We start from the raw sequence: 72089 nt of genomic DNA on the forward strand, positions 1-72089 counted from the left end.
TCCTGGTTGCAAGAAGATTCCTCTACAGAGGCTGGGCCCAGGCCGTTGATGGGGCTGCTGAGATCCAGAGCACATGCATTACTAGAGATGTGTTTCTGTGGACAGTAACGCCCAATTCTCAGCTGACCAGGTCTGTTTTGTGATCATCAAAGGGAAACAAGTGGCAGGGTAGGGTGGGTGAGATTTGGGAGATACCGTAGGCCTTGAGCTATTTGTTTATTTTCATGTCAATATCACACTTTCTTGAATACTATAGCTTTAAAACAAGTGTCAAAGTTGGGTAGAATTAGCACTCAACGTGTTCTTTTTTCAAAGTTGTTTTGGTTATTCTAGGTCCTTTGTGTTTCCTATGGGTTTTAGAATGAGCTTGTCAATCAAAAAAACAAAATACAGCTAGAAATTTCATTGTGATTGCATGATGGCAAATAATAAGGTTTCCAGGTATGCAAAGATTAAGAAAATTTGTCTTTCATGTGCCATCCTGAGGGAATTATTTGAGGATTTACACCAGCAAAAATAGAGAGAGATCAAAGACAGGAAATCGTGGAATGCAGGAAACACAGATAGACCCCAGTGGTATCCACGAAGCCTAAAAAGCATCTGGTCTAGATTGTGGCATGAGGTCAGGGGTGAATGAATGTGCCCGGGAAGAAAGGGAAGTCCATGCAGCAGTGGACCACGTTATGGAAAGGCTAAAATATTTGGAAGATACAGTGGGAGTACATTACATTTTGAAAACAAGAAAAAAGGAAGTCATATAGAGACTTCTGGCAAGGTGACGGGGAGACTATACAGAAAATCTGTGGTCAGAATATGAGACAAAAGTTGAAAGTAGCATTTTAAAAAACTACCATTAGAGCATAAGAAAAAGAAATGCATTTAATCTTGCTTCAAGAAGTATTCTACTTCATGTGGGCCAGAGATCATCGTATTGCAGCAGTAAAGGAGGAAATGTATTGCTTGCACGTGACTAGGCTCAGCAGTGAAGAATAACCAACATATGAGTCTCACTGCATGTCAGGGGTTAGTTACATAATCTCCACAATGACCCCAAAGGACAGAGATTATTTTCCTCTTTTTAGAGATGAAGAACCAAAATGAAAAGAAGTTAAGTGACTTGTCCAAGATCGCAAAGCTAGTAAGTGATGGAGCAAGACTCTTCAACGTTATTATACACTGTGTATAAAAAAAAATACATATGTATATTTACATATTTAAATATATACACATATGTAATGTTTCTGGGTTATGATATTTAGAATCAACTTACGGATAAATTGGAATGCTAATGCCATCAATCTCACAATCTACAAATATATATATAGTTAATGGAAGTTGACAGGTGGGATGGGGGAAGGTGAAAGAGGAGATAAGGAGGGTGACATTCTTATCTTACATAATGAGTAATGAGGAGATAATGTCTAAATTTGATGAGCCAGACATAGAGGTTTAAGCTCTTATTTTAAATTATAAATGCAATCAATAGAAAAACATTAATAATTATATAACTACCCAAAGTGGAAAGCATGGGAAAGGGGTAAGAGAGGAATTGTGTAAATAATTAAATCTTCAGTTCTCATAACAGAAAATGAAAGAATAGTCTAAAATGGATAAGTCAAGCAATTATTGTGCAAGCATATCATATAACTCAGTGGTTCTTGACTCTCAAGATGCATCAAAATTACCTGTTGGGCATTAAAGATAATACCACTGCTTGAGTCTTACCCCCAGAGATCCAGATCAATTAATATTAGGAAGGGTTAGTTTGGGGAAATTTAGAAAATTCCTGGGTAATTTTTAATGTGAAGCCAGAAATGAGAACCTCTGACTTAAAGAAAGGAAGATCCACCAGAAGTATCTAAAACAGAAACTGTTAAAAGTGGAGGATGTGGACTGGAAAGATTGGAGCGGGAGATGTTATGCTTTCTAGTATAAAACCATTTGAACAGTTAGATTTTGATTATATGCATAAATAAATTTTATAAATATCAAAGAAATACATACAAATAATTTTGTAAAATAATATTTAGATTTAGATAATAGAATACAAAAGAACTAGTATGAACAGTATCATCCTAGACTTGTGAGAAATACATATATCTCCCAAACACGCACAACAAAATAGTAACAATGGTCATTTCAGGTTTGTACTATTAAGGTTTATATTTCTATTTGTCTTCTCATTTATGTTTTCTGAATTTCTCATGAAAGTGTGCACAGCCTATGGTAGAATCCTATGTTTCTTGTACTTTTAAAAAACCAACAAAATATTTATACATATCTCAGAGAATATGCCAATGGACCTGTAAGGGTACACATTTTTCAACTCGAAAAATAATTACTTAATGATGCTAGTCATAGTCTATGAAAGTATCATCCAACTGTGAATTATCATTGAGAAACGTTTGTTCATAGTAATTGCATAATAGAAATTATTTGTGTGTGTGTGAGGAAGATTGGCCCTGAGCTACCATCTGTTGTCAATCTTGCTCTTTTTGCTTGAGGAAGATTGTGGCTGAGCTAACATATGTGCCAATCTTCCTCTACTTTATGTGGGATGCCTCCACAGCATGGCTTGATGAGCGGTGTGTGGCTCCATACGTGAGATCTGAACCTGCTAACCCAGGGCCACTGAAGTGGAGTGCATGAACTTAACCACTATGCCATTCTGCCAGCATTAGCCCATCACCCAACTTGAGAATTTGAAACAGTTGACACGGAAGAAAGCAGTTGAGAAAATTGCTTTGGAGAGAACAGTGGAAGAGTTGTGGCAGTCATCCTCCTTCCTTCCTCTGTTTCCCCAAGTTGGAGTGGAGGAGGATGCCTCCCCTGCACCTTAAGGCAAGTAAAAATTCTTGAAGACTTGGAAATATGTTCTCCGGCATTGGAGCCACAGAGTCCAGTGTCTGACACAAGCTTGAGAAAACGGAGCTGTCAGAAAAGAAGACAGATGAATGCATTGGGCAGGGTTGCATTTCTACTGCTGGCAGAGGCAAAAACATGGGTTTTCCTTGGGATTACGTATGGATACAACGAAAGGGAGCCACCCTGGTATTGTCTTTCAAAGGGTTCCCATCCAAGAGGATGTCTGGAGTGGAAGGAACTCCAACAAAGAGAAGTCCAGCCTACCCAACTCTACCTGAGAAACCATAGCTGGAAGAGCCCAGAGGAGGATCCATGGAAGACCCACAGTATGGCCACATCAGAGAATCAGTCTATGGAATCTGCCACAGCCAGAGGGAACCAAGACACATAACTGTGCCAGCCAAGTTCTTTTCTACCTTCCTCCCACTTCCTCCAGGGTCCAAAGCTGCAGGAGCCAAGAGGCTGCCAGGAATGGGAGGAGAGGTGGAGCCAGGACACAGAGAAGAAACTGACCATCCCCATACCCTGTGTTCTGGGTGTCCGGCCTGAAGCCAGCCAAGCTGAGGGAGGAGAAAAGTTTTAAACATGAATGCAATTTGCAGTTTTAAAATTACTCTGAACTGGAATTATATGTTTATTAAAACAGATTTGCTTCTTTATTCTATGAGTGGCAGAAAAGAGCTATGGAACCCATGTGAGATGAGAGCCAGGAGTGGATTAAGAACTTTTCCACAGAATAAGTTTAAGGGGAGTTGGTGAAAAACAATAAGGTTGATTTCAGTCTACACTCTGTTGAGTCTAGCTCACTCAATTGACAAAATAATTTTCTTGACTTATTGCTGTTCATTTAAGTTTTTTTAAAAAATTAACTTGAGGGTAGTTTTTGTGCACAGAAGAGATCACAGAGAAGTTTATTTACTTTCTAAAATTAACATTAGATACATTACTGTTACAAAGTTAAAACCCTAGTTCTTCCTTATGCTTTTAAATTCTGCTTATAAATTGTATTATTCTATTTATTCTCTTAGCAAATTTTAGCATTCACTTTTAAAGTTCTTTTGATTAATGCTTGGTCCCAATTATAAACTTAAATAATTTAATTCCTTTGACTATTTTGGACTGCAGAGTTAAATTGATATATTTGATTTCCCTCAAGTGTTTTAATTCTCTAACTTAACAAACCATTTCTTATAAGTCTAATAAACAAACTTATAAATATATAACTTTGAATTCTCTTAAATGTTCCAATAGAGTTCATAAACTTGGAAAGATTTAAAATTAAATTCTCGAGTCTAAATTAGATATTTAATTCACATTTTAATTTGCACTCATTGGGCTGCCATTCCAACAGGCCAAATTTTCATAAACATAACAAGTTCTTAAAGACCAGATATCAAAACTGTGGTGTTCTTTTTCTTCCACATTTAAATGTTAAATTCTAACTCTTCTAGGGGTTATGAGATGCTGACCACTAAAGGGGATATTTGCCTTTTCAAGTAACTGATGTGAATTTTGACAAGAGATTTCTGATGGGTGTGAGACGGAGAGTTGCATGCATTCAGGACAATTATTTTTGTCAATTAAGGACACTATTATATTATCCCAAGTATGATGTAGAGTTGCTTTCGCAGCATGTTTAGGGTTGCAAAAAGAAAGATTTCAGCTGGGATGCTGACTGCCTACCTGTCAGCAACTTTGATGTGATGCATTGTCCCATATTGATAATTGTTACATCAATGACTCTACAACTCAAAGGAGGTGTTCCCATGGTGCAAGACGTCTACATTCATGTCTCACACATCACCTAATTCTTTTGTCTACTCATAGACATCTGCAACTTAAGCCTAGGTTGATTACCTCATTAGATTTTTTATGTCCTTAGATCTTAAGTTACATAGGTACATTTTCTCTCTACCGCCAAACACCTTTGAACTTGATGGAGGCCTGCATTCTTTCATCATCCCAGACCACCCAACTCTTACAGGTACTAAAATGATAACCAATTGCATTTTGAATATCTCAAGGGGCTACAAGGCCATGCTATTAACAATTTGTACAGTGAAAACTCAAATAAAAAACATATAAAAGCATGAACATAGACCTCAGTTTGAGAGACTCTGGTGTAACCGGTTCTGTGTTGTTTCCATTTAGCAGACATAGGAAGGAGGCTGCACAGATATTTTTAGTTTATAGATGAATACGTTTGAACGTAAGGAGGCTAGGCAACTTATCCACAAACATGCAGATCATGAGTGGCAGAATTAAGACCCAAACCCAGTTCTGATTACAAGCATGCTATGTTTTTATTGTATCCTCCTGCAACTCCTTAAAAGTTCAGCAAAGGCAGACTAAAACACTAAATGTTGAGGGATGTTTTCCAATATTGTTGAACTTCATGAAAAAGAAATAGAAAGACAGTTTTGAAAAAGGGGGTGTGTTATTCTTGCCAAGTCTTTCTGACCTGCTTCACTTCTTCAGGAGCATGCAGTGACGCTAAATCCTGGAGGAGAAAAATGCTTCTGTTACAAGTCTCGTTGATCATCTACTTAAAGTGGACCCATTAAGAGCTGGTAATTTCCACAGTCAGGAGCACTGGCATTTTTCTTTGCTATATTTCAAATCTTGTAGAAACTTCTCCAAGCAGAGTCACAGAGACTTTTGCTAGAAATCCATCCCATGCCACAAATTGGTGTCTACTGACACTGCCCCCAGTGGAATGAAATAAAACCTGCCAAGCAAACTGTCATATCATAGATCTGATTTTCAAATCCCCCCATCCCTTTTTTAAAACAGTGGAACTGTTTTTTCATACTAGCTCTTATGCTGGGAGCCGATATTTAAAGAAATCCAAGCTGGGTGAGTCTGGTTTAAATGCAGTTAGAGATCTGATTCCTTTTGCCCTCTACCCTTCCATGGGGACCTTTAAGAACCTCGGCAACCATCATAGTCAATGGAGGACCATTTAAATACCACTCTCATGAAAAGGGGATGACATTCCAAGCATAGCATTTCTTTAGAAAAATCTATAGAAGACACTTAGAAGATTTCCCTCTTTGCCTCAAGGAGGAGGAAACTTGAACACAATATCTATAGAGGCAGATGTCATTCTGACTCCATCTCCACCATCTGATATTAGAAACAATGACGTTATTGTTCCAGCCATACAGAAGCCTCATGTGATGTTTGCCAGATGTAGCGCATCTCTACCATTTTGTCTACGGCTAATATATGTTTGCCAGAGAATAACTATTAAGTATGACTACTAGAGTCAGGTCTCCGTGGGAGGAATTTTCCCTTCCTTCTGTTTTATCTCATTCCAAATGTGGTCTTTGTAAGTTAGAGGAGTTTATCAGGAATAAAAAGCTTTTCCATGAAAGCGGGTTAGTCTAGTTATGCCCTAATTCTGCTTTCCACACAAAATCTTCCAACTGACTATTGGGCATCAGGCAGAAAAATAACAAAAAAGGAGGAAAATGTGTCCAGGCCAAACTTGTCAGTTAACGTTGGCCTTCTGGAGCCCCAGACTCTGTAATGCTTGAATGCTCGATCCACATATAATTTATATTACAGTTATTGATTGCTTCTGCTACCTCAGAATTATGGAAACAGACTTGGAAGTCATCAAGAAAAAAGGTAGAGACTATTATTATAGTGCTTACACTATCCAATAGTTTGTGGTTTTCCTTTCACATAAACTGGGGAGTTGAAACCCAAGGCCAAGCGGGAATCACAGCCATAAAAAACATGGGCATCTATTTTATTCCCTCAAACCATTTCAAAGAGCTTTGACTATATTACCCACCCCAAACCCCACCCCCCAAAAAATTTCAACCCCAAATCCCCTTAAAGATTAACAAGCTGACAAACCTTGCTAATGTCAAGGAGAGGAAAACAGCTCCCTGCTAGCTGCCGGAAATGGACTCCAGACTTCCTCCTTCTTCAGCTGAGGACACTATGTAACTGTTCAAAAATGCGAAGGTCTCTTAAAGCATGATGACTATTACAGAACTGAGACACAGGCTTCTCCTGGAGCCAGGTAGCAACATTCAGCCAATGAATCAGACCCCAGTCTGGCCTGATGTTCAACAAGGAGATGATTTATAATGGAACACGGGGACAGCCGGCGGATACACCTCAGAGGTTGCATAATCCAGACCAGCTGGGCATAGATTGTGACACTTTTCTCCCCCTCCACATCACTTGCTTCCTGCAGGACTTGGGGAGAGCAGGTCTCTGAGAGGGCAGGTTGGAGACATGCAGCACACAGTGATGCAGGCTTATCAAGAACTGGTTCCACTATACGTCTTTCTGAAACCAGTGTCAATGCAGAGGAAATATGCTAGCAGGAATTACACTCAACGGAATTCTGGAAATTGTAAGAGAGTCATAGTATATAGAAAGATTATTCCTTCCTCTCTGTGTGTGTGTGTGTGCGCAGGGGGAGGTGACTGAGTTCATAGAAGACTAACATTTATATTTATCTCGAAAGGTTAATTCTACATGCATAAGAAACCTTGGACCATAATAACTGTATTATATTTGGTTCTGTAGATACATAATATTTACTTACTGTAAACATATATGATATTTACTAGCATAGCAATATACTTGGAGTGTAATATTATTTCTACAATAAACAAATACATTTTAATAATATACAAATGTTATTCTAAAATATATAAAGTCCATAGACATAAATTATAATATGAACAACTTTCACAAATGGTGAAACACACATATGACATTTTCAGAAACATTTCTAGATCTATTTCTATAGGAAACAAATAGGATGAAATTTTATTGTGATCTTATTTTCAAGACTTTAACTGAAACTAAACCCAGGAAACTGATTAAACGTGGGTCAACCAATTGTAGCCTGCCATCTCCACCATATTCCCTCATTGTCTGCTCTCTGCTACCCTCATCCTTTCCCTTCACTCTCCTGTTTATTATCAGCTTTATAGCAGAAAACTTGACTTCCTAAACTATACTACAATTTCCATCACAATCCTACTTCATCCTTCGGGAAAATGCTCTCTATACAGATTTATCTTGATTTTTATGATAAGTTATCAGGCCTGAGTTAATACCTAAACTTTTACAATTAAAATTATATTATAAAGTTCATAAGGAGGGTGGGAAAGCTCATTAGATAAAGGGATCCATCTAGTAAATTCTTTTGCAGAACAAATAAGGACCAGGCGGGGCTGAGAGCTCTCTTCTGCAACATTAGATGCTAGAAGCTTTAGAGAAACACATAAAGAGTTTTGTGAGAAAAACTTAGTAACCTCCAAATTCCTGCACAAAATGTTATTTATGTGTGAAGATAATGGAAAGAGCCTCCAGATAGGCAAATGCTCAAAGCACGCAACTCATACCGGTCCAGACCACTGCTACTCTCAGTTGAACTCAAATGTCATAAGAAACTATAACAATTTTGAAAAACTCAGACTCAGTAATAAGAAAGTAGAATAAAAAGCTAGAAATGAAACTGGAAGTAGTTTAAATATATAATTGAGTTAATAAATTTAAAATAAAGTTGCAAAGCCCTATGAAAATGCCAGAAGTAGTTGTGAAAGAATAAAAAAGGCTTTAAAATGAGAAAAATAATAATTAGCTTCTAAAATCTCACATTATACATAAAATAAGAAGCAGAAGAAGCAAAGGAATTTTCTTCTCTGATCTGCAGGGAGTCAGTAGGTACTATTGAGGTTGATAATTAAAGAGCTAAAGGATGCCGTTTCTCAAAAATTAAAGTTGAACTGTAATCAAGTTGAAAACAGGATTTATATCTTATAACTCCCTAGAAAAAATAAACAAATATACACAGCCCCTAATAGCAAAAGATAAGAAAAGAAAACAATGTAGAAGCATATGAAAGAGGAATGAAGCATGATGGCATGTGGACAATAAATGTAAATTGGAAACTAGTTGAACATAAAAAGACAAAGACCACGGACATGTATTATAAAACAGAAGTTAACTGTATTTTGTCACCAGAACACAGTGAAAACAAAGGAACCTAGAAAAGTTCACGTTCAAAAGATATGAAAACCTATTAGAGAAATAAAAGCTAAAAGAAACCAGGTATCGCAATATTAATATCAGGAAACATAGAATTCAGAACAACATTAGTAGTTAAAATATATGCAAAGAATTCCGGGCAAAAAAATATTTTTTCAGTGGAGACTCTCCACTGGCCTCAGTCCCCAAAATATGGTCAAATCAATGTATTAGAGAAAATTCTAGATTGCGGCCAGAACTTATAGAGGATGTCACACATCTAACACTTCTATCTAGAAGCATATCAATAAATGGTGGGAGCATGGGCAGACAGAGGGGGTGCAGCGAGGAGAATCTCCTACAGGGGAGACTGACCCAACTAGGAGATGCTGACATCCTGCTAAAACGGTGCATAAGTGGTCTGCGAAAACTCACACACAGGGAAAAATGAAACCAATGGTAAGTAACTGCTTATCAAATAATTACTTTATATTGTATGTTTTATTAAGGTCAGAAGGCAATAGACATCTTTAAAGTGCTGGAAAAAAAAACTTTTTGAATTCTGTATACTAAAAATATCCTTCAAAAATGAAGGTGAAATAAAGATGTTTTAGGTAAACAAAAACTAAGGAAATTTCTTATAAGAAAACTACAAGATATACTAAATTATGCTCTTTTGGCTGAAGGGAAATGATACCAGATGCTAAATAGCATCTACAGGAAGGTAAAAAGAGCAGCAGAAATAGTAAGTATGTGGAAAAGTAAAAGACGACTGACTTTAATTACGTAGAAGAAGAATATATGTTAGTAGCACAAAGGAGAGGGAAAAACGGAATTCCACTGTCGTAAGGTTCTCATGCAGTGCGTGGAGTGGTATAAGATTAATTACAAATAGGCTGTAATAAATTGAGTACTTACAGAGTAATGCTAACAACAACAATGCAAAAGCATAGCTAAAAAAATAAAATGAAGTGTTAAAATATTCAAGTGACCCCACATAAGACAGGATAAAAGGAAAATAGAGGCAAAAAAACCCCCAAAAAACAGATGGAACAAATAGAAAAAAATATTTAATAAGATTCAGATTAAACCCAATCATATCAATGCCTACGTTAAATGCCAATGGGCTAAGTAGTCCAATTAATAGGTAGAAATTGTCAGTCTACATAAAAAGCAAGACTCATGTAAGTTCTGCCCTCAAGAGATGAATTTTGAGTATTAAGACACAGATAGGTTAAATCAAAGGATGGAAAAATATATATAATATGTAAATATTAAGTATAGGAGAGCTGGAGTGGCCATACGAATATCAAAGTGGACTTCAGATAAGGAGTATTACTAGAGATATATAGGGACATTTTATCATGATAAAAAACATAAATCATCAGGTAGACTTTCTAATCCCAAATGCATGGAAATCTAAAACAGATTTTTCATGTGGATTATATTTCAATAAAGATGTTAAAAATACCTGAAGAAAAAACTAATAAAATTAAGGGGAAAATGGACAAATACACAATTATAGTTAGAAATTTTAATATCCTCCCCATCAGCAATTGAGAGAATAACTAGACAAAAAATCAGCAAAGACAAAGAAAATTAGAACAGTATTATCAACCAACTTGTTCTAATTGACAATTTAAAAGCAACAATTGTTGAATACACACTCTTTTCAAATGCACATGAGACGATTATGAAGATAAGCCATGGGCCAGGCCATAAATAAATCTCTACAAATTTTAGAAGTTTATAATCTTATAAATAATATTTTATGGTTTAAAGTGGATTTAAACTAGAATCAACAATAATTAGGTACCAAGAAAAGTTTCAAAATACCTAGAAATTAAACACATCTTTTCAAGTAATCCATAAGTCAAAGAAGAAATAACAAGAGAAATTAGAAAATATTTCAAAGTAAATTGTGTTACAAACATGACATATCAAAGTGTGTGGGATCCAGCTAAAGCAATGTTTAAAGGGAAATTGATAGGTTTAAACGCTTGTATTAGAAGGGAAGCAGGGTTTAAACACATGAATCTAGTTCCATCTTAAGAAGTTATGAAAAGAACAAATTATACCATAAATAAGAAGTAAGGATAAAATAATAAAAATAAAGACAGAAATCAATACAGTAGAAGGAAAATAATAGAGAAAATCAACAAAATTAATACTTCTTTGAAAAGATTAAATAAAATTGATACAGCCCCTAGGAAGACTCATTAAGAAAAAAGAAGTCACAAATAACCAATATTAGGAATGACAGAGACAATATTATTATAAATACTATCAATATTAAAAAGGACGTTATGGGGAAATTGTGAACAACTTTATGCCCATAAATGAAGCAGACACATTCCTTTGAGAACACAACTCACTAAGACTGACTTAGGATGAAATAGAAAATCTGAATCACTTTAACTCTGTTAAAGATATTTAATTCATAATCAAATGCCTTCATCAAAAACAAAACTCCAGGAGCTGGCCCGTGGCTGAGTGGTTAAAGTTCTGTGTGCTCCACTTCGGTGGCCTGGGGTTTGCGGGTTCAGATCCTGGGTGCAGACCTACTCCACTCATCAGCCATGCTGTGGAGGCGTCCCACATATAAAGTAGAGGAAGATTGGCACGACTGTTAGCTCAGAGCTAATCTTCCTCAAGGAAAAAAAAGAGGAGGACTGGCGATGGATGTTAGCTCAGGGAAAATCTTCCTCATGAAAACAACCAAATAAAAAAACTCCAGTTGTATCAAACATTTAAGGAAAAACCAATACTGCTCTTACATGAACTTTTTAAAAAATACAAAAGGAGGGAATGCTTCCCAATTCATTGTATGAGTCTAGCAAAACGCAGATACTGGTGAAGATATAAAGCAACCGAAACTCTGATACTTACTAGGATGGGTGTAAATGGTAAAGCCAATTCAGAAAATATGTTTGAAGTTTCTTTTAAAGTTAATCATACATTTACCCTGTGACCCAACAATTTGACTCTGAGATATTTACCCAAGAGATGTCAAAACACATGTCCACAAAGACTTTCCCAGGTCGGGAACTCTTCCCCCACCTGCTGTTAGTGTTGGTGGCTGATAGCTCACAGCTGTTCCCTCTCAAGAGAACTGACCTCTGCTGATAGGTGCCACGTTGTTCAAGAAGTCATACCCCTACCCTCAGTTGGGGTCAGCACAACTGATGACTGATACAAAGTACAGAGGGCCAGCCCCCTTGCCTCAAGGGTAATCCAAGACTTGACCTGGGACCTCATCCTTACTCTGCTCCCTCCCTTACAGGTTTCTCCTGAGAGCGCTCCTGAAATAAATTACCTCCACCAGAATCCATGCATCAGGCTCTGCTTCTAGGGATTCTAAACCTGGGATAAGAGGTGACAACTCTGAGAACTGCCTGTAAAAGAATGTTTATGGTAGTTTTATTTGTATAAATGAAAAACTGGGGCGGGGGGGGCACAAATGTCCATTTACTGTGGAATGGATAAAGTATGGTGTACCTTAGAATGGAATTGAGTTCTCTAGAATTGAATTGACTTGCATCCTACTCATAGAATTTAATGCCACTCAGCCATCAAAATGAATCAACTACTGATACATGGAACAACATGGATGATTCTCTAAGACAACAAACTGCAACAAAGCAAATTTCATTCTTGGGATAAAAGATTAGTCCATTGTCAGGAAATGCATGAATTTATTGTCCAAAGAGAAAATTTATGTAATCATCTCAATAGTTTCCACATTCATTAGTGATTAGAAATGCACTGGTAAAATAAGAAGAGATAATACAAAATTCTTCTCTCTCCTTCACTCCTGATGAACATATGTTATATATATACATATGCTTATGTATAGTATGTATGTTCTGTAACTATATTTCTGGTCTGGCCAAGTTTTCAACTTTTTCTTGAATAAATTTTCATAGTGTATTTTTTTTCACAAATCTATTTAATTGAGATTTAAATTTTTTTTAGTGTGGGTATTCTACTGATAGACTCAATTATTCTAATTATTTTTATTTTTTCCAGACTATTTTCCATTTTATTAAGAATTTTTTTCTTGAGATACAATTGACACATAACATTACTTTGGTTTCAGGTGTGTGACATAATGATTCATATATGTATATATTGCAAAATGATCACCAAAATAAATCCAGTTAACATCCATCACCCCATATAGTTACAATTTTTTTCTAGTGATAAAAACTTTTAATATTTACTCTCTTAGCAACTTTCAAATATATAGTAGAGTATCATTAACTATAGTTACCATGCTATACATTACATCCTGAGGACTTATTTATTTTATTTTGACCACTTTCACCCAGTTTCCCACTCTCCAACCACCTCGCCTCTGGCACCCACCAATCTCTTCTCTGTATCTATAAGTTTCTTTCCTTTTTTTTAGACTTCACATACAAGTGAAACCATATGGTATTTGTCTTTGTGTGACTTATTTCACTTAGCATAACGCCATCAGGGTCCAACCATGTTGTCACAAATGGCAGGATTTTCTTCTTTTTATGGCTGAATAATATTCCACTGAGTGTGTGTGTGTGTGTGTGTGTGTGTGTGTGTGTGTGTTACGGTATACACACTACATCTTCTTTATCCATTCATCCACCAATGGACACTTAGGTTGTTTTTATGTCTTGGTTGTTGTAAATAAAGCAATGGATGTGGTGCAGATATCTTCTTGAGTTAGTGTTTTCATTTCCTTTGGATAAATACCCAGTGTGGAATTGCTGGATCATATGGTAGTTCTATTTTTAATTTTTTGAGGAAACTCCATACTGTTTTCCATAGTGGCTACACTAATTTACATTCCTACCAACGGTATATAAGTGTTCCCTTTTTTCCACATCCCCTCCAAAATTTGTTGTTGTCATTTTGATAATAGCCATTCTAACTGATATGAGGTGATATCTCTTTGTGGTTTTGATTTGTATTTCCTTCATGACTAATGATGTTGAGCACCTTTTCATGTACCTGTTGGCCATCAGTATGTCTCTTTGGAAAAATGTCTAAATGTCTATTCAGATCCTCTGGCCATTTTTTTAACGTTTTTTTTTTTTTTTTTTTTTTTTTTGCCATTGAGTTGTATACGTTGTTTGTATATTTTGGACATTAACCTTTTATCAGATATGTGATTTGCAAATATCTTTTTCCATTCTGTGCGCTGTCTTTTAATTTTGTTGATGGTTTCCTTTGCTTTGCAGAAGCTTTTTGTTTGATGTAGTCCCACTCGTTTATTTTTGCTTTTGTTCCCTTTGCTTTTGGTGTCAAATCCAAAAGATCCTCACCAACGCCGATGTCAAGGAGCTTATCACCCATGTTTTCTTCCAAGAGTTTTATGGTTGCAGGTCTTATGTTCAAGTCTTTAATCCATTTTGAGTTACGTTTTGCCTATGCTGTGAGATACGGTTCCAGTTCCATTCTTTGGCATGTGGCTGTCAGTTTTTCCAGCACCATTTATTGAAGAGATTCCTTTCCTCACTGCATACTCTTGGCTCTTTTGTCATAAGTTAATTGACTATCTATACGTGGGTTTATTTCTGGGCTCTTTGTTCTGTTCCACTCATCTATATGTCTGTTTTATGTCAATAGATTTTAATATTTGAAATTTTTTCTAAATGTTTCCTGTTGTTACTTTCCCCTTCTTACTGCTAATTTTATTCCTCTTTTTTGTTTATCATTGGAATAAGCAGAGGTTTATCTATTTTACTTTTCTTAGAGAACCAGCCTTTAAATTATTGATTCAATTATTTCCTTTTTTCTAATTATTTTTCTGATTTTATATTTATTAATTTCTTTCTCCTGCATTTTATAGTTTCATTGCCTGTTTTTCATTTTATTGAATTCATAATTTAATTTAGTTTTTTAGTTCCTTTTTGAAATGAAAGTATTTAATTTATAATTTGCTTCTGACTATTGTTTTGACTAAATTCTGAGGTTTTATGTGTAAAATGTTTTATGTTCTGTTTTCTTTTTGTTCAAATGTTCTGTAATTGAAATTATTATCCTCTTTGTACAGTATTTATAGGACAACGTTACGTTCTTTTTTTCCCATTTCTAAGTTTAAAAATTTGTTGCCGTCGTTGTTTTAAATTTTGTCACTTTCTAGTTTTATTGCATTGTAACCACGTAAGATAGTCTGTACATTCTTTTCCTTTTAGAAATCATTGAAGGTTTTTTTTTTACTGTAGATTATGATCAATTTTCAAAATTCTCCCTGGGGCTTTGTAAAGAATATATATTCTCTGTTGGTTAAAAAGTTTGACATATCTAGTAAATCAACCTTATTTCTTTTATTATCCAATTATGCATGTTATGTCTACTTGACCAAATGTGGTGTGTTAAAATCATTGACATCCATATTTCTGTTAATGTTCTCTACACTTACAAGAGTTTTTGCTTTACATATTGTGAAGACATTCCATTTGATGGGTAAAGTTTCATGCAATTATATCTTTATTGAGTTTGAAAAGTATTATCAAACTGAAATGAATTGTTTCCCTTTAATGCATTTTACCTACATTTTATGTTTTCTAATGGTAGTATTGTCACTCTGTTTTCTTTTTTGGCTCAAACTGGCCCAATATATTCTTATCCATTACATATGTGTGTGTGTGTATATTATATATATATAAAATGTATATATATAGTGTGATACTTTGTTTTGAGTGTGTTTCTTACATTCATCACATAGCTGGAATTCTTTAAATTAATTTGTGTGCTTGTGATTTTAAAAAAATTTTGTTTTGAAATAACTTTAGATTGACAGAAGATTTCAAAGAGGTTACAGAGAGTTCCTACACATTCTTCAGCCCATTACCCTAATCTTAGCATCTTATATAGCCAGGATTGATACACTAGACCTCACCAGTTTTTCCATTAATGTTCTTTTCCTGTTTCTGGACTAAATCCAGGATACTACATTGCATCTAGTTGTCGTGTCTCCTTGGTCTCCTCCAATCTGTGACAGTTTCTTAATCTTTCCTTGTTTTTCATATCAACACTTTTGAAGGGTACTGTTCAGGTATTTTGCAGAATATCCCTCCCTTTAGGTTTGTCTCACATTTTATCATGATTAGACTACAGTTGTAGATTTTGGGGGAAAAATATTACAGAGGAAGTGCCTTATCACCCGCTCTCAGGAAGCACATGATATCGACATGACTTATAACTGGTGATATTAACCTTGATCACTCACTTAAGATGGTATCTGCCAGTTTTATCCACTATAAAATCATTATTTTCCTTTTGTGTGTGCTATTCATTAGACTCCTTATTAAATCCAGCTCAAATTCAAGGAGGAAGCGGAGGAAGTACAACTTCCTGGAGGGAAGAGTACCAAAGAATGTGTGGACATACGTTAAAACCACCCCAATAATTAATAAATACAATGGGAAGAACTTTGAGGCTATGCAAATATCCTGTTTAAAATATCCTTAATGTTTCACCCACTAGTTTTAGCATTCATCAGTGGATCTTGCCTGTAATTACTACTGTGGTATTCTTGTGGTGATATTCTTTATTTTTATTTTTATTTATTTATTTTTTTTGAGGAACATTAGCCCTGAGCTAACATCTGCTGCCAATCCTCCTCTTTTTGCTGAGGAAGACTGGCCCTGAGCTAACATCCGTGCCCATCTTCCTCTACTTTATATGTGGGACGCCTGCCACAACATGGCTTGCCAAGCAGTGCCACGTCCGCACCCGGGATCCAAACCAGCGAACCCTGTGCCACAGAAGCAGAACGTGCGAACCTAACTGCTGCCCGGTTAAGAGACAGCGGTTAGAGAGGCTGGCCCCTCTAATGGTGATATTTTAGTTCCCTCATTCCTTTTACATTTATTAATTGGAATTTTTCTGTAAGGAATAGTTGTCCCTTCCTCTCCAATTATTTACTTATTTAATCTTTTATTTATTTAAGCATGGGCTTGTCAATATTTTTTGGGGGAGAGGTGTGTTATAATCCAACACTAAATGCTATTATCATTTATTTTGTTGTTCAACTTGCTCCAGCTTGACCACTGGGGTCTCTTTTGGGTTACCTCACATGTCCTTTTGACCTGTCTCGGTTTTGTTTTGTTTTTTAGTACTTCATTGCTTTCTGGCACTAAAAGACCCTCCAAGCTCATCCCATATTTTCCCTGTGCCAGCCTTAGAACCAGCCACTTGTCTAGATAGCCTCGTTCCTTTTTTTGGAGAACAGTATTTAGGAACTGCTATAGACTGAATGTTTTTGTCCCCCAGATTTCATCCATTAAATCCAAATACCCAATGTGATGATATCTGGGGTGGGATCTTTGGAGGTGATTACGTCATAATGGTGGAGCCTTTATGAAAGACCCCAGGGAGCTCTCTGTCCCTTCCACCACGTGAGGACACAGAGAAAGGATGGCCATCTAGAAACCAGGGTGAGCCGTCATCAGACACCAAATCTGCTGGCACATTGATCTTGGACTTTCAGCCTCAAGAACTGTGAGAAATAAATTTCTGTTATTTATAAACCACCCAGTCTTTGGTATTCTGTTATAGCAGCCCAAACAAAGTAAGATAGAAACCAAGATCTGAGTGCTAGGTATACTCAATGCCGCTGGGGTGTCACTTCTAAGAAGCACTCAGCATAGAGAGCAAGACAATATATGTGAGTATACTAACCCATGAATACAAACATTTCTGTATTTCTGCTTCTGCCTGTACATATGAGTAAATAATCATGAGTTCATACTAGCAGCTCTGACCTTTATCCAGCACCAAAGGCTTCATCTAGGCTTCACTCCTTGCTTATTTCTAGCTTCTTTCTCTGACGGTGAGAAACTTGACTCCTTATGCACAGTTTGCTTAATTATTTGCTCAACCATCGCATATATACAGTTTCAGACTTGCTCACCTCACCCGTGTGAGAGACAAATTCATCATTGTGTACGTACGGTTCATTTTGTCTGTAGCCTTACTGTAAACGATCAAAACTCTGTTCTCGAATTTACTAAGACCATCTCCTATTCTTCCTGCTTTTGTGTTTTCATGGAGTGTTTAAGTCACTCATAAAACGCTGTAGTTTTTCTTGTTCTTTTCTAGAGCTTTAGAAGTAGAGAAGATCTCTGACACCAACCTGATTTTTGCTTGTTTGGGTTTAGATTTTTCTTTTTTTTTCCTGCCCAGATACATTTGTGGTAATTTCCTTGAAACACTAAAACATTATCAACATAAGTGTGGATCTTAGCCCTGTTCCTTAAAATGTACATGATGTTTAAGAGACCAATTACATCTGCTGACTCAGTTCTTTCTTTGACTTGGGAAAAATTTTATTTTTCATTTGAGGCTAAAATGAAAATGCTCTGAGTGTGAGAGGCCTGTGCGCCCAGGCAGGCTCTGGGACAAGGAAGGTGGTTTCCTCTTGGAGGACAAACATAAAGGCTGGGAGAGAAGCATAGTTTGTCTTTAGCCCAGGCAAGTTTTCTTTTCTTCCTTCTTTCTTAAATTTTTATTGTACTGAGAACGCTCGACATGAAGTCTACCCTCTAAACAGACCTGTAAGTGTACAATGCAATGTTGTCATCCATAGGCACAAAGCTGTACAGGAGGTCTCTAGAACTCATTCGTCTTGCATAACAGAAATTTTATACATGTTGATGAGTAACTCCCCATTTTGTCTTCTCTCCAGCCCCTTCCAACCACCATTCTACTTGTGCTTCTGTATTTTTATCTTTGCTCTGTTTTAGATATCCCATATGATTGGGATCATGAAGTATTTGTCCTGTGACTGGCTTATTCCGCTTAGCATAATGTCCTTCGGGTTCATCCATGTTGTTGCATATCGCAGGATTTCCTTCTTTTTGAAGATTGAAGAGTATTCCATTGTGTGCGTGTGTCTCATTTTTTTAATCCATTCATTTGTCGATGGACATTTAGGTCTTTTCCACATTTTGGCTGTTGCAAAAAGTGCTGCAGTGAACACAGGAGAGCAGGTGTCTCTTTGAGACCCTGATTTAAATTCTTCTGGATACATACCCAGAAGTGGGACTGTTGGATCGTCGGGTAGTTCTAGTTTTCATTTTTCGAGGACCTGCTGTATTGTTTTCTGTAGTGGCTGCCCCATTTTTCATTACCACCAACGATGCACACACGTTCCAATTTCTTCACAACCTCGCTGATCATCAGAAAAGTGAAAATCAAAACCACACCGAGCTATCACCCCAGCAGGTTTCAGTTGGTCCTTTAGGTACAGCAGTTTCTTCTCAAAACTCTGATTAATGCCAAGGAGCTAAATCTGCCACTGCTGACATCATCAAGGCTGAATTTACACAAACTGGAACTGATAACCGCTGCTAAAATTAGGGTGGCTGTGAATGCGACGTTACTTATGTCGGACAGAGGCAGTAAGTGGCCCTCAAGCTGAGGACTTAGTGGAAAGCTGGCCAGTATTTGGGTCTCATTACAACAGCTGATTCAATGTTAGCACAGAACTCTGGCTGGAAACCGGTGGACAGGCATGCACCTCCTCTCCCAGGCAGACGCTGTGGAGACAGGGAGATTCTGAAGATCGGCCAGGATGGCCATGTGTGTAAGTGTGAGCCTGTGGGAAGATGCTCTGGCACTGCCAAACCCCCCAAGCGTCTGGGTCACCCTCACACATTCCTGCAGGCCGTCTTTGCCCATCAGCTTGCAACACCCTGGTCCTGTCCCAAGAACTCAGGATACAATCTGGATTCCTGGCTTGAAAAGGAGAGTGATTCTGGCAGAAGACCATGATGGAGACTGCTAGTTTCCATTCACTTATTTGCCAAAGGATCATTCTGGAGCGGAGGTGAGTGACAGGGCAAGAGTTTTTATTGTATAAATGCTCCAGTATTTGCTCCACGGCCTCAGGACAGATAATGATTCTCAATTCCTCCAGTTTGGGGGACTCAGAGTATCTGAATCTCAGATTCCTCAAAGCACATCTGGAAGATTTTCTTGCCTTATCTATGACGCTGGAATATGCCCCGCTGGAGACTGCTTTGTTATCAGAAAGTCTGGATTTGGGTCCTGGATCTTCCTCTATGTGGTCTGGGAAGACTCTTCAGTTTCTTTGACTATCCTGGTTCTACCCCCATACAGGGATGTTCTGAGGCTCACCTGGTAGAGAGCACCGGAGCATATGTGGAAAGTGACAATGCCAATGCAACCATCCACCACTGTGTGACAGGATGATTCCATAGTTAAGGAAACAGCCTCTGGACTCTGAACACCAGGCTGATAATCCCAGCCCTGACCCTCAGCAGATGTGAACTTAGAAGGCTGCTTGATCGCTGTGCCTCTGTTTCCTGGGAAAGGGATGCTACTGGTCCCTGCCTGGAAGTTGTGTTGCAAACACAATATACATATATATATATGTCATATTTGTCTGTGCCTGGCATAGAGAAGTTTAATTAAACACGCACTATTGACTTGGAGCTGTTACCAGCCCTATAGGGTTCTTGCATCTATTGCACAACCTGAACTTTTGGAAAAGTCTTATTCCTAGATCCCCCTATGAAAAGCGCGTCTCCTCAGACTCCCTCATGTTTTCTGTTCCATACAGGCATCCCACAGATTGTTTGTAACCACAGAGAGTGGTGTTTTAAAGCTGAGAGGGATGTTTAAGCTCCTCCAATGCAAATGCCTCCTTTTGTAGAGAAGGAAACTGAGTCAGAAAGTTCAGAAAATTGACATAGAACTAAGTCTTGCTGGAGCCAGGCCTTCTCACCCTGAGGCCAGTGTTCTTTCCACTAAAGTTTGACATGCTCCAGTAATATTTGCAGCATTATAATGCTCCTTATTCTAGAAAAGACTGACTTGAACCCCCTTTATCACAACTTGTGGAAAGTCCCGGAGGTTTCTGAGAATTCCCCAGGAGCGTCGATTCTTATTTCCTCATGCGTTGGCTTCATCCACGAACGGGCTTCCCCTCTTGTGTTATCCTGACCTTCTTTCAGGCTGTGCTGACCTTTTCAGTTTTGTTTCATTTTCAAATTCAGTTTTCTTCCCGTCTCCAACTCAGTTTCCAAGTTCAAAATTGATGGCCCAGTTCCTGCATTTTCTCTTCCTCGGGTTTCAGTTTGACCCTTCTGCCTCTTATTTCCACTCCCATCCTCCCTCTCTTTCATTCCCCTCAATTACTCCCAGGCTATGTTGTTATGTAGCAGTCTTTTTAAAATGGTTCAGTTTAATGAGTATTGATTAAGAAAAGCAAAAACAAAAACAAATTCTTGCCATTTTCTCATGCAGAGTAATTCAACTCTCAAACTCATTTCCGGGCTACCTCCTTTTGCCACTAAAGCTTAGGATTTACCTCTTGTAAGGACTTGGATTAAGTCTGTAGACAGGAAATCCTCCTTACTACATTGTGTAAAATGGCTGCTGTGGCCCCTCAATCACAAATATCTCCTTAGCAGTTCTAGCTAGAAGAATTTCTTAATAGTTCTGGCTGAAAAGCACCAGAAAAGACTCTGATTATCCTGACTTGGGACAAATGTTCCCACCTGGACTAAAATTTATGGCCAGAGGTGGCATTCACCCTACCCAGACCTGAGTGGCAGACCCACCCCTGCGATGGTGGTACTGTGGTGGGAGATCATCAATCCCAGCCATGTGAAAAGTGTTTCCTGTCTGCAAGAGGACTTCTGGTATCAGCAGAGGGGGAGAAGATGTGCTGAACAGACATGAACAATATACACCTCAGGCACCAACATTAAGGCAAGGAGTCTCTCAGTCTGAGCCATTCTCCACATTGCCATTGAGTTAACCTTCCTGGAACACTGCTGGTCTGAATTTCCCCCATATTCAAAAACTTTCCAAGACTCCCGCTTGCTCAATGGATGCATCTGAGTTGGAGATAGTTCAGGGAAAGCACTCAAGGCTGTCTATGACCTGCCCCAGTTTACCTTGAATTTTAGACTCCCTATCTCCGTCTGCCCCCTTTATAATGACATCTTTTGGGACGGAGAGTATAGTTTCTGTCCCGATAATATACTTTGTATAGTTCTGCACCTGGATTGTTATACCAGCTGTTGCACCATCAGAGTGCCCGCCCTCCATCACCTGTAAGATCCTTACCATCCTCAGGGAACTTTCTAACCCAATCTCTTTTGTGAAACCTCCCATGACCGCCTACTTTCCACCATCCAGGATAGTAGCAGACAAGAAATGGGCTGGGGCGGGGGCAGTGGACAAAGCTTCCTCCTCAAAGTGTCCGAAGGGAAGATGCCTACTTAGGATGTGTCATGTTTAGATTTAAAAATCTAAGTCACACTTTCTACTCCTCAGTTACTCATCAGCAAAATTGGAATGTTGGACGAGATGTAGGTCCCATTTAACTCCAAAATTGAACAAGAGAGCTTATAAAATTAGGTTTAAAACTGGCAGTTGCATGACACCTGTGATGGTGTCATTTGTTAGAAGAAATATGTATTTGGTCTTTGTCCTCATTCTTGGCACAGACCCTTGATTTCCTAAGTGATGAGAATGATAAAGGTGAGAGGAGTGTCTCTTGTCGCTCATAACAAGCCCCTTTCAACCACACATTTTAATGAAGTGACCTTTGGAAGGCACCTAAGGATGGGGACTGGTTACCAGGGAAATTAACCTGCTGATTGGAGGGTTGGAACTTCTAGCCCCACCCCCTGACTTCCAGGAGGGGAGACGGGCTGGAGGTTGAACTACTCACTGATGGCCAATGATTTAGTCAATCATGAAGCCTCCATAAGACCTCAAAAGGAGGGCTTTGGAGAGCTTCCAGGTTGGTGACCACGTGGAGGTGCTGGGAGGGTGGAGTACCTGGCAGGGCCTGGAAACTCTATGCCCCTCCCCACACACCTTGCCCTGTGCATCTCTTCCATTTGGCTGTTCCTAAATTGCATCCTGTTATAATAAACTGTACTCTAGTAAATAAACTGTTTTCCTGAGTTCTGTGAGCCATCCTAGCAAATTATCAAACCCCAGGAGGGGGTCGTGGGAACCCCCACTTTATAGTCAGTTGGTCAGAAGTGCTGGAGGCTCGGAATTTGTGATTGGCATCTGAAGTGGGGCCAGTCTTGTGGAAGTGAGCTGTAGAAGAGGAAAAATAATTTGCTTGTTATCCTTCGAGGTTCTTGGCTGAGATTCTGCTATAATAAAAGATTAACAGGAGGAAAAACCCACAGAAATTTAATAACGACTATACCATCTGTATATCTGGGAGCTACCCAGGAAAACTGAGTAACTCCCTGAAATGGCCCAAGCCATCCCCTTACACACCGTCTCCAGCTAAAGACAAAACAAGACGTTGAGTTGGGGAGCCAGTTATGGGAGCTGACCAGCATATGATTGTTCTGCAGATTTAAGTCAGTGCCTTCCCCATTGATAAGAGTTTCTAGAGATTTAGTCATCCTCCTCTTCCTGGTACAGAGAGGAAGACACCCCTACAAATGGAGATTTCTCTTATCCATGTAAGTTTCCCTCTTCTGATCTGTTTTCGGAAATTGTCCAATGTTTGCAGCCTCTCAAAAAATCATTCCAAAATAATCTCTATGCCAAAGAGGTATATTTTGGGGTGACATATTCTGCTCCCCTTCAGAGCCCTTAACCTCTGGTGTCTGATGTCATCTCCACGCAGATAGTATCAGAAAGGAATTGAATTGTAGGACGCTGTGGGAGATCAGAATTTGCCACCCCAAAATGTGTCTCTTCAGCTTGATTATTTTTAAGAACAAAAGACTCAGAAATAAACTTTGACCTTCTCCATAACTGCCTAAAAAAACTTAAGATAGAAGGTCTGTCCCAGGAAGGAGCTATCACCATAGATAACTCTACGTGTGACAGACTGGGAGGAACCTTGCGAGGCCCATTTTTTTTTTTAAGATTTTATTTTTTTCCTTTTTCTCCCCAAAGTTCCCTGGTACATAGTTGTATATTTTTAGTTGTGGGTCCTTCTAGTTGTGGCATGTGGGATGCTGCCTCAGCGTGGCCTGTTGAGTGGTGCCCTGTCCGTGCCCAAGATCCAAACCCTCGAAACCCTGGGCCATCAAAAGCGGAGCACGCAAACTTAACCACTCAGCCACGGGGCCCGGCTCTGCTAGGCCCATTTTTATCAAAGTTCTCTCTTGGATCATTGTCTATAGATGGCCCAGCAGATGTTTCCTTTTCCCTGTAAATTGCCTTCTTCCCTTTTGAAGTCTCAAACCACTACCCTCAACATCCTCCTTTGTCTTTAACTAAAGATGGTATTTAAGGTGGTGGCTTCAGCCATTTTGGTGAGTTACCCAGTTTTTCTGGGTTTCTCCCATGTATACATGTTATTAAACTTTCTTTGATTTTCTCCTGTGATTCTGTCTCATGTCAATTCAATTCTTAGACCCGCCCAGAGGATCTAGAGGGGAGAGGAATAGCTCTTCCCCTACGGCACTCAGCAGAATTGCTCGCTATGGGGAAAACCCACACATTTGGTGACCAGAAGTGGTGTGGATAGTAGAGGGGAACGCAGAGTTTTCCTTTAGCTGGTGTACAGAACTTTTTCCTTTCAGCACAAATATATAAAATCACTTTAGGAAACACACCCACTCTAAGAAGTACGTGGCGTACCCTATATCCTCTTTCAGGAGCTGTTTTGTACTTCATTTTCTGGAAGATATAAATAAACCCCCACCTCTCACAGTGTTTGTTGCCCCCTCAAAAAATGAGTGGAAGAAGAGGACTGAATACCAGCCTGCCTGCCTACTGGGAAAAGAGAAATAGAATCCCTTTGATGTATGTCTGTTCTCTCCAGGGGAATTGATCAACCTTTAGAACTATATTTGTTTATCCATTTACTTTCCTAGGGAGTGGGATGGTGACAAATTCTGCCAAGAAAACAAAAAAGCAAAGTGGAATGGATAATAGCACCAGTTTAGAAATTTTCATGCAAGGTGATGTTTAAATTATGGTTTATTAGCCATAACATATGAATACATTTCCAAGAAATGATGACACACAAAGGTGTAATGAATATAATCATCTTCATCTCCAACATTTTGTTTTGCAGCTCCATTTGCTTGAAATGATCTGATGCAAACAGATATTGTACAACATATTTCCTTTTCATGAATATGCCTATACTCTATGAGAGAAGATGGGATGATTTCAGTTTGATAGGGAGAAAAATAAGGAAACATACAGGACAGATTTCAGGCTGAAGTCTGTGTGCTCTGTTTTGTTCAGGAGCCAAATGAGTTTCCTATTATCTTGTCCCAAGGTATTACTCCAACTGAAGTGTCAGGAGATGTCATTACACTGTCATCTGGTCTGACAATCGTATTAGTAAACATTGGCAGCTCCATAGGTCATGTGCCTCTCTGGCAAACGCTGACGAGTTTATTAACATATACAGTATCACTTTGTCAAGCCTGCTTGTTAATCTGCATCTACAGATGCACGGTGGTTGATGGAGTTGAAATGCTTCCCTGGTCAGCACACACAATGGACCCAAATCAAAATATGTAGCAGAAACAGCAAGCCAGTCTCAAGGCTGGGGCAGAAGGTACTTCTTTTCTTTTATGAATTCAGATACCTGCAGGCTACTGATAAGGTCTATACACTCATATTTTTCTCACAAACGGTTCTCCGGAAAAAGCTTAAGGACACCAAACAGACGCAGTTTTTCTTTTGTTCTAGTATAGAATGTGCAGTAATCTATAAATCAGTCCACTTGACACATTCTACCCATGTGGCCTTGACTAGCAAGGTTATTTAAACTCTCAATCTCAGTTTTCTTATCTATAAAGTGGAGATTCATCTATCTACCCGTTTATTCATTTATGGACACCCCACCTCCCCAGACTAGAAGGTTCTAGAGAGTAAGAACTCTATCATCTAAGTATTCTTTCTCCCTGGCAACCTGACCCCCCTCCCATTGCTACAGATGTGCTCGATTCCAAGATTTGGTGTGCTGTAGGTCACCATCTCTGATTTCCTCAAGTATATCACCCTGTGCCCAGGCCATTTGCATCCCTGCCGCAAAGGGTCACTGTCAGCAGCATTACGCCTTCTATCATCTTAACAGTCTGTTCTCAGCAATCTTGTGATTTGTCCAGGGTCATTAATTGTGGTCCCCTTACCCATGTGGAGTGTCTTCTGCCTTACTCAGGCTAGCTGTCATTCCAACCCACACTGAAAAACACGTAAGCTGTATGTAAGAGCGCTGGCTACACGGGGAGAAAGGTACGGCCACGGAGTCCAGGAGCATGCAGGCTGGAGGCTGGAAACACTACTCGAGAAGTAAGCCAGAGCGTGAGTCACAGGCAGTGGTTGGTATAAGAAATATCAGGCCAGAGGGATAAGCAGAAAGAGAAGCCCAGGGCATTGAAGCCAACAGAGAGAGTGGAAGAGATGCCGCCAGTTGGAAAATAAGTCAAAGTCCTCAGAGGTGATGAAAGTGAGAATGACACTGAATTTATTAAAATCTTACCATGTATAGGCACTGTGCTAAGGGCTTTTCATACATCATCTCATTTAATCCTGGAAATTTCTCGAAGGGATATTATTATCGCCAGTTTAGACATGAGGAAACCATGGTTCATGGTTAAGAAACTTGACCACAGACACACACACAGCCAGTAAGTGGCAGACCTGAGATTCAGACTCATGTTGTCTGATGCCAGACCTCAAGGCCCTTAACCACTGCTCGTACAGCTTCTCTCTAGCCAAAATCAAGAAGAGTGACTAGAAGAAAGGAACACAGTGGTGCTTCAACCTTACTTATGTTAGAAACTTACACTGTGCATTTTTGCAGCTTTATTTCATCTATTTAAAATAATAATTTTTGTTTATATGATTTTTCTTTCTAAGGAGTAATGTAAGAGGTATCAGGATGCTTTGGAGTATGAATATCCAAAACTGAATAAAAGTGTCATAACCTGGGCCCGGCCTCGTGGCACAGTGGTTGGGTTCCCATGCTCTACTTTGGCAGCCCAGGGTTCACAGGTTTTTATCCCAGGCACAGACCTACACACCACTCACCAAGCCATGCTGTGGCGGCACCCCACATACAAAAAATAGAGGAAGACTGGCACAGCTGCTAGCTCAGGGCCAATATTCCTCACCAAAAAAAAAAAAAGTATCATAAGCAATAAAGACTTTATTCTCTCATATAACAATATATCTAGAAAAAGGGAAGTCTGGGGAATTTTAATTCAATGGCACTGCTATGTCCCATGTCCTTCCCATCTTTCCACCCTACCATCTCAGCCTGTTGGGGGCGTCACTTCTCATGATTACAAGATGACTACAGCACCTCCAGGCATCAAGCACAAATGAGAAAATTGGAGTATTTCTCCCGTGCATCTCTATTTGGTAGGGAGGAAAACCTTTACCAGAAATTTCTTTGAAGACTTCCTTTTGGGTTTTATGCCCATGGCTACACCTAAACCAATCATTGGCAGAGAGGATGAAATTGCCATGGGTAGCTTAGACCAAATCGTGTCATGAGTCACTCCTGGATCTGTGAACAGCTTGCCTTTCCCGTTGCTGCTGCTTTTGGGAAAGCAAAGTCCAAAACAAAACTGAGGAGGAAGAAGATGTGTGTGCATGGGGCAGGACGCGGGGGTTAGGAAATCTGCTGAGTAAGCTCAAAATAGTGACTGCCATGCTGGGGTGGGGGGAAACGAGATTGCTAGAGCACCTTGATTTCTTCTGATTTTTTCCATAAAGCTAACTATGCAAATTGAGCATACACACCCACCAGAAATGAAGAACCTCCAAGAATCACAAGGAGAATTATTTTCACAACACAAGGGATCTCCACTCTACTTGCTCAATGGATAAATATTGTTGCAACTCCCTGTGGACTCTTTATAAACAAGGTGATGTTCAGATCCCCCAAGGTGGCTGCCTTACTCTCAAAGAAGAGGCTCCTTATGGGGCATCTTCACGGAACAGCTGCTGGAGAACACAAAATAACAGTGAAACGATAATGCCACCGTGCAGTCACGTGCCCGTTACAGTCACCCCCACCGCCACCCACATTTTCACCTTGACGAGACTATCAAGCTACTCCAGCCTGTCTTATTTCTCACTTGCAGCACACCCCAGTTTAGCTGTTGTACGTCATGATGATTCCTCCTCAAATGGCACATCTTTATATAAGAGATGCTGGGAAAATTAGGAGCAGGGTGACTCTTAAGCATCTCAGATGGATTCCTTTTACTAGAATGCCTCCCAGGAGAGCTTTTTAGCGTGCATGTGAACTGCACGGGAACATGTAATCGCTTGGGTTCCCTCTGTGGTGGCAGGCTAAAAACCAAAATGAAGTAACTACTTGGATATTTGTTTTAGGAATAAAGGTATTTCTACCCCTGAGAGGAATTCTTCAAGTCAGCAGAATATTAAAATGATGTTAATAAAAACAAAGATGTGAATTCCCCTACTGTCTTTCTCTGTACTTAGTTCTAACCACACACTCCTCACTCGGGAAGACTGACCTAGTTACCATCTGTCTGTTGTGAATCACTCAACGCCACACCCTTCTGCCCTTGAATCCTAGTCAGAGGCTCCTGCTCCTTTAGGAATCACATAGGACTCCAGTGAGGCAGGAATGCTGTGTTTTGTTTTGTTTTTTTAAGTTTAACATACCCCATTCTTAATGTTTCGCATCTCTCTGTGAGATGTAGGATGTATGGACATCCAATATGGCAGAAACAGCGGGGAGGTATACAGCTGTTGACAAACTTGCCTGCAATCCTTAGCCTGTAAACTGATTTGCACATAAATTCTTCTGCCTCTAAAAATTCTTAACTCTTCCTACTATAGCAGGCTTCCTGCCTACTTCAGGACAAAAAGTGTTGGAGAGGGAAAGAGGTCAAGAGCGAATGGATCTGCTAATAAGTAAGAAGTCCAAAACGCGCCCCTCTTCCCAGCTTCCTCATACTCCTGCAGAAATACAATAAAGATCGACGGAAACCAAGTTACTAACAACACGGGTTGTCACACTGTTTATAAAAAGTCTATGTTTACCACATTCATTGCCATTTTGAGCCTAACATTTCCCTAGTGCGGTAATGTAATCGTTTAACCTTACAGAGTCCCTGATTCCCAATCAAAAGCTGCCCTGTAAATGTGAAGAGTTTTGTTGACCAACTTTCCTCCTGGTACCCAGCCAGCAATTGGTTGTAGTGAGTTATGAGCTGTTCCTTATTGCCCAGACACTCAAATGAGCCTTTTCCTAGAAGTAGGGACACTAAAATTGATGAAATTTTCTAATAGAGATTTTTTTGTGTGCTTTTTTTTTTTTGGTGGGGAAGATTGGCCCTGAGCTAACATCTGTTGCCAATCTTCCTCTTTTTTTCCCCCTAAAGCCCCAGTACATAGTTGTATATGCTAGTCGTAGTCATTCTAGTGCTTCTATGTGGGATGTCTCCACAGCATGGCTTGATGCTAGGTGCTAGTTCTGCACCCAGGATCTGGACCGGCAAACCCCGGGCTGCCAAAGTGGAAAGTGTGAAGTTAACCACTTGGCCACAGGGCCAGCCCCGTCTCTATACAGATTCTGTTCCTTTTCATTAGCTGTGAAAACACTATGGAGGATGAATGAATGAACACTCACTATTGAATATCTGTGATGTATCAGGCACTTTCTTGGGTACTTTTACCTGCAATATCCTTTAACTCTCATAATGACCAATATCCACATAAGCAAATGAACCTAGAGAAATTAAACGATTTGCTCAAGTTCATTCAGAAAGCGGCAAAGCCGTATGACTCAAAACCAAGGCTTTTTCCCTCAGGTCTCATGCTTTTTTACACTGCATCCCTTTTTTCCATCTGCAATGACATATAACAGGGGACAGTCCAAGGAAAGAAAAATCCATTGCTGTAGAACCACGATGTGCACGCCTCCATACGGTGGAACCTGAGCCAGGCCTTTGGAGTTGGGCAGGATTCAGATAAGAGGGGAGAAGCCACTGAGGCTGGAAGAGGAGCAACGAGGGTTGTACATTGTCACAGAGTAGGTCAGAAGCCGGTAAGAACATCTATCCAGACAAAGCTTTGATGCAGAAGCTCTGCCTCCGTGAGCTTGAAATTCTGGATCGCAAGAGAATTCTTAGGGCTTTTATTTCCTTTTTCCAGAGCTCTGAAGAGCATAACACAGAACTTGACTAATTTACCCATTCATTCAACAAACATTGATTGAACGGATTCTGTGTGCCAGGGAGAGATTTAGGCACTGGGGGTCCAGCAGAGGACAAGACAGACGCGGTTCTTGCTCTATGGAAATTACGTTTCAGATACACAGAGAGTAAACATGTAAGCAATGGTTGAACAAGGTAATTTATTATACTGTAAAAGCAAGAAATAGGATAATGAGTCAGTGAGAGACGGAGAAGGTGGGAGGCTTTCTGAGTCGGTGACATATGAGTCCTGAAGAGCGAGGCGGCCACGCACACAAACTGTCAGAGAAAGAGCCTTCCCCGCACAAGAAACAACCAGCCCACGAGGCCTTAACAGATGGAGGCATGTGGAAGGGACACAAAGAAACTGATGTGCCTGGAGTCCAGGGAGCAGGTGAGATCTGGTGTGAGCTGAGAGGAAGGCAGGAGCCAGCACTGGGAGCACGTTTTAGATCACACGGAGGAGTCTGGATTTGATTCCAAGGCTAATTAGAAGCAGGAAAGTGACATGATCTAATTTACACTTTTAGAAAGATCCTTCTAGCTGCTGGAAAAAGAGCTGGGAGACAGGCTGGGACAGCTGCAAATTCATATTCAGGAGCGAACAGGATCATTTGGAGGAAAAGGAAGTCCTTTAGAATAACGTGAGCGGCGCAACAATCACACTTTTGATCCCACGCTGTTTTCCTTTTTCAAGATAACCACTGGTTCATGAACGTCTTTCATGTCTTGTAATAGTAAGAGTAATATTTTTTACAAATATATACATATATATTCTGCTTTGTAACCTACTTTTTAAAAACTTGAACATATTACGAGTACATCTTTATCTTATTAAATATTTTTACCACATAATTTTTGATGGCTGTATAATATTTTAACATGCTGATATATTTTTACCATATAAACTTTCACTACTAGGAAGAGTATAGCAGTGAGAAACCCCCATGGCTGAGTGGTTAAATTTCTGCACACTCCGCTTAGGCAGCCCGGGTTCGTGGGTTCGGATCCTGAGAGTGGACCACAGCCATGCTGTGGCAGCAACTCACATACAAAATGGAGGAAGGGTGACGCAGATGTTAGCTCAGGGCTAATCTTCCTCAAGCAAAAAAAAGAGGAAGATTGGCAACAGATGTTGGCTCAGGGCGAATCTTCCTCAGCAAAAGAAAAAACAACAAAACTTAGTGAATACATTTGATATTTTCCTAAGAAAAAATTCTTAGAGATGAACTTTCTGATTTAAAGATAAAATTTTTTAAACTTTTGACGTGCGTTGCTATGCTATAGTCCAGGAGGTCTTATTTACTTGTACTTTTGCTAACTCTTGCTAACACAGAAAATTATCAAATTTTTAAAAGGAAAATCTTGGCCATTTTTATAGCTATAACGTCCTAATTTTTCCGTAAGCATTAAAAGGATCAAAAATAAACTCTATTAATTAATTTTAAAAATCCTTCTGCCACTTAATTTATATTTTTCTGATTGAAGAGTTTACCTTTTCCTTATTTGCCCAGGCATATTTTGCACTGAAAAAAAAAAAGAGGTACAAAACTAAATTCAGATTAAATCAGAACTTCTTTGAGTACCAAAACTTGGTGAAACTGGCGCTAAGCCCTAACCTCGACCTTAAGTTGGATACGGTCCTCAGGGCAGCATCCTTGTGAATGGATCTGTTTATGCTGTGACTCTTCCACAGGAATGTGTTTGTTTTAGGGGGAAAATTTAGGAAAATAAAAAGGAAATAAAGACTGAAAAAATCCAAAAGACCCAGTTGTCCAGATTTCACTTATCCTCCTCAATTTTTTTTCTGTCTAACTTGTGTTTCCATTTTCCTTATAGACAAAGAAAGCCAGGCCAATTCAACATTTGCTGACCACTCACAATATCCAGGTCCATTGCTGTGCCCAGGGAACTCAAAGATAATTCAGCGACTATCTGTGTCCTCAAGGATTTCAGCATTTCACACAGGAGATAAACTAACAAAGTCTCAATCAGTGTGATAGAGTAATGCTGGAAAGTTGCACAAGGTACCATGGAGTGACAAAAAGAGGACCCGAGTGACTTTAAATGAGCCCTCACCAACAGAGACCGTGATATGGTGGCAAAGCGTTGCAGAATGAATACAAGTTCTGAGCTGATATTAGAAGGAAAGGCATGAAACAGCCTGGAATTAAAAGAGAGCTGGAGGGCTGTGGAGAGATCAGGAAAAAAGAAAGGCTAGAGATGAGGCTGATGTGGGTTCGGCGAGCCAAGGAGTCGAAAGAAAGATTTCTTGGACTCTCAAGGTCTGGCAATAGTGCTCCTTTATTCAGAGAATAGCATGGAGTAGCCTGAGGACAGGACCCATGGGCAGTAAGAGCTACAGGCATGGAGACAGCACCCATGGGCAGTGAAGAGCTGCAGGTATGGGGACAGGACCCATGGGCAGGAGGGACCTGAAGCATGGGGACAGAACCCATGGCCAGTGAAGAGCTGCAGCATGGGGACAGGACCCATGGGCAGTAAGAGCTGCAGCATGGGGACAGGACCCATGGGCAGTAAGAGCTACAGGCATGGGGACAGGACCCATGGGCAGTGAAGAGCTGCAGCATGGGGACAGGACCCATGGGCAGTGAAGAGCTGCAGCATGGGGACAGGACCCATGGGCAGTGAAGAGCTGCAGGCATGGGGACAGGACCCATGGGCAGTAAGAGCTGCAACAGGTTAAGGTAGGGCTAAATTTATAAGGAATAGGTATGTGAGTTATTTCTTTACAGACAAAGGAAAGATCATGTAAAAAAAAGTTGTTAAAATGGTATCAGTGCAGGTGCGGTCTGGTTATCTGGTGGTTGTATAACTTTGGATGCGAATCAGGTCGAATCAGGTCAGGATGTCCTATACTTCCTGGAGGATGATATAGATCAGTATGTAAGGCAAGATGCCTTGGGCTTCTCTCCCTGGGGCGGCCTTGATCCTCATCGAGGCCACAGTGGTGGGAGGAGTGAAGGACAGCAGAATTTGCCACCCCAAAATATGTCTCTTTAGCATTAAGATTATTTTGAGCTGGTTATTTTTTGTAATTTAATTTTTATTTTATTTTTGCTGAGGAAGATTGGCCCTGAGCTAACATCCATGCCAATCTTCCTGTATTTTGTATGTGGGGTGACACCATAGCATGGCTTGATGAGCGGTGTGTAGTTCTGTACCTGGGATTTGAACCCACGAACTCAGAGCTGCAAGTGGAGTGGAGTGTGCAAACTTAACCACTAGGCAACCAGGCCAGCCCCTAAGCTGGTTATTTTTAAGAAACAGTAAACACAGGTGAAGCTCTGAAAATCTAGTAGAAGTTACCCTTTTGTAAGAGACGTTTACTTTTATAAGGGAAATCACCATTTGTCTTCCTCTCTGTATCAGGAAGAGGAGGATGACTAAATCTCTGGAAACTCTCATCACTGGAGAAAGCAAGGATTTAAACCTGCATAAAGCCATGCCCTTGTTGACTGTGCTTTTCCTGATCATCTCCCATAACTGCCCCATCCCCCCCGCCCCCAAAAAATCTTCTGTTGTCTTTAGCTGTAGATGGTATTTAAGGTGCTGGCTTGGGCCATTTCTGGGAGTTGCTCAGTTTTCCTGGGTAGCTCACATGTTTACAAGAGGTTCACATGTTATTAAACTTCTGTTTTTCTCCTGTTAATCTGTCTGTTATTACAAGGTTGGGGGGTGGGTCTCAGCCAAGAACGGCAAAAGGTGGAGGTAAAATTATTTTTCATCCCCCACAAGGGCAAGACCACGAAGAGCGAGGGATGGCACACTATGGCCCATGGGCCAAATCTGGGCCTCTGTCTGTTTTGGTACAAACTGCCAGCTAAGAATGGTTTCACATTTTTAAGTGTAAAATGCAAAAATGACTATTAGCCTTTCTGTGAGAACAAGTTCTTGATTTTGCTTCCTGCCCCACAAAGCCTAAAATATTTATTGTCTGGCCCTTTACAGAAAAAGTTTGCCAACCCCTGGTGAATTTTATGTTCTATCCTCAGAATATTAAATTCTACCCTGTGGGTGACAAATGCCATTAAGCAGAAGATGAACATGTTTTATGTTGCATTAAAAAAAATATATCTTGGGAAAAAGCATTCAGTAAACTCAAGGGGAGGGGGAGGCTAGGAAAACAGCTAAAAACCTACTTCTCTAGTCTAGAAAAGGTGCAATAATCAAAGAAGGATCATTGTTTATGTTAGATACTTGAAAAAACACGCACTATATTCCCAATAAACAATGAAATCCTAGATTTAAAGGATGATTCCCCATAATCAAAGTGACCCTTGGGGGGAAAATTCTAAATCGTGGCTCTTGCACCCAGCCTAAATTTTATGCTGTCACCCTCACAGACAGCAGTGACCAGCTGTGATCATCCTAGACTATGTGAATGTCCAGAACTGAAAACTCCAGATAATTGTGTAAATTATCTGACATAGATCTGACTGGGAAAACTCTAAAAGGAGTTAAGTAATGAAAAGGGAACAAATATTTGAATTCCTGTTCAGGCGGTAATTGAACATTGCACCTCCTTGTCAATGTAATTAATCTATAATCAATCTATAAATCAAAACTGGGGTGAGTTTATTATATGAGCCAGTTTTGAGGACTATAGCCCGGGAGCGGCCTTCCCCAAGGAAAGAAGCGCTCTGAAGAAGCAGGGTGTACAGAGTCGTTATTTAACACCTTGGAACAAGGAAGATACACCCCGTGTGACAGGAATATCCCTTGTACTACAGTCACAAGATCCTTTGCTAGCACGGCAGGTCAGTGGTCGCGAGATGAGCACAGGTCAGTAATTAATCCTTAGTTTCTGGGAGGAAATACTTATCTATAAAGAAATGCTGATACGGGAGGAGGTAACATCCCTATCTTTAAGGGCATTGTTCCCGGCTTTGGGACACTCTAAATGTTTAAAGCAGTTGGGCAATGCATGCTCAACAGGCACGCAGGCCACATCAGGCTTTTCTGGAAAAACAAGGTCAGCCCCAATTAATGTTAAACCAAATGGCTTCCTGAGATACCACAATATATCTTATTTGTTTTCATTTCTTCATCATCTCATTGGATTCCCTCTAGCATGCCTCAAATCATAGCACGGGGAAGATAACATACTCTTCCAGCGCATGGACTTGATTCTGTCCCTGGTTCTGGTCAGTTCAGACCGAGGGGGTGGTTCTAATAAACCAAATGATAGGGCTGTGGAAACAGTTCAAACCACATGACAACAGCTGTTTTCTCTCAAGCTTCCCTGGAAAGCAAGAGAAGAATGCGGTCTGAATTCCTTTGCAAGGGCAGTCTATCTCAGCCTCCTTCTCTGCCCTTGCATTAACTGCATTACTATGAGAAGGGAAGGTTCCAAGCCACAGTAATGCACATTTCTAGGTGATTCTTTTGTCCCCCTTTGAGTCTTTCTGATTAGCAAAATTGATATTTAATCTCCAGAGCAGTAAAAGACCAACTCCAGTGAAGATGCCTTGTCTTTGCATACCTCTTGTGAGTAGCCTAAGGCCATGTTAGCGTTCGACATCACTGGCACCAACTGATTCAAGCATTGCTTCATGGAGCTTCTGGAATTCCAAGAGAATTAGGTCAACTAGCACGAGGTTTGCCCCATTGTTTATTTGTGCAAGTCTATCAGCAGGGGCTAGAAGCCACTTTCCCCTAAGGGAGGCTCACAGGAAGAGGGAGATGGAGCCCACTCTAAGACATCCTCACATCTTTGGAGTTTTGCTCTGCTCTGGTCTTCATCCAGGGCATGAGTGGCTGCTGGCACATGCTACGTGGCTTTCTGGTGACCATTCCTGTGAATAACATCCTCCTGTGTCCCATGGCTCTCCAGTCACTGTCGTCTTTCTCTAGCCACCTTTCTGACTTCTCTTCGGACCTCTTGGTTTCTCACTGAGCCCTCTCTCATTGCAGCATCCGTTGCATCTCTCTTCACAGGTCCTGCAGTGGCCTGATAAAGACAACGTGGAGAAAAACACAGGTGCAACCATCAGCTCTGATTTTCTTGTGATGTTTGTTGAGTACTTGTCCCTTCCGTGGCTTGGGATGTGTCATCACAATCCCCAGCTGTGCTTTCCTACAAAAGAATATGTGGACATCCCCTCCCCTCCGCGCTGGCATCGTATAACCTCTAACTCTTCCTCTTGTGTATCCTAATATTTAGGACAGAATTATAAATTATATTTGTAAATAACCTTAAATATCTCATGGTTCACCAGGGAAATTGGAAAAATTATCTCCACTAACACCACAGATTTAATCACAACTGTGTATTATGACAATTGGCACTGGGGAAGGTGAATCAGAAACCATAAGAATGGTCTCACATTATCCATCTATCTAATGATGTTGACTTCACTGAAATAGCCCATGCTGAAGATAAATGTGCTGTTTGTAAACCTAGAAATGAAAATGCAAAGAATATCGATCTGAGAGTAAGCAAAATCATCAAAAGTTTGAACTCACTAAACCCGGAATTAAATAATAGAAGTTAATCATTTTTCTTCAAAAATGTTAGCCAACTAGGCATTATAATGGAAAAATGAAATATTACCTGGTGATTATTCTGGATTTCTCCAGAAAAGTGAGGAATGTACAAGTGAGGGATGAGTCCAGGGTGCATGAACGCGTGTGCATTTTAGAGGTGAAATGAACCACCCCCAAACCTAACGGCTTAAGACAACAACAGCCACTTATTCGTTCATGATTCTGCAGCTTGGACCAGGCTTTGCAAAGATGGCCCATCTCTGCTTCACAAGGCATTGGCTGGGATCTTTGCAAGGCTCCAGTCAACCAGGAGCTTGGTTGCAGCTGGACATCCAAAGTGGCTCCACTTTCCTATCTGGTGCCTGAGCTGGGCGACTGGAACCCTGGGGGCGGCTCAGCCCTTTGTGAGTAGGATAGTCAGGCTACTTAAATTGTGCCTCAGGATTCCAAGAGAATGAAAGGGTTCTTAGGGGCCAGAGAGTTCTGTGACATTCTATTGATCAAAACAAGTTACAAGACAAGATTCAAGAGGTGGAAAGTAGACCCCACATCTTGTTGGGAGGAGTGACACATACCTATGTGCGGGGGTGGGAGGAATTGTTGGGAGCCATATTTGAGACACTTTGCCACAGATGTTTCTGCGTTAGAGTACTGACCTTGATAGAGTAGGACCTTGATGAAACTCTAGTCAGGCTCTGAGAAGTGAGCCTTTTTTCAACTCGTTCTCAACTTTGGCCTTTGGAATTGCAACTTGCAGCGCAAACGATTTCCTCTGCATCCCCAGACCGAGAGACTTGAGCAATACTGGCATAGTTTCTATCAGCTCAAGCCTGTGCCCCTAGGATGATAACCCTGACCCCCTTAAACGCCTGCCTGAGAAAATTCACTGCTGCCAAAATAATTTACTGTTTGTTCTGGCCAAAATCTGACTAAAGGCCCCCAACCTCCCTCTTCTTAGAGCATTTACTTTAGAAAACTTGCGACTGTAAATCCTTTCTCAGTTCCTTTGAGATATATCTTCTACAGCCCAGGAATATCTTTCTCAAGGACCTGGGAGCCATCCTTTTGAAATGTAATCATCATGAAAGATAGGGCCCCTGTCTCCCAGTCTCTGTGGGTGGGAAAGATCCGAACTGCGATAAGCACCAGTTAGCAGACACAGATGGCGCACTCGCATCCACCAACCCCTCTACCTGGTCTTTGTAATTTTTCATTCCCTGGCTCCACTGAACCCCTGTTCTCTCCTCCTCCCTCATTCTCCCTTTGAAAAGCTCTGTCACTTTTGTACAGATCGGAGGTGAATTCAGGCTCTCACCTCTACTGCAGCAGCCTGGATAAAATCTCGTACAGTGTTGAACAAGTGTCTGTTGAATAATTTTTCTTTGACAGTGCTCCTGGTGAAAGATGATGTTCTCTTGACTAGGGTATTTACAGTCAGGATGTAGAGATGTAAAAAGAACTGAGACGCATTTAGAAGCTGGACTAAAAGTTCTTGGAGAGAACTTCCAGAGAATGAGGAGGAATCAAGAGTCAAAGATAAGGTTGAAGACTCTGGCTTGGGAAGCTGTGGGGTTGGTGGTGTCATTCAGTTGATATCAACCCTGATATCAGTTTCCCTACATTAAACCCAGCAGATATGGGGTTTAAACCAAAACACTCATTCCCTGCTTACTCTCTGGAGGATAGAATCCACTATCCTGCATGGAGACAGACACCATCAAGGACAAGCACCTGGACTATCTCCTCCCCACAAAGAGATACAGACTGGCGGGAAAGCTGCTGACCAGCAAGGTCACAGGCTTCCTCCTCTCTGCAAGTAGTCTCAAGGCCAAAGACAGGCTGGTGGGAAAGCTCCGACCAGCAAGGCCATATGCTCCCCATCCCCTACCTAAAACCCCAAATAAAAACCCTTCCTTTTAGCTTTTCGGGGAGTTTTGGATTTCAGCATTAGCTGCCCTCTCTTCTTGCTCAGCGCTGTGCAAAAGTAAAGTTCCTACTTTCTTCCACCACACCCGGTGTCAGAGATTGGCTTGCTGCACAACAGGTGAGCGAACTCACTTCAGGTTCGGTAACACAATGAGACTGGCAACACGAGGAGAGGAGTCGGTTGGGCTCAGTTCACACATGCTGATTAGGAAAAGTCCTCCAAATAAAGATGCCCATTTGGCCATTGGGTGTATGGATTTGAAGCTCTGGAAAGAGACGAGCAGGAGGAGTGCATCTTGAAACTATGTATTTCAGGAGCTAAAGTCAGCGAGTAGTTGAGGAAAACTAGAGTGAGTGTTTAGGAGGAAAAGAAAAGAGCTTCAATCATTTGGGGATGAGCAAATAAAATGTTGGCCATAAAGAAAACTGAGAAGGAGCAGCCAGCCAGAAGGCAGGGTGGGATCAATCCCGGGTATGGGTAGAGAGAGGATCAGTGGGCCAGTGTCACTACATGTGACAACAGTGATGCAGGTTGGGCTTAAATGCAGGCCATCCCAGCAGAGGAAGGTTGTTCTTTCTCACAGCTCCAGTGTCTCTGGGAAACAGGAGGAAATTTAGACAGCTGAGAACAAGGGCAGTAGGAAGAGCAAGATAGGGTAGGAGGAAAGTGGAAAAGATTTGAAATACCTGTTACAGGAAATGAGAGCAAAAACTGAACCAGGTTCAAGGTTATGTTACCAAGACTCTACAGCAGACAATGTAAAGATGGGAATGAACACAGAAGTGGCTGCCCAGCACGCAGGATGAGCACAACTAATTCAGTGTCACGGCACAAAATGTTGGAGTCTCTCCACAGCTCTTCCCCAACATACACCAAGATATACATGAATATATTCTTAACTCTTAGAGGCTATGTTATATTCTTAGAGGGTATCTTCTATTCTCTACTCTAGAGATTGGAACAACATGAGGGAAACAAAAATCCTTTCTGCTTGTTTTTGTTTTTCTGTTACTGCATCAAAATCCTCCAAATCACATGATTTTCCCCAAATGAAACAGTGACTGGAGGGCTTTGTTGACTTTTTGATATTCATCAGTTTGATGCCAATATAATCAATTCTAAGCAGAAGATTGCTCAGTCTTCACGAGCTGCCCCACTCTCCCCAGCTGCTGATAAAGTTGAGGTACGTGTCGAACATTCTCGAGTTCAGCTTCCGTAGCCTACTCTTGCCGAGGGTGATATGGACCCCTCAAATCAGCAGCGAATATCACTCAGTTCTCATTATATGCCAACACTGTGCTTGCTTACCTTTAAGAGCTGGTTATTTAAGAGTCCTTAAACTTAAGGATATTGAAAGGATAACTTAAAGAACTGTTTGGATGGGATTTACTTTACCTACTAATTAGTTCCAGATATCAGGCTGGGAAAATTCTAGTTTGAATACTGCATCGGGCCCTCAACCTGAATTTATCTGTCTTCTGAGAAAGGATCAAAAATTGAGATAATGAGATGGTCCCGGAAATCAGAAAACACCGTGTCACACTGGCTGCTGACTTCGCCACAACATCTGAAGTGGGTGCAAGAGGGAGATGTGCGTCCCCACCACTTTACTTCCTTATTGACTGGCAATGAATATAGACACAATGGACATTGTTTTAGTATTTAGTGTCTAGAATTATGCACTCCTTTTCAAAGTTAAATGAAAAGGTAGCCTTTGTTGTAAATTATTCTTCCTTGTCTTTTACTGATGTTTTCCCTGTCGCTTACTGGCATAGGACATATGAAAGAAACGTCCCATCTCTGTACCAGCCAAAAAGGTTCAGATAATGACCGTTAAATAATTCAGTTTTTAAAGGAAAAGCTGGCAGGAGCCAGATGTGTCCAGAACATTTCTTTTGTTTTTGTTTTGCTTTTTTCTAATTAGCCTCATGCAGCCCCTTTGAAAACACACAGGGGACAAACACGGTTTCAGGTGACATCAGCTGGTAGACAAATTTGCTTTCCTTTATCCACTCTCATATCTATTGTCATTTACCTTAGACAAATGTAATTTTAGACAAATCTTAGATAAATGTAATTTTGTTCATAAAATGTAAAAAATTGTAAGGGTAAAGACGGTAACTTATAAGTTAGCTTTTCACTGAGCACCCAGCACGATTCTATGATCTTGAAGAGCTTTCATGTATAAAATAGTGTTATGATCTGCTATTCTTAAAAAAGATCAGTTTCTTTGGACCACTTAGAAGTGCCACCAGCTCCATGGATAGGGTAAGTTTTCAGCCAGAAAGCAGCACAATTTATCTTCCTGAATAAAGCACGAGAAATATGTTTAATTCTAATTCTTTCTTTCTGCCTTAGTTTTTCACTGGAATTTCAGGTATAAAGATAACATTATTAAGAACTAATGCTTATATAGTGATGGCTGTTTACCAGACAGTGTTACAAACTCTCTGCATGCATTAACTAACTTAATTCCCCAACGACCCTGTGAGATAGGTACCTAATAGTGTCTCCATTTTTCAGAGAAAGAAACAGAGGCACAGAGAAGTTAGCTTTCCCAAGGTCACAACTTGTGACTGGAGGAGCCAGGGCTGTGCTCATAATCATGCAGCAGACTGCGCTGCCAATACTGAGCATCACACGGTCACCATCTGCAAAGAGGGCAGTCTGGTGGGTACCACAGACCCTACATACATATTTATAATAAAATGTGGAACTACAATAGTAGAGATATGTGCCCAACATTATGGGAACCCAGAGAAAGATATATCTGAGCCAGCCCGGGGAGAGGCCAGTCTGAGAAAGCTTCCTGAGCAGGTAAGTTCCTGAGTTGAGCCTTAAAGGACAAGAAGACATGAAATATGCAAAAATGGGGAAATGTGAGCAAAAGCAGCAAGGTGACAACATGCACGGAACCACCACATTTCTTCAAAACTCTGTTGCAATTGGTGGTAAAATCTCCATTTTCATGTGTGCCACTAAGGAGGAGAAAATGCTGCCAATTACCCTATGATTTATCATCAATTGAAACAAGCATGCTGACTTCAGAGACACTAAAATGTGAAAAAATGTGCACCCTAGAATAATGAAATATGGTACAAATAGTTTGGTATAGCTGGCAAATTAAGTGAAAGGGAAATAGTGGCAGGTTGTTGCAAAATCTAGCCCTTTGGCAGTGAGGGGAGAGAAATAAGACCAGAGGTAAGCTGTTTTTGCACTCAGATCGATAGGACTTGATGACCACCTGGTGGTCCTCAACATCTAAATAGTTGCTAAGTGGTTATGATTCTTAATACTAGGTTTTCCACTTACGGTGGCTTCAGATAGACAGATAGATAAATACATGATAAATAGATAGATAAAGATAAAGAGTAAATCAACTTAAAGCTATAAGATGGGTGACATATGGCAGTAATAATTTTGTGAAGATAACTCTGATAAAAATTCATGAAGAATAGCAGGGGTTTGGCCTAGAGACATAGATGTGAGAGTCTTCATCAAAGAAATGGCCGATGGAAATATAGAGAATGACGATCACACCCAGAGAAAGTGTGCAAAGCTTAGCTACAAGCTGACACTAACAATCAGATCCTCAAAATAAAAAAAAAAAGTGAAATACGTGTATTGCAAGGTGGGATAAGCATCCTGAGGATCCAGTCTAAGCAAAAGATATCTTAGATAAAAGCATCTTTCATTTCCTGAACTGACATTATGAGTCATAAAATACGATTTGCCAAATGAAGTGTGTCTGGCAGAGGAACACTCAGACCTTCATGAATGGTGGACATTGCAGGAGATGGTGGAAAGAGGGAGCTAGACTCATTAGTCACCAAGAGAATAAAAGAGCTATCTATAGAATGAATGGAAAGTTCTGAAGCTCAGCTGATTTCCGAGGTCAGTACGTCATATCCACAAATATTTACTGAGCGCCTACCGGGTACAAGGTGTACTCCTGATGAGATTCCTTCACCTCCTCCATTCAAACCCAAGCGGCCCAAACCCAGAGCCCTTAAGCATGGATCTCATTCCATCCGATAACAGCAGCGGTGATGTCACTTTTGGCGTCTTGCAGAAGTCCTTCAAAATGCTTATACACAGGAGCCGACAGAGGACAGCTCGTTGTAAACCTTGTCATTTGCCAGAAGCGTGGGTGGCAGGCAGGCTCCTTTGTTCAAATCACACTCAGAAAACACAAAAATCCAAGCTGTCGTCTGACATTCGACTAAAGAGTGTTTAGATTCCACACCGGGCTTGTATTCTTGCTATGAGGTCTCTTTCCATTTATGAGCAGTCCTCTTTTCGGGAGGCCAACATGACATCATGTCCTGCAGAAACCACAAGTGAATGCACGTTCAAACCCCTCGTATTCCTTTTAGAGGAGGCAAGTGGTATTTTTCCATTTTATAGATAAAATATCTAAAGCACTAAGAAGTATGTTGAGTTGCCTGAGTTCTTCCAAGTTAATCTCTGAAGGGAGAATAGACTCCACTGATGATTCATAAAATTGTAAGTTTAAGAAAAAAACTGTTTTAAAGAAACATAAGGTAAAGACTAGTTAGACTTGGATCAGGTTTGACAAACAAGTGGTTAATGCTATAAAAAAATCACTCAATCATTGTATGATTTAAAAAAAACCGTTATATAGAGAGATGGATGGATAGATGGATGATGGATTGATGATAGATAGATAGATAATAGGTACATAGATGGATGGATGCATGGATAGATACATATGTACATACATGAATACATGGATGGATAGATAGGTAGATGAATGCGTGGATGGTTGGATGGATAGATGATAGATACATGGATTGATGGATATGTATATAGACAATGGATAGATGATATAGATAGATAATATATACATGGAAAGATAGAAAGATAGATAGACAGAGAGAGATACATTGATCATGACCAGCATTATTTGGCACTGAATACTGAAATATGAGTCAATTATAAGACAGTGAAAAGAGCACTAAGCTTGGTCTCTTGAAATCACTGCCTCATTGTGTGACCTGGAACCAGTCCCTCGACTTCTTGAGCCTACCTTGCCTTGCCTGTTAAATAGGGATCAGCATATAGCCCTCGTGGAGTTATTAGTAATGGTACCATGATTATTAATAACTAACATCCTACTGAATAGCAGTCATTGGGTTAAGAATTTTATGTAGAGTATCTTACTTGGTCCCTAAGGCAATCCTATGAGGCAGATTATTTTCAGACAAGGAAAATGAAGTAGAAAGAGGTTTCCTCAATGGTCTGAGGTCACATAGCCATCAGGTTGAGAAGCCAGATCTGAACTCTGGTCTAGCTTTTCTGAAGCCTATATATTTTTTACTACTGTGTCTGAGACTCTGGGCATGAAGAAGTTTGGGAAATTGCCGCATGAAATATATAGCAAACACATACCTGTAAAATACATATACAATACATAAACATAACATGCAATTCCCTGAAGCAAATGGAACATAATCAACTAATAAGTACATCGTCCCTGTGACTTGCCTCAGTTGTAGGGAATGCTAAACCCCAGAATACGTTTCTACCTAGCCATTTGTGCTGGAGCCCCGGGGGGTGCTGGGGAAAGGGGTGAGGTCTAGGTGGTACCTCATCCTGGGGAGCCACAGAGATTCTGCTTTCCCACCCTGCTCCTCCTGACATCAGGGCAGGACCCCCAAAGCAAATCTTTGCATTGGATGGAGAAGTAGGCGTTGGGTTTAGCATTCCTGCATTTCGAATTCAAATGGGGAGATGTGAACCGCAGTCATAGCATATGAGGCAATGACCCAACAGCCAAAAACACTGTCGCAATCCCAAACAGGAATGACTGGAAAGGAAAACAGAGAGCACCTCACTGGAAATTACACAGTGGAGGGGATTAGGGGAGAGTGGTGAAGGAAGAGAAAAGTTCACTGTCTGTACTCCCAGCCACAGACGTCCTCAGGTCCTCATTTACTGCTGAGTTATGTAAAGAAGATGCTGATGGATACATACACACCTTGAGAGAGCAGCTATCCACCCACCAGCCTTACAGCCCAGGCAAATCAAATGTGTACAAGTGCGTACCAGCAGCACGATTCCGTTATTACTCCTCACCACATCTCTATCATAACCGTAATGTTACTATTCCCATTGGTCATTATTATACCTTATAGGCCTTTGACATCGTATATGAATAGCAAATGGCAGACATTAACTCATATTTGTGGGTGCAACATACATGTCATATTTATATACAAGTGTGCATATATGTCCATATGGACACATACACTTCTTATACACACAAACATATGTTATACGCATATACGTACATAAACACATATAAATATACATGCACATTTAAATATATATGAAACAGTCAACTGCACTGGAGCTGGAGTTAGACATGATGAGTTCCACCCTCCCCAGCCAGGCCGTGGCCGGCCTCGTGGAGAGAAGCTCAGCCCCTGCTCCCAATTCTGTGGAATTCTACAGGACACCTGCTCTCTCTCTCCTTCTGTCCTGAGTGGGGATGTAGGTGTCTCTGTAACCAACTCTCTTCTGTTTACCTAGCCTGTTCTGCTCTTTACTTTCTTTCCACTGACTCAGTCTTCACTCTGCACACCAGGGGCGCCCATTCCAGGTAAACAGACTCTCCCTCCACACTCAGCCTCTTTACAGACTTTCCCTCCTCCTCTGTGCTCGACAGAAACACAGCCTTCCCTTTACTCTCCTTAGAGAGACTACAGCTCACTCTGTGTGTCTCAGGGTCAAAGCCAGGACTTCCCTCTTTCTCACTCTCAGAGCTGCTCCTGGAATTTAATAAATTCTCCAGTTTCAAGTAAAACTCTCTGTTTCTTCAAGATTCACGTCACACAGCTATGTCTTATTATGCTGATCCTCATTCCTATCATTTAATGATAATAGTGTGATGTAATGCTGAACACACAGAGCTCAGCAATTTTACCAATTTTAGTTCTCATTGTCCCTGTGTAGATTATTCAGCATGGAAATTTCTTTCCTTTCTTCTAGAAGAAAACCCACCTATCCCATAAATTTTCTGATCATTCTAGAATCACATTAAATTACCAGCCATGGCCTCAACTCAGAAGCTGGACTATCCTGTCTAATATAATACACAGGGCTTTCATCCCTATTCCATCACGGTGATGGTCCTCTCCGTAGCTCCAGCCCAGCTTGCTATGGAAGGCAGCCTGCCTGAGGGGAAGTTCTTAGAGAGCATCCTCCCACAAGACTGACTTGTCCTGCTCCATCTGCAGCCCCTAGGAATCTGGTGCTCCTCCTCCAGCTCCTGTCCATCCAGGTGCCATGGCCCGTCCAGTCAGCCCGATTGGACAAGACCTAATACAACCGTGCAGCAGCTCTTTCTTTGGGGACCGTATCAGGTCCATGGGAAACGCCAGCCCAGCTTTTGCTCTGACCAACTCCAAGAGTGCAGGCTGAACCCAATGTAGACCTCCCGCCTTGACTAGTCCATGAGCAGTTAGCCCTTTAGATTTTACGGAGGGAAGTGAGACCTTAGTACATTCTCTCTCTCATACCACGGGCTCACATAGGGAATTCTCCAAGTAGTTCTGTTGCAGCCACTCACCTCTCCTTCATGGGGAGGGGGCGAGGGAGGACTTCAAGCGTCACTTTCTCCAGGGAAAGCCGTTTAACAAATATCTCTCCTTATAGCCAACAACCAATACTTCCATTTTATTCCCTCCATGGAGGTAGGGGTTTAAGAGCTGTAAATTGATTCTGATTTTTATGATTTTGTTTCTGTTTTAGATATTTTCTCTGATAATTTACATTCACTCAGGCTTCTCACTTTGGAATCTGATATGCATCGTTTTAGGGTCTTGGCCTCTTGACTGAGCATTTAGCATGTGACATTATTCTCAAATAATAGTCCAACGACTCTAGGAGGTTGGCATTATGATTATTCCCCACTCACAGTTGAGGAGAATGAGGCTTAGAGAGCGGTAAGATGAATTGCCCAAAGTCACACAGTAAGGGGTAAACCTGAACTCTAAATCATGTTTCTTGGACTTCAGAGCCCAGGCTGTTCTTATACTGTTCTCCATTGCTTCTTGAATGTACTGACTCTCCCAGGCCTCTTTTTCAGTTACTGGAATCTTTACTACAGGCCTTACTGACTTCTTCCCCACCCCCAACACTGCCTGAGTGTCTTCACTTTCCGTGTTGACAATCTACCCAACGGTCACATGGTCTCCTCAGTTTTGATGACCTCAAACTCCACTCTTCATAGCCACTCACGCCTGTGGCTACCACCTCCTCTCCTTACAACTCTCTCCTTCCTTTGTTATCACAAAATAATTTCTCAGGTAGTAATATTCAGACTGCTAGTCCCTTGATGCATCTAATTGTTTTGTCTCCATCAGTTCCCTCCTATGCCTTTCCTCTCCTACCTTGTTTGTTGCATGGCCAAGCTTCTTGCAAGAGTTGGCTGATGTGCTTTCCCTACTTCATTATTACTCAATCTGTAGAAACGTGACCCAGCCTCCATTGTCTCTTTGCTCCCAATAACCACTATTGTGGGATAATATTTGTAACAATTCCTTCTTTTTCTCTTTTATCTCAGCTAATATGTCATCCCCTTCTAGAAGCCTTCCCTAAGCCAATGTAACTGAGTGGGGTACCTCTACTAAATGCATACATAGTACCTGAAACCCTGAAACCACCCCCATCATAACATTAGTCCTTAGCACCTGCACCCACCCCATCATAACATTAGTCCTCACCAGAATGTAAATTCCTTAAGGACAGGAATGGTATTTTGTGTCCTAAGGAGATCCCTTCACTTAACAGAGAATTTGACAAACAATAAGGGCTTGTCAAATACTTTTTTTTTTTTATGGAGCTACATTTGACATACAACACTGTGTAAATCTAAGGTACACAGCATATTGCTTTGATAATTTACATTGCAATATGGTTGCCATAGTAGCGTCAGCTAACACCTCTATCACTTCATAATTATTCTTTCTTCCAGTGTTGGGGACAACTAACTCTAGTCTCTTAGCAGATTTAATGATTATAATACAGTTTTGTTGTCTATAATCACCGTACTATGTTTTAGGTCTCCAGGACTTATTGGACTTATCTGCTAGCTACAAGAGTATGCCTTGAACAACACGCCTCCCATCCCCCTGCCCCCAGGTCCCTGGTAACCACCATTTTACTCTCTGCTTTATGATTTAGGTTTTTTAGATTCTGCATGTAGGAGATATCAAACAGCATTTGTCTTTCTCTGTTTGACTCCCCTTACTTAATATAATGTCCTCAAGGTCCATCTGTGTTGTTGCAAATAGCAGAATTTCCTTGGTTCTCATGGCTTAATAGTATTCTGGTGTGTGTGTGTGTGTGTATATACATATATATATATACCACTCTCTCTCTCTCTCTCTCTCTATATATATATATATACCGCATCTTCTTTATTCATTCATCCATTGGTGGACATTTAGGTTGTTTCCATATCTTGGCTATTATGAATAATGCTGCAATGATAAAAGTATGGAGCTTGCTCAAAAAACTAAGAGAACTACCATATGATCCAGCAATCCCACTTCTGGGTATATATCCCAAGGAAATGGAAACAGGTTACTGAAGAGCCATATACACGCCCATGTTTGCTGCAGCATTATTCATGACAGTCAAATACGTGTTGAGTGGATGAAAGAAGGGGCAACAGAGGGCTCCCACTAAGCTGACAGAAAAACTAATCAAGAGACAGGTAGAAGTAAAGCTTTTGAGGAGGCAGCTTTGCAGAATAATCCAGATGGAAGGAAATATGTGGAACTTGGCCCCAAGACATGACTGGGAGTCTTGCAGGAAGGAATCGGGAGTGAAACACTAGTGAGCAGTTGTCAGGGCAATTTTTACTTTCCAGAGGGAGAAGAAAAACCAAAGAAATGCCTCATGTTATTATTCATGACAAGAGCTTAATGGCCAAGTGGGAACATTTGTTAGAGGAAAACTGAAAGGAAGAGTTTAAAAGCTAAGACAGCCTGGTGACTATTTCAGAACAGCTTGCTAAAAGTCCAGGATAAATGCATGCCAAGGAAGCAAAAGACCTGGCACTTTAAAGAAAACAACAAAAGCACACATACAACTCTTCATGCTCAACTGGCAAAAGAAAATAGGGTTTTCTCCTGCCATTTTTCAAAAATGGAAAGACAGCCTCAGTGAGGAAAACAGGAAGGCATACACTAGAAATTAGACATGCCCAAAAAAGAATTTGAGAGAGAATTGGTAAGGGACTCCAAGGCTAAAAATAATAGACTCTTTATATTTATAAAAAGGGTGAGGTCAGTTAGAGGCTCAGGGAGCTGGTTAAATGGATGTTGTGCAAACGTAGAACTCAGATAAACTGCAGCAACGGCAAGAACATAACAGAAAATTTTAGCAATTGCCAGTCATACGCTAGACACTGCACCAAGTATTTTATGTACATTGCCTCCTTTAATCCTCACGACGTCCTGCTATTTATCTCATTTTACGGATGAGAAGCCTGAGGCACAGGGAAGTCAAGTGATTTTCACAAAGTCACACAGCAGATAGGTAACAAACTTGAGATATAAATGCAGGTCCGAGTCTGGAGTCTGTATACCCTGTGTCTTAGACTTTGCTAGCAAATTATCAAGTAGATCAGAGTTACTGGATCAATTACTGGAAAATACACAGGGTGAAACTGTCAAGCCAGATATAGATACAGCAGGTAAAGACCAGATGGCACCTACATGACGGGTCATGGAAAAATTGTGGTGTTATTGACACACAGCTTCTGAACCGGAGTGATGAGTAATGTGATCTATGCCCCAACTCCAGCCCACTGCCCACCTCCAAAATGAACCCAGAGGGAACTACAGAGCAGTGAGTTCAGATTTCATACCAGATAATTTAGCGTTACTTATGACCAAAGTTAGTGACTGGGTATTTAATAAAATAGGACCTACCTAGAAAAAGCCACACCGTGGTTTGTGAGAAAGGAATGCATGCCTGTCTCATCTATTACAGCAAACTCTGTGCTTTAATTTGCCCCTTCAAATAGTTAAAGAAAACTATGGCTTTGATAGATTTTGACATTATTTATTTTGACATTATTTGAGACCCTGCCTTGTTCCAAAGGGGCTTAAGAGAGATGAATAAAACACAAGTTAAATTAAAAGAGAAAGCAAGGAAGTCAAGGGTAGGAACAAGAACTATGCCTGGAAATTGGGCCAAATCCTGTTACATTGGTCCACACATTTAGATTCTAAGTTTTCTAGCAGTTAACACATACACATTCATGTTCAAAAAGAAACATTGTCAATTATACAATTTACCGTTTCAAAGAGATGAAGGCAGATTAATTGCTTGGGAGCATTTATTTGTTGTTGATCCTAGCATGGGCAGGAATTTATTCTGGGGGGTCACATAAAAAGGATCCTGTGTGATGTAACCAACAGCTTATCATCATCAATTATGGTGAATACAAGGCTGAGTTTCAAAAAGCTATTTCTTACGTCTACTCTCAATATAGTTGGAGAGCATCAAAACAAAGCATTGTATTAAAAAATCCCACAGGGTCAGATTTTGATGCTTTTGAAATAATTTTGTGTCAAAGACTTAATTTATTTGGGTTACTAAAGGATTGTAAAATGGTTTCATTATTTGCTACTTGGCAGACAAGGTTAGGAATAAATGATCAATTCTCTAGATGAAGAAATATTGGTATGTTTCCCAGGAATGAACACTTTTCTAAACGATTTGGAGAGAGGTGTTTAGAGTGAGATCTTTGGGCTTGGTGCTGGTGCTAAGTTTTCTGAGGTTGTATGCTCATTCATTTATTTATTCACCAAATATTTATTAGACACGTTCATTTTCCAGGCAAACATGGTCTGAGGTTCTGGGGCTACATTAGCCGTCATCCTCATGGAAATTCCCTTTTGCTGATAACCACAGGACTTTTTCATAAAACTGGACAAGAAGGCAAAATACTGTCAGATGCTTTTAATGAAAAATGCAGGCTGGTTGCACTTCTGGTAAGAGATGCATTCCTGAAAACCTCGCATAATTCAAGCCTAATTTTCCCTTAGGACCAGATGTAAAAGTGGAGTGAAGGAGTGAATTAAGTTTCGGGACCATCTATTCTTTCAACTGTTATTACGCATTTTTGCTTTAAGACTGCTTTTTATTTCCTCAGCAATGTCTCTAAGGTTTCTCTTAGTACTCTCTCCAAAATTAACAGCACAGCACATTTTGGTAGGTTGACCTACTTCACAGTGTTTTATCACATTTAACATGTTTCTACAAGTTAGTGATTTCCAAGTGCAATTTTCAGCAGCAGCTCTAGTACCATAACGTACTGAATGTTTGGATGACATTGTTAAACGAGATATTTTTTTCAGGATTACATTAATAATAACAATGCATATTAAATAATGAATTATAACAATAATACATATTAAGACCAAAATAATGGTTACCAGAATTGCTCAGGAGTGCCAATACACGTTAATTGCAACATGCTTCACAAAATGCTGTCAAAATTGGTAGGTACGTTATTTTTTTTTCAACAGTGAGTTACACCATCATGTGGCAATGGCATAAAAAGTTCTTACAATTGAGTCTGGTAGTCAGTTTTAAAATTTTGCAATTCTTGACACTTTAAAAAAAATTGAGATCTGTACACTTTATTTTGGCATAAAGCATGATCTTACATAACATTTCGTACTGCACTATTTCACATTTGCCTACTTCAAATTCACATAAAATGTGACTGGCTTTTTGGAGCCAGGCAGTCTTGACTCCTGGCTTCACCACTTAAACCTTTGGTCAATACTCATACATCTTTAAGCCTTAGAATCAGGAGTCATGAACTAGGAAACCAGAAAATAAATAAAGCAAAGGAGACAGGTCCCAGAAATGAACTGCTGAAGAGCTGCCATTCATCCCAGTAGATGTCTGTCTTTTTGTGTACTTGGCCTTGATTTTACAGGTACCGTTGTAGAATATCTTTATTGGAATCTCCTTGAATCTTGCCTAAATCATCATTATTTCCGACTTACTGGGGTTCCAATGAGGTTTTCTAGCCTCAACAAACCAAGCACACTATTCATCGTTAAGCAGAGTGACGCTCACTATCAACATTCCTGTCCGGTCCTCCTTTGCAAGGAGAAAAGCCCTCCAATGAACTAATACGTGTGTGTAGTGGGAGAAAACCAGTCAAGCTATTAGATCTAGGAGCCTTATAATCCTTTTTGTTTACGCTGTATTAATCATAATATCTCTTCTTTCATTTCTGATTTATTTATTTGAGTCTTCTCTCCTTTTTCATAGTTAGTCCAGCTAAAGATTTGCCAATTTTGTTGATCCTTTCACAAAACCAACTCTTAGTTTCATTGGTTTTTCTCTATTCTCTACTATTTTCTCTATTCTCTACTATTCTCTACTATTTTTCTATTCTCTGTTTTGTTTCTGCTCTCGTCTTTATTAATCCCTTCCTCCTACAATTATATGCCACCAAATTGGATAACCTAGAAGAAACAGATACATTCCTAGAAATATATAATCTACCAAGACTGAATCGTGAAGAAATAGAAAATATGAGCAGACTAATAACTAGTAGGAAATTGAATCAGTAATGAAAAAACCTCCCAACAAAGAAAAGCCCACGACCAGATGACTTCACCAGTGAATTGTACCAAACATTTAGAGGAGAAATGATGCTAACCCTTTTCAAACTCTTCCAAAAAACTGAACAAGAGGGGACACTTCCAAACTCATTTAGAGGCCAGCATTACTCTGGTATCAAAGCCAGAAAAAGACACTCAAATAAGAGGAAACAACACACCAATATCCCTGATGAATATAGAGGCAAAAATCCTCAACAAAATACCAGCAAATTGAATTCAGCAGCACATTAAAAAGATCATACGCCACGACCAAGTGGGATTTATCCTTGGGATTCAAGAATGGTTCAACCTATGAAGATCAATCAATGCGATGTACCATGTTAACAGAACAAAGGATAATAATTACGTGATCATCTCAATACACGGAGAAAAAACATTTGACAAAATTCAACAGCAATTCATGATAAAAACATTCAACAAATAAAAGGAAATTACTTCAATATAATAAAGCCCATATTTGAAAAGCCCATAGCTAGCATCATACTTAATTGTAAAAAACTGAAAGCTTTTCCTCTAAGGTGAGGCACATGGCAAGGATGTCCACTCTCATCACTTCTATTCCACAGAGTACTAGACATTCCCGCCAGAGCAATGAGGCAAGAAATAGAAATAAAAAGCATCCAAATTGGAAAGGAAGAGTAAGATTTTCTCTGGTTGCAGATGACATAATTTTATAAATAAAAAATTCTAAAAACTATTAAAACTAATAAATGAATTCAGAAAAGTTACAGAATACAAAAACAACAAACAAAAATCAGTTGAGTTTCTATATACTAGCAATAAACAATCCAAAAAGGAGATCAAGAAAACAATCCCATAGTGTAAGAAAGAATAGAATACTTAGGAACAAACATAACCAAGGAGACAAAAGACTTGCACACTGAAAACCGCAAAACATTGCTGAAAGAAATTAAAGAAGACACGAATAATGGAAAGATATCCTGTGTGCGTGGATTGGAAGAGTTTAATATTGTTTAAATGTCCACACCACCCAAAGCAATCTACAGATTCAATGAAACCCCTGTCAAAATGTCAATGATGTTTTTTACAAGAATAGAAAAAATAATCCTAAAATTCATATGGAACCACAAAGGGCACAGAATAGCCAAAACAATATTGAAAAAGAACAAAGCTGGAGGCAGAGGCCTCACACTTCCTGATTTGAAAACACATTACAAAGCTACAGTAATCCAAACAATATAGTCCTGGCATAAAAATAAACAGATGGACCAATGATCCTGGCATAAACATAGGCATAGGCACATAGAACAGAGATCCCAGAAATAGATTCACGCATATATGGTCAACCGAGTTTTGACAAACATGCCAAGAATACACAATGGTGTTGGGAAAACTGAATATCCACATTCAAAAAGAAGGAAATTGGACCTTTATCTTACACTATGCACAAAAATCAACTCAAAATATGTTAAAGACTAAAATGTACAATCTGAAACTGTAAGACTCATAAAAGAAAATGTAGGGGGAAATCTTTATGACCTTAGCGCTGGCAATGATTTCCTGGATCTGACTCCAAAGCACAGGTAACAAAGGCAACAATCAACACGTGCGAGTACCTCAAGCTAAAAAGCTTCTGCACAGCAAAGAAAACCATCAACAGAGTGAAAAAGCAACCTGTGGTATGGGAGAAAATGTTTGAAAACCACATATCTGATAAGGGGTTAATCTCTAAAATATATAAAGAACTCATAGAAATCAATAGCAAGACAAAAACGACTTGATTATAAAATGTGCAGAGGGCGGGGCCGGCCCCATGGCATAGCGGTAAAGTTTGTGTACTCCACTTCAGTAGCCCAGGGTTCATGGGTTCATATCCTGGCATTGGACCTATGCACCACTTATCATGCCATGCTGTGGCAGGCGTCCCACATATAAAAAATAGAGGAAGATGGGCATGGATGTTAGCTCAGGGCCAATCTTCCTCAAAAAAAAATTGTACAGAGGAACTGAATAGACAGTTTTCCAAAGAAGGCATACAAATAGCCAACAGGTACACGAAAAGATGCTCAACATTACTAATCATCATGGAAATGCAAATGAAAACCACAGTGAGATACCACTTCACACCTGTTAGAACAGCTATCATCAAAAAGATAAGAGATAAGTGTTGACGAGGATATGGAGAAAATGGAGCCTTGGGGCACTGTTGATAGGATTGTAAAATGGTGCAGCCAGTGTGGAAAACTATATGAAGGTTCCTCAACAAATTAAAAATAGGAATACCGTATGATCCAGCATTCCTGCTTCGGGGTATTTATTTATTTATTTATTTATTTATTTTTTTAAAGATTTTATTTTTTTCCTTTTTCTCCCCAAAGCCCCCCAGTACATAGTTGTATATTCTTCGTTGTGTGTCCTTCTAGTTGTGGCATGTGGGACGCCGCCTCACCGTGGTTTGATGAGCAGTGCCATGTCCGCGCCCAGGATTCGAACCAACGAAACACTGGGCCGCCTGCAGCGGAGCGCGCGAACTTAACCACTCGGCCACGGGGCCAGCCCCCTGCTTCGGGGTATTTAAGCAAAAGAATTGAAATCAGAATCTCAAAGGGATCTCTACACTCTCACATTAAATGCAGCATTATTCACAATAGCCAAGAAATAGAAATAGCTTAAATGTTCATCAGTGGGTGAATGGACAAAGAAAATGTGATGTATACATGTAATGGAATGTTATTCAGTCATGAAAGAGAAGGCAGTCCTGTCACATGCTACGACATAGACGAAGCTGGAGGACATTATGCTGAGTGAAATAAGCCAATCACAGAAGGACAAATTCAGCACGATTCCACTTATAAGAGGTATCTAGAGTAGTCAAGCTCATCAAAGCAGAAAGTGGAACAGTGGTCGCCAGGGGCTGGGGGGAGGGGGAAATGGAGAGTTACAGTTCAAGAGGTACAAAGTTTCAATTACGCAAGACGAAAAAGTTCTGGAGATCTTCTGTACAACACTGTGCTTGAAATTAACAATATTGTACACTTAATCATTTATTAAGAGGGTAGATGTCATGTTATGTGTTTTTTTACCATGCACATAAAAAAAAAAAGTGCAAACATGAGGAAAGGAAAATATAAAAAAGAGCTAGGAGCCTTAAGCTCTCAAATAAGCTTTCCTACAGGAAGAGGGATTAGATCCTTCTGGCCACAGATTTCATAGATCTCCCCAAATTTAAGGACAACTTGGGCCACGTTCTGCATTCCTCTCCTAACTGCTGCCATCCAGGTCTGCCTCCCAGGCAGCAGCTGGACAGCACGCTCACCCCGGGAGGGGACTCAAGCCAGAACGAAGTGATGCTCTGACTGCTTGTTCTGTGGCACAAAGCCCGTCTTGTCACTGTAGTTCTGGCTGGCAGAGAGCTGTGTGGCGGCTGCCTGGGAAGAAACAGCAGATTAGAACCTCACCCCTTTTTCCTGGCGGGCTCTTTATGAAATGGACACTCAGCTTTCACCTTTAAATTGGGAAGACTTGGAACCACTTATCTTTCCTTTGCGAAGGAACTGAAATCTACACGAAACTTGTTTTTCAATGTCTTTTTTCAAATTGAGATATAATTGACATATAACATCGTATTAGTTTTAGGTGTACATAATGATTTGATTTATGTACATACTGCAAAACGATCACCATGATAAATTTAGTTAATATCTAGCTCCTCACATAGTTACAAATTTTTGTTTTTATGATGAGAACTTTTAAGACTTACTCTTAGCAACTTTCAAATATACAATACAGTATTGTTAACTATAGTCACCATGCTGTACGTTACAGCCCCAGGACTTATTTATGTCATAACTAAAGGTTTGTACCTTTGACCACCTTGACTCAGAAGGAACCTTCTTGAACCTTGATTAATTTTGAATTAAATTGAAGCATGAATATATAAAAGCTGTAATAGGTAATTTCCTGAAATAATATATTGAACTATGGCTATACTATTGCTGTTAGAAAGAACTTTACAAATAATTATGATCCCAATTTAGATTTTGCGTAGCAAAAAGCACATTAAGATCAGAGACTCTAAATATTGTTATCAGTCTTTCCATCTTTTCATGGAATATGATGATGACCTACAGAGAATAATTTTAATAACTTTGTCTCAGGCCAGTTACCAGTTGATATTTCCATTAAAGTTGTTTGACTTTCCTCAACTTATGAGATTAATATAAAAGGCACATTCTCAACATATGTTCTCAATTTACTAAAATTCAAGTGTAACTAGAAATAGTTTTAAGTAATAAAAAAAATTTGATTTTTGATGTTGCCTAAATCTCTTCAATCTTATTTTGTAATAAAAATAGAGATTATCAATGGGCTTCCATTAGTAATATATAACTGGCACCAACATAGATGTCATGTGCAGAATTTATATTATGGCTAAATGCACGTAAAATTCATGTTTGCCGTTTTGTCATAGACCATCATTTTTTGTTTGTTTGTAGGTTTTTTCTACAGAAAATAGGCAGGATCTTTTGCCAGGTATGGAGAAGGTATGGCAGGTAAACACACTTTCCTGGTTTCTCTCTTACTGGCATTTAAAAGTGACTTACAAATGCACAGCCCTATAGGCGGAGCTGTTAGAGTTAGCAACAACAACCACAACAAAAAATGCAGGGTGCCCAATTAAATCTGAATTTCAGATAAACCATGAATAATTATTTTTGGTAGAAGTATGCCCCATGCAATATTTGGGACATTCTTATACTAAAAAATTATTTATGGTTTTTCTGAAATTCAAATTTAATTGGGCATCCTATAATTTATCTGGCAAACCTATCTGTCTGCCAAAAATTTAAAGTAGAAAAAACTCCCTGACGGTCTCGAACATAGTGAATTCAAATTAAGAGCAGAATCCGGCTCCACTGAACTATCTTCCATGTGGAGCCACATGAAGTAAGCCGTGACTGTCAGCCTCCTCTGTGCTTCCTCAGATATTATCACTCAGCTCACCTTATGTGAGGAATCTGCGAGAAGACAGGCGGCCACAGGCAGCAATGCATGCAAGAGCTCAGCGCAGGAATTGTTTTAACAGACTTACGCTGCCTGATAAAGCAGACAGGAAAGGTTGCTTCCTGAACATTCACTTGAAGCCAAAATATTCTGAGCCTACAGAAGCATTTTATTTTCCTTAGACTCCACCATCCTCACACTACAAACACACAGACAAACATGCCAATCCCATTGAGTGAGTGCAAAACCTTTTTGTCGTATTTTCAATTTGGCAAGAAAACGTGTGCGCACCACTTGTCTCCCTAAGAACCATGGATTTTTGCCTTCTTCGTATTTCTGTCTTATGATGCACTTGCCACCTTCAAAAGATAAACGGCACCATGTTTTTGCCTAGATAGTCCCAGCAACAAAGGATCTATTAAAAACACAGACTTCCAAATGAAATCAGTGTGATTTCGTTAAAGAGCATTCTGCATCTCCAGTTCAAAATGGCAACCGGCCGCCACTCCTATGACTTCTTACTTGAAGAACCATGAAGACAGAGAAAAAGAATTCACCGCCACCAAAAGCCTAAGACCAGGAGACAAACGAACTGGTATCTGGGGAATGAGGCAAAAGAGCTGATTTTCAAAAACTTGCTCAACTTTCATATCATCGCACCCCAGACTTGTCCTTGGGAGAAGAGCAGTCTGCGTTCCGCTCTTGGTTTGCCACGTCGCCTGGGGTCTGCATTAACCGGGGACCAGGGGGCCAGGCAGCCGTTCTTCTCCATCCCTTTGGGGCTTTGCTGTGAAAAAGGCACAACATGGCCTCAGGGATCTCAAGGATCCACGGACATCTTTCTCCATCTGGGGAATCTAACCCCAGAAGGCATCTGGGCAAGCGGGTGTCACCAGTGCATTCTGGGATTTGCTCTTGACCAGGCTGTGCTAGCCATGGCAGGAGTGGAAATGGTTTCAACTGGAATTTAGAAAGATTTCCAAACAAACGTACAAAAATACACAATATATAAAAATCTGCGGCCTGTCAAAATCCAAATTGTGGATCCGACGAATTCCAAATGCCCCTTTGAATTCTCTGTGATGGTTCCTAGGAAACTCTGTCCTTATCTTGGCTGCTTCCCATGCATGTTTTCATCTGTAATCCTTTCTAGAACTGGATGCAAATGTGGTACTTGCAAACTCAGAGTTGATGTTCCATTTCATTCCTTTGGCCCCTAAGACGAAGAACTTCAATGGGACGTGAGATTTTCTCCTTTGAACGAAAATCTCCATGTCAAAGCTGAATCAAACTTTTGACCCCAGAATCAGAACACGAGGGCAGATGGTAACCAGCTCAGTCCCCAGTAGCTTATGAAAACCAGCTTCTTCTTAGGATTATTTTGGGAGGTAGAGCATCAAAGAGGAAGTTAACTGGACTCCCGGACAAATGAGTACAATATGAAGGAGACCTCGAGGGGCATTTGGTGTTCATTAGCGGGCATTCAGTAGCAGCTTTGTCATTTTTCTTGTTTGTCATAAAAAGTAAATAGAGTTTAATAGATGATCTAACCTAGCAGGTTTTGGCAACAAAGTAGGCTGTGTCCCATTATGATCTTGATGTGTATAATTTAAAGTAAGATGGAACATAAAACCATTTCCAGCACACATAGGGGAGTGAGTGACACAGATTTAGTCCCTGATTGTGGAGAAATGAAAACCAGTGCTGTCTTGAATGGCGTATTAAATCATGTATTCTGTTTTATGGAGTTTGCGCTGTAAACAGCATATTTCAGAATAATTAACCCTGTCATTTTTGACTTAAAAGTTTGTTTTTAAAAATAGGAATGTTTTATGTAGCAGGCAGAAGTTTAAGTGCCTTAATAGATTGCACGAACGCCCAAAGAAATGCGAAGGCCAGTTCCTGTTAACTCACAGGTCAAAATTACCATCAGTTAGCAGGAATTAAGACATGCCCAGCAAACCCAAGGGAAATTCTGTGCTTGGTGGGAAAGATCTGGGATTCCGACCAGGGCCTCTCGCCTGGCCAGGGCGATGAGGTGACCGACAGGGCCTGCAGAAGTCATGCCTTTGACATGACACGTTGGATAATCATCTCCTTTTCCACAGAACAGCATCAGGAATGGATTAACCTCTGCAGCAATTTACAGGACTCTTATCAGAGAAGTGCTCAGATTTTCCGCCTGGTGGGTGAAGCGACCCGATCGTAGTCACCCCCAGGGGATTTTCCTTGAGATAGATTTCTTGATTTGTTCTCAGATTTGTAGCCTACACTTGGTTTTCTTTGTTCTCAAAATACAGAAATCCTCTCCAAGCTAATTAAAGCAGCCCGTGCTTAGTCGCATTCCGTAAGCCCCTAAGTTTTGGAAGAAATCCTCATCAAGATCAGGACTCAGAAAAGCCTTCTGCTTCTGTCCGCTCCTCCTTTTTTCCTCCCTTCACGCATGAGGATCATCTTCCTTCTCCTATGTCTTAAAAAGCATCCAGGCGATAAATGCCTAGTGAATAATACATCCTAATAATGTTTATAAAAACACTCTATTACTGTTTGCGCAAATATTTCTGATATCTTGCAAGAAAAGGTGTATCTAGCTACTTCCATTTTGTGCATGAGACCAAAAGATTGGGTGACATGCTGAATGGTCACCAAGTAAGTGGCAGACTTGAAAAATGGGTCACCAACATCCATCTCTTGGGAACTTTGTTGGAAAACTTCTAATGGCACTTTCCTTTCAGATTCCGTGATTCTATCTAATTATTTTTCCACATCATAACACCAGTTATCCCATCACTCAAACCCAAGCATGCATAAAATTTACTTCATCTTGTATTTATAAATATGACTAGTATTTACCGCCTTACAAATGGTCTCTTACAAAGTGGAGAGTTTTTCTTGGGAGTTCAGTGATGCAGCAAGAAAAATCAATATTTACCCAGAAAAAAGCATACACACAAACACTGACCAAACAGTTACATTCACTCTTCCAAAAGGCAACTCAGAGAACAAAAAATAACAAAGTTCGTCCAGGGCCATCCTCCTAAGTTACCCAGGCAACAGGAGCATCTCTCATCTGACCTGTTGATTGAGTACATTTGGCAGAATCCCAATACCCCTCCTCTGAGCCAGCAGCCAGAACCCTGTCAATGAAGGAGCGGTTCACTTTAGGCATCCAACGTCTACAAAATTTTGAATACAATTTCCTTGGCAAAAAAGAAGAAATAGCCCTATAATTTCAGGAAAATAGGTTTCATCCTTTCTATCCAGTCTTAGCACACTCCCATGACAAAGACGATAGTTTCCATTTTACAGGTGAGGCGACTGCGGTTTGAGAGATAGTAATTTGTGCAAGGTCTCATGGCCTGGAAGGGGCAGGGCTGGGACTTTGCTCAGACCAAAGGCCATGGACCATCTTTCCGCTACACGGGGAGGTAGCTAAATAGTTATGCATCCCTAAGGAGATCGTCTTAAGGCTGGAGTCTCAAAATCACGATATTTACGTCAATCAAGTTGAGGAAGTGCCCTGCATATTATCTAGATATTTTATTTTCATAATCTCAAATGTCAAGAAGGACAATTTTTAATTCAGCTACCTGAAGTTCGGTGCAAATTGGCCTCATGTTTCAAGAATTCAGTTTTATTAATTTTACAATAACAGTGGTAGAACCTGGTTTAAAAATAATTGAAAAAAATTTGAAAGCATACATAGGTTTCCAGAGTTCACCTTTCTCCAAAGTTAACCACTTCAAGCTGGTTTATTATTATTATTTTTCCTTCCTTTGTGAAGATTCTTATGCACAGGGTCGTGTGTGAAAACAATAATTTTTCACAAATTGAATCATCTATAGATGCAGTGTTTTATTCCCTCCTCCTTTCACTCACTAATACACATTCCACACTCTTTCTACACCAGCATATTTACATCAATATCTGTCTTTTGAAAATTATGTAGTACTATAATTTTTATAACTTTCTTTCTGCTAATAAACTTAGAGGCTGTGTTTTCATTTAATGGTTTGATTGATTGTTTTCTCCTATCAAATATTGTTATACCAAACATATATTTGCCAGTGTATGCATACGGAAAATTCCTACCAAATAGTTGGGTTACACTTGGTGCATTTTTCATTTTAAGTGATGTGGTCTTAATCGCCCTCCAAATACTGTTTTATCAATAGATTCCTTCCGGCAGTGCATTAGAGGATGTTTTATCCCAGACCCTGGCCAGCCATGGGGTATATCAAAATTTCAAGCTTTCACCAGGTTGATAAGTGAACTATGATATTTTATTTGCTGTTTACTTTGCATTTCTTTAACTGTAAGTGAACACAAGCATCTTTTCACCAGCTGTTATTTTCATTTGATTATTTGAGAACTGTCTGTTTATTTCCTTCTGACAATCTTTCAGTTTCTTAGAAATATTACCAAGATGATTTCTATGATCTTTGTAAATAAAAAAAAAAATTAGCCCATAGTCTCTCACATATGTTGCAAGCTTTCTTCTGGTTTTATCTTTTGTATATGGCTTTGTTGACAATATTTTTAATAGCTTTCATGGACATGCAATAAACGCCACATATCTGAAGTATACAATTTGATAGCTTTTGACATCTGTGTACACCACTAACCATCACCACAGTCAAGATAATGAGCATGTCCATCACATTTCTTTGTGGCCCTTAACCTTCCCTCCGACTCTCAGCCCCTATCTACTACTGCGCTTTCTATCATTATATATTAGTGTGCATTGTCTAGAATTTTATAAATATGGCATCACACAGATCAAATATGGCATCAAACAGAATGCACTGTTTCTTGCCCAGCTTCTTCATTCAGCATACTTATTTGATACTTGTTTATCTACTCATCTGCTGGTGGACACTTTGGTTGTTTCCACTTTCATGAGCATTTGTTATAAGCTGTTGGATGACCACATGCTTCCTTTTCTCTTAGATAAATCCCTAAGGGCAGAGTGGCTGGATCATACGGTAGGTGTATGTTTAAAATAATTGCCAAGGTGGTTACCTGGTCTTATGTTATCAACAGCAGTGTATGAGAGTTCCAGTTCCTGCACATCCTTGTCAGCACTTAGCATGGCCAGTGTTTCTAATTTTAGCCATTCTAACAGATGTCTGTCTCATTGTGGTTTTTAGTTGCATTTCAGTAATGACTAATAATTTTGAGTATCTGGTGTTTCTTTGCTCTTGGTACATCTTCATTGGGAGTGTTTATTCAGATCTTTTGCTCATTTTCTTATGGGGTTTTTTACTTATAAGTGAGTTTTGAGAGTCATGAATACATTCTGAATACAAGACTATATTAGATGTGTGCTAATATAGTCTTCATATTTAGATGTATTAGATGTATGCTTTGTACATATTTTCTTCAAGTCTATGGCTTGCCCTTTTATTTTTTTGAATAAATATCTTTCAAAAAGAAGTTTTTGATTTTGATAAAGTCCAATTTATTGCTATTTTTTTCTTTGATGCATCATATTTTTTTGTTGTATCTAACATATCTTTGCATAAACTAAAGTCACAAAGATTTTCTCATATGTGTTATTCTAGAAATTTTGTAACTTTAGGTTTTACACTTAGGTATATGATACATTATTATTTAACTTTCCTATATGGTGCATGGTATAGATCAGAGTGCATGTTCATTTGTTTTTCACATGGATATTCAATTGATCTACCACTAATTGATCTACCATTTTTAGAGAATACTATCCTTTCTCCAGTGAATTGCCTTTGTACAGATGTCAAAAAGTCAGTAGTCTATATATGTGTGGACTCATTTCTGGATTCTCTGTTCCACTACATTAATCCACTTGTCTATCTTGATGACAAAACTCCACTGTATTGATCACTTTGCTTTATACTAAGTCTTGAAATCAGGTAGTGATAGCCTTCCAACTTTGTTCTTCTTTTAAAAGTATTTTAACTATTCTAGGTCCATTGCCTTTCCATATATTTCTAGACAAATTTGTCAATTTTTAGGGGAAAAATCTATTAAGATTTTGCTTTAAATTGCATTGAATCTATATATCAATACATGGAATATTGATATCTTAACAATACCTTTTTTTTTTTTTTTTGAGGAAGATTAGCCCTGAGCTAACATGTGCTGCCAATCCTCCTCTTTTTGCTGAGGAAGATTGGCCCTGAGCTAACATCTGTGCCCATCTTCCTCTCCTTTGTATGTGGGATGCCTCCCATGGCATGGCTTGATAAACGGTGGGTAAGTCCATGCCTGGGATCTGAACTGGCAAACCCCAGGCCACTGAAGCAGAGTGCATGAATTTAACCACTATACCACTGGGCCAGCCCCAACAATATTGTGTCTTTTGAACCATGAACAATGTGTGTCTTTCGATTTATTTAGATCTTCTTTCATTTATCTCAGATTTATTTTGTAGTTTTCAATATATGTCTTTCATATCTTTTCTCAGATTTATTACTATTTATATTTTTTGTTATTGTAAGTGATATTTATTGTTTTAGTGTTCTATAGCTTATTGCTGATATATGGAAATCCAATTGATTTTATGTATTGATCTTACATTCTGCAACCTTGCCAACCTCACTTATTAGATTTAGTAGACATTCTATAAATTTCATTGGATTTTCTACATGGATAGTCATGTTATCTGCAAATATTGTTTTACATTTCCTCTACAATCTTGATACCTCTTACTTCTTTTTCTTGTCTTACTGCATTGGCTAGAACCTCCAGTATAATGTCGAATAGAAATGATGAGAGCAGAAATCTTTCTTCCTGACCTTAGGAGAAAACATTCAGTTTTCACCATTAAGTATGATGTTAATTGTAGGTTTTTCATAGATATCATGCTATTCCTAGATTCTAGAAAGTTTTTGCCAGAAATTAATGTTGGATTTTGTCAAATGCTTTTTGTTTGTCTATTGATATGATCATATTTTTTTCTCTTTTAGAGTGTTGATATGGTAAATTACACTGATTGATTTTAGAGTGTTAAACAAACTTTGTATTCTGAGAATAAACCCTCTAATCATGATGTAGTATAAATTTTATATATTACTAAAATAATGTTTGGAATTTTCATTTCTACATTTTTGGGTGATATTGATCTGTAGTTTTCTAATGCTCTCTCCAAGAAGGTTTTGGATCTCAACCCAGCAAGATTGCTTGTGTGTATGGTGAGAATGGGGGCATTGTTTCTTTCTTGGACAATCATCTAACCTCTTGGGGTAGTAGGTGTTCCTTATATCTGCTATTCTTATATTCTTTACACTTCTCTTTACTTCTTAATAACCAATGTTTTGTTATGCCAATACACAATAACAGTTGATAATTCTTTATGACAAACTTTTTCCATTCAAATAATTGGTTTCTCTTCCTGATTAGACACTGACTGATACAATTACTGTTCTATAGTATGTTTCATTATCTGATGGAGGAAGTTATCTTTCATTGCACTTTATCTTCAGATTTTTCCTGGATAGTCTCAGGTTTATTTACAGTTGAAATTTTGTATGATTGTATCAAAATTAAAGAAATTCATTGAATTTCAAAATTCACATGTTAAATAGACCTCTTTACAATCACATTGAGTCTTCCTATTGAAGAACAGAGAAATATTTTCATTTATTCAAGCATTTTTTAGATCCTTCATAAGACTTTTGTCTGCATATTTAAGTTTATTCCAAACTATTTTATCTTTAACATCTTTATCTATTATTCCTTAGTAGTGTATCTTCATTTATCTTAAACGGCACATTTTATTTCATTTTAGTTTATCTGGTTACCATTTGTATTGGGGAACTCTTCTTTCATATGGTTTTATTTCTTCTTTGACTCAAGAGTGTTTAAAAGAAAAAACAGTAATAAACTTACTGGTAGTGGGTTGTGTGTTTATTGGATTTGGGGTTTGTTCTTTTTTTGCTTATGTTTTAAGTATAAATTTTCAGTTTTATTGGAGAATGATCAGAGAATGTATCTGTAATATATCAGCTTTTAAAAATCTATTGAATATTTTTTTGGCAGTCCTAGGGTACTTGCCTTCTTTTAGAAATGACAACCACCACAGTCTTTGCATTAGAGGTTGAAAGACAGATTGCCATGTTTAGATCTTTTTCTGTTAAGGGAAAGATAGAAAATATTTTAGGCTTGGGGGCTTTCTTGACTTTTTATAATAATATTTTCTTTCACCTTCTTTTCTTTTGATGAGGAAGATTGTCCCTGAGCTAACATCAGTGCCAATCTGCCTTTATTTTGTATGTGGGACACTGCCACAGCATGGCTTGATGAGCGATGTATAGGTCTGTGCCTGGGATCCAAACCTGTGAACCCCAGGCTGCCAAAGTGGCGTGTGCAAACTTAACCACTATGCCACTGGGCCAGCCCCAGACAACACCTTTTGATGTTGAGTTGGTACAGTGACAAGAGCACAATCCTAGCTTTGAATCCTGGTTCTTAAACCCATGAACTGTGTAAGCCTGGATAGGTTGCCTAGCCTCCCTGAGCCTAACTTTCCAATATGTAAACTGACTGTAATAATGACAACTTTGTGTGGTTATTCTAAGGATAAAATAAGTGAATGAGGTCAGTCCTCCACATATAGTGGGAACTTTAACAAATGTTGCTTCATGCCCCTCTCATACACACATGCACTCATGCACACATGCACAGAGTTTGTCCTTTCCTTTTATTTTTGCCTGGCTTTTTGGGAAATGATCTGGTTGCTCCCTTATTGGTTGTTTTACCCGTAGTTTGCTCTGTCCACCTCAGGCCAGATCAGAACTGGTCCCAGAACTGCTTTGCTGAGTTCCTCCAGCTGAATACAACAAGTATTTAAAACTCCATTACAAATTTACTTTTAAGATGTTCCCACTGGCCCAAGAGTAGAAATAATATGATTAAAAACACCGTGGAGAAAAATTTAAATCTCTATAAATCTCACAAATAACAGAATTGTCTTTTGTGTAGATTTGAACATAGTGGAGTAGATCTTTTTCTTCCTTTAATTTTAACAATATTAATATCATTCGTAATGAGCCTTCCCCCAACATTTTATGTATATTTTAATCCTGGAAAGGAAGCTCTCGGGTCCTCCTGAGTTAGTTCCCTCTACAAATGTATGAATGTATATATGCGTTATTTATATTATTTTATATTATACTTACATTTGTAGGATTTTTTTCTGAACTTATTTGAGAGTAAGTTATAAACAGTTTAAAACTTTACTCCTAAATGCTTCAACATGTATCTATTAAAAATGCTCATATTCTCGGGGCTGGCCCCGTGGCCGAGTGGTTAAGTTTGCGCGCTCCGCTGCAGGCGGCCCAGTGTTTCGTTGGTTCGAATCCTGGGCGCGGACATGGCACTGCTCATCAAACCACGCTGAGGCAGCGTCCCACATGCCACAACTAGAAGGACTCACAACAAAGAACATACAACTATGTACCGGGGGGCTTTGGGGAGAAAAAGGAAAAAAAATAAAATCTTAAAAAAAAAAAATGCTCATATTCTCCTATATAAGCACAATAGAAAGCATTCTTAAGAAATTTAACATTGTTTTAATCCATGCCGTTGTAGGGGAGGAAGACTTTTCCTCTATCCAATGTGGGTTCGTCGGGCTGGAGAACGAATTAAATTCACATGAGACAGAATAGCAAGAGAAAATTAAACGAAGCTTTATGAGGACCATGGCCCGGGGCCTTTCTTCCCGAAGGAAGAAAGGGCACCAAGATAGTGAGATATACAGAGTGGTTATATAGCCCCAAACAGGATATTTCACGTATGATTGAAATGTCCCTCCCACAATAGTCACAAGATTGCCCTGTCGGCTCAGCACTTGATGGACACAGCAGGTAGTGGGTCTGCTCTCTAGGAGGGCGTAGCAGGAGGCAAGTCTATTGTCTGGAGCTGGGCGGTCACAGGTGAGCGCAGCAATCAGTTCCTAGCCTAAAGAAAGATGCTTAATCCTTAAAGAAATGCCAACATTGGAAGGGGGAGGGAAGTCAGTTACCTGAGTTTACCAGACAAGCGCAATAAACAAATGCAGATTTAAGTCCTTGCCTTCCCCATTGATTAAGAGTTTCTAGAGACAAGGTCATCTCCTTTCTTCTTCCTGGTACAGAGAGGGAGGCACCTTTACAGATAGAGATTTCCTTTACAATGTAAATGTCTCTTACAAAGGGTAAGTAAATTCTGCTTTTCAGTTGCTTTCCTGTCTGCAAAGTAACTAGTCTCAAATAATCATCATGCCAAAGAGACATATCTTGGGGTATCCAAATCCAGGTCCCCACACAGTTAATATTCACATTTTCCCAATTGTCCCCAAAATGTCCTCTTTTGCTTTCTTTTTCCAGTTTGAGAAGGGATGATTTCTAACCTCCAGCTCTCACTCTTCTTTGCGGAGTCTCGCCTCAGTGGCACATGTTTATTTTACCCACAGTAAGAACTGCTCTGCTTCTTGCTCTAGCCTAGTTGGCTATAATGATGCGACCCTAGTGCTTTGTAGAGAAACTAACTTAGTGTGATAGAGTGTAGGCCTGCTGCTGGCTCCCATTGACTTCCCTTTGCCAGGTATCAGTCAGACTTTGTATTTTTTTAAAATTAAGATTTACCTTAAAGTACTCAGCACTTCACTGAGCTTGTATTTTATTAATGAACCATCAGATTGTTTTTCTTTAAAAAAATAAATCACAGTTGGCTTTTAAAGGGTAGCAGACACAGGAGGGCATCCTGAGGAGCAGGGGGTGGACCCGGCTAGCTTAAAAGAAGCCTCCATTTGCTCCTTTTCTCAAACTATGAGAACACACTCTTCTGAGAACAACGTTGAGGAAAGTTTCATTGCATTTCTGTTGCATCTGTGATTTGTGGCGTGCAAACAGGAGCAATCCCTTAAATGGGTGAGTCTCAAAAAGGCAACTGAGCTGACCCAGCGTCTGATTTCCTCAGGGAAGCCTTCTGGAGGGCAAAGGTCAACAGCAGAAACAATAACTGAAGGCTCTCTCAGCCCCTCCGCCCGTGGCTATTTTCCATTCTATCTGGGTAATTTGCCAAAGCAAACTCCTCTAGCTGAATGGGGCCTGTCCCCAGTCACTTTCCCTCCAGCTTCAGCTGGTAGTGTAATAGCAGTACAGATAACGGAGGTCCACTCCCCGCAGTGAGAAGTACCTACAAATCTCCTGCAGGAGTTACCCTGTATGATCAGATCTCAAGGTATAAACCAATGTGGAGCTGTCTTCTGACTCCCATTACAACGTCGGCGCTACACTTCACACAGCTTCTGCAGCTCCCATGAAGCATATCATTGCTGGGGTATTTTTTGTTGTTTTTTTTTTTACTAAGGTTTGGAGGGTTGCAGAGAGATATTATTCTGGCGACAGAAAAAGGTCTCCAGCTCTGCCAGCTTCTGTCTTCTCTCCTCCGCCTCTGAATTTCTCACTCTCTCTCCCCCAAAAAGAAAATTATATAGTGTTAATATTTAAAACAATTCAGCTCAACTCAGCATCTGCATTTAAATTTGTATACGTCCACCCATTACAGAGCTTGGCAAACAAAATCCCTTTAACTTCTCCTGGAGAGGACATTCTGTGAGGGCAACAGAGACCGTTTGGTTTCTGCTCTCCTGGAGCTTACACTGTGGTATGGGAGTGATTTCCATTGATTAAGAGTAACAGGAAGCAGAAAGAAATACATACTATAGCTTGTATGCATTTGTGCTTTTAAATGAACATTTCTTCTAGTGACAAACCAAGAAAGCAGACAACCCAACATTTTCTTTGATAGAGTTAGGGTATTCAGATTACCAAGGATGGAAACCCCTACCACAACTCAAAGTGGTTTAAGCTGGAAAGGGCTTGACTGTCTCTGAAAACTGGAAAATCTAGGAGGTCCAGGGAGCTGTAGGCGTGGCTTATCTCAGCGCTGCGGTCACATGGCCGGAATCACATTGCTTATCTTTGGGGTTGTGTCCAGGGTTAAGCTCTAGGTGGCAGTCCTACAGCTTCAGGCTCAGGTGAAGCAAAGAAGAATTGATTTTCCCATAGATCAAAGGAAAACCTCAGAATTGAGAATCATGGGCTCTGTCTAACCTGACTTGTCTTTTGCCTATCCTGGAACCAATCAAAACATAGGGAGAGAGGTATATGGGCATTGGGCCAAAGATGAGCTGACCGACCTAGCCTGGGTCATGCTCTACTCCTGAAGGCAGAGTCAACGCTACAGATATCGAGAGGAGGATAAAGTGATTCTTCTGAAAGGAAACTGAAATTAAGTGGTGAACAGATGCTGGATGGAAAAGAAGTAGGCATCTACTACTGTAAGTAATATAAAATAAATCACAGACAGAGGGGTTATACCCTACCTAGGAAAAATTGAATTGACCTCAAATTCCCCAAGGCGGTATAAACCCTGACTTGTCTTCCGAGGCTGCTGACACTGGTCCATCCTCCTGACTCTGGGATGTTAATGACGCAGCCTGGGCAGCTGAGCATCATGATCCCAAGGTGCGCATCTTATGTTTGCAGCAGGTCACCTCCAGCTAGCCCAGTGCTCACCTGCACCCGCAGCCAAATGGCAGCACCCACAGACTTTGCTCCCTTGATATGGGACAGAGATGGTGCTCATCCTTTGGGGTTTAAAAAACCTGCCCCATTTCTCCACCCCAGAACCTCGTCGCCCCTGAGCTGAGACACTGTGTGGGAACAGGTTTGCAGATGGATAGCAACTCTTTTCCACCTCACTATCTTTTATTTTTAATTTAACAATAGGAGCCGTATCTTGTATTGTTCAAAAGTCACTATTGTTGCTGCCGTCTGCTGTTACTAGTACCATTATTGTTACTATTGTTGCTACTGCTGTTATTATTATTAAAAATGGCAATCTACAGGAAGTCCAGAATAGGAGATAGAGAATAAGAATTTGACCATAATGTCCAATATTATCTAAGATGAAGAGACAGTTCCTCTGGCAAACAAAATCATGAACCAGTTATATGTTTGTGACGGGCCTCTGGGAGGGAGGGGCTCAGGGCGCGTCTAACTTGGCTATTCTGCTCAACTAAAGGCTTTTGCCCCATAAATTGCTATTATGCTTCACAGCGCTGTCTCTCTTAGATCTATCTGAAGTGAACTGTCCCCCAGGTTCTGGTGATACCTGGAAGACTGCCAATTAACCCAAAGAGAAATAGCCTCCCAAGCTTTTTCCATTTTATTTCACTTCTCAAAATCGGTTATTTTAAACATTGCATCTTCTGCCTGTGTTGGTATTGTGGCTTCCAAGACGTTCTGTAGCGTTTGATTATGAGTTCCTTGATGTTGTTCATGATAAGCTGCTGCTTGAATATTTTGATAACAAAACATTGTCCTGGTTTTGAGTCCAGAGAATAGGGGTGTTATTAGGCTGATATCTCCCAAAACAATCTAATGAAAAATTTCCCTCCAAATCAAACTTGCCAGATGATTGACTTGATTATTTAGATTTTGTGTGGCTTTTGATACACTAGGAAGGGTGCCCTGAAAAATGTAAAGTTATGATTATCGTATGAAATTTGAAAATGCCTGTGCTGAGCAGACTCTGGCTGTTCTTCATCTGTTTTCATAAGTGCATTTAAAAGGCATTAAGTGGCGTGATTGTGGGGTTATTTTTGTTTGACTCTCGTCATCAAATTGATATGTAATAAGTTTCAAAGATCTATTTTTATGGTATTGTGTTTGGGAATGAGAAAGTTATTGTTTTACACGAGACTCATTGAAAGGATGATGCCGTGTTGATGATAACAGCCTTTAGAAATGTTCCACATTCAAGAATATTCCTATCCAAAGCTGTGCCCTTTAAGTCATTCTCTCAGCTTGCACCATCATTCTAGGAAAACAGAACATTAACCTCCATGACCATTATTATCACTAGTCTCATTTTATCCGAACGCTTATTTAGAGCCAACACAGCCCAGAATGTGGAATGACATGGAACGCCCTGCCTCATTTTCTTAGCCAGCTTACAGGCCTTCCATTACCCGCTAGGTTAAAACTCCTGTTAGTCTCCATACTTGCAGTGGAAATTCCTAGGTTAGGCCATAAAACTCAGGTGTCATTACACAGAAACACCAAACAAAGCTTGAAGTAGTCAAGCCTTTCCATTGTGGTGCAAATCAGCTCTGTGGAAATGAGAAGGGACCTAGAACAGTTGTCTTTACTAAGGAAAAAACAAACACAAGTACAGGGGACCCCCTCACACCCAGACCTCAAAAGACGCATGAAAATGGAAAAGTGACAACAGAATCCAAGAAGTATATTGGTGAAGACAGTCTGTGTAACTTATATTGGAAAGAAAGGAAGAAAAAGAAAACCTCTATTGAGGTACCCCAAATTAAATAACTATGGGGCTATGGTAAATTATGCAAATGAAAGAGTCAGGCCCAGTGTGGGAGGTGGTACAAGTGGGGACGGGAGAGGGCATCCCTAGTAAAAGGCCGTTCCTGCCTGGAACAGCGATTGTGGCTGTTAGAAAACCACTATGGCCAGATATTTTGAGGTTTAAAAAGAAACTCAAATCTTAATTTTCATAGGAAATCTAATTTTAAATCATCTTAAAAATTGCATGTGTGTGTGCACATTCATGTATACATATTAATAAGTGCAACTGGGGGCATCATTATGTGATCTCCACTTTAAAGAGGACTCGAGCACAAGGCCTACTAAATTAGCTTTCTGATATAAGTTTTATGAGAAATAAAGGGAAGACACTAGTGGTAAATAAGAGAAAACTAAGGATGGAGAAATGCCAACAGCAGTGTCTTTGTAACCCTCTTGTCTCTTGAGACCACTAGACTTTAGAGACCAATGAGGTGGCAGGTAACCTGCTTGCTTATCAGCCCCCACCGCCATAATGGCAGGACTCCAGCCTTCCATCACTTCTTCTGGTTCTTTCTGGAAGTCACTAGAGAAAGTTCCCATGTGCTGGATCACATCAGCTCATTTTCTTCACTTCAGCCTG

The sequence above is a fragment of the Equus caballus genome, chromosome 11 (genome assembly GCF_041296265.1).
Source record: "Equus caballus isolate H_3958 breed thoroughbred chromosome 11, TB-T2T, whole genome shotgun sequence".
Classification (NCBI taxonomy): Eukaryota; Metazoa; Chordata; class Mammalia; order Perissodactyla; family Equidae; genus Equus; species Equus caballus.